This window comes from Hyperolius riggenbachi, chromosome 9, assembly GCF_040937935.1.
Source record: "Hyperolius riggenbachi isolate aHypRig1 chromosome 9, aHypRig1.pri, whole genome shotgun sequence".
Lineage (NCBI taxonomy): Eukaryota > Metazoa > Chordata > Amphibia > Anura > Hyperoliidae > Hyperolius > Hyperolius riggenbachi.
In genome coordinates this window covers 236,621,504-236,682,451 of record NC_090654.1, presented here as the reverse complement: position 1 = coordinate 236,682,451, position 60,948 = coordinate 236,621,504, and the positions used below count along the sequence as shown (strand labels likewise).

General features: G+C 46.0%; 1 protein-coding gene across 2 annotated transcripts; it reads right to left on the bottom strand.

Moving 5' to 3' along the window:
• Positions 1–981: 981 nt before the first annotated feature.
• Positions 982–49,265, bottom strand: KLHDC2 (kelch domain containing 2). Of its 2 annotated transcripts, XM_068254168.1 has the most exons (13): positions 48,976–49,264; positions 41,764–41,843; positions 34,540–34,657; positions 34,348–34,463; positions 30,715–30,793; positions 27,881–27,964; positions 22,850–22,930; positions 22,699–22,757; positions 22,488–22,597; positions 8,012–8,084; positions 4,586–4,673; positions 4,441–4,493; positions 982–1,228 (listed from the first exon to the last, which is right to left on the bottom strand). In XM_068254168.1, exons 1-13 carry the CDS (start codon positions 49,156–49,158, stop codon positions 1,102–1,104), a joined length of 1,251 nt encoding a protein of 416 aa, XP_068110269.1. In that variant the 5' UTR covers positions 49,159–49,264; the 3' UTR covers positions 982–1,101. The 2 variants fall into 2 exon arrangements, with proteins under 2 accessions (XP_068110269.1, XP_068110270.1); XM_068254169.1 differs by lacking the exons at positions 982–1,228; positions 4,441–4,493 and having other exon boundaries at positions 4,630–4,692; positions 48,976–49,265.
• Between the last annotated feature and the right edge of the window lie 11,683 nt (positions 49,266–60,948).

Genomic DNA, 60,948 nt, shown 5'->3' with positions numbered 1-60,948 from the left:
AGGTAAATATTGCACAGGCTGTCGGGCCGCTGTTCGGAGGGCTGCAGCGAGACCCCCCGTGGGACGGAGGATAGCGTGGGAAGCCTCATTAGGATCCGGAGGCTTCCCCCTCCCGAGGTGAGTACCCCCCAGGGGCCGTTTTTCTCGTTACAGTGTTTCGAAGTATTTCAGCGACAAAATTAGAATTGCAAGCAGAATTTCCTAAACTTATACCTGGTACAAACCAATCCAATCTTAATTGACTAGTTTAATCATATCCATGTAGTATGAGGGTGAACATATTGTATGGGTAAGATTTCATATTACATGAAAGTGGTAAAATTGCTCCCTCAAGATAGAATGTGTGTACGCACCACAGACCCTGAACAAGCATGCAGCATTTTTAGATCTGACAAGATTAGCTGCATGCTTGTTATTGGTGTACTGCAGCCAAATAGGTCAGCAGGACAGCCAGGCAACTGGTATTGCTTAAGAGGAAATAAATATGGCAGCCTTCATACAACTCTCACCTCAAGTTCACTTCAAATAAAGGAATACAACAAAGGCCAATTCTATAGTTCTCTACTGACAAGTGTACTTTGAAGGGGAACTGAAGTAAGAGGTATACGGAGGCTGCCATATTTATTTCCTTTTAATCAATACCAGTTGCCTGGCAGCCCTGCTGATCCTCTGCCTCTAATACTATTAGCCATAGCCCCTGAACAAGCATGCAGCAGATCAGGTGTTTCAGACTTTAAAGTCATATCTGACAAGACTAGCTGCATGCTTGTTTCTGGTGTTATTCAGATACTACTGCAGAGAAATTGACCAGCAGGGCTGACAGGAAACTGGTATTGATTAAAAGGAAATAAATATGTCAGCCTCCGTATACCTCTTACTTCAATTCCCCTTAATTGCAGAAGCTGCATTGGTATAATCTGTGGGGTGAAGCATTGCCCACAGCAGCAAACTAAATCTTGTAGAATATATTCCAGAACAACATTTGAATTCTTCACATTTATTGAACATTATTTACACTAAAATAATATTTGTTAATTAACACCTAGGAAAACAAAACTAAAAATCACACATCACTATGTACAAGCGGATTGTTTTTACACCTCAGGATCCACATGTATTGTTCACACTGGCAAACCTCTGGCGAAGGCTGTGCAGGAGATGTTTGGGGAGACAATCCAGGGAGCCAGATAAGATCTCCTTATAGAAGACAATCGTTTCAAGACACAGCCTGCAAATTACACATGAAAAGTGCAGTCAGTGACACGAAGCAATAATGGCCAGCACAAGGCAACTTCTGAATCTAGCACATGGATGAGATATGTCTGTTTCTGAATGGCAGCTGCCTAGCTAGAACACTGGTTAGTAGTCCATTTTTTCATGTTACCGCATCAAATGCATTTGGCCCCAGGAGCAGAAGCCTGCGAAAGGGACATAGTCTGCATGTCGATATGTTCCAGTTCATTCACTACTGCATGAAATAGATTTATAACAGCTTTGCTACGATAAATATAGAACTACATCATACCCCAGCAGCGCCACATCTACTCCATTCACATGCAGTGGCTGGGTAGTGTAATGGTTAAGGGCTCTGCCACAGGAGACCTGGGTTCAAATCTCAGCTCTGCCTGTTCAGTAAGCCAGCACCTATTCAGTAAGGAGTTTGTTGGGCAAGACTCACTAACACTGCTGCTGTCTACTGAGTGCGCTCTAGTGGCTGCCTCACAAGCGCTTTGAGTCCGACAGGAGAAAGGCGCTATACAAATACTTTGTATTTCACATAAATCTTGGTATCTCCAGCTTTCAATGGTACTGAGCACACTCAGGGCCCTGCACACGTGTACACATGGTCCTGGCGTCGGTCAGCAGGACACGGGAGAAGTCGAAAGATGGCTCTCCCAGCGTGCAGCAAAGTAGGTGGCATAATTTGGGATCCAGCTATTACCGGCATCTGAATTAAATGTACACACGCTAAGGAGCTATAGCGGCGCAGATATCCAGTGCTATGAGTCAGCTAGCAAGCGACGAAAATACCTGCTTCGCTGCAAACCCCCTGCCACTGTCTCTACATTCAGGTTAGTCAGAATGGATAAACAGAGTTTGAAAAATATCTAGAGGTTTTGCAGCAGATAATTTAAAAGGAACCAGAAGTGAGAGGAATATGCAGGCAGACATATTTATTTTAAAGAGACACTGAAGCGAGACTAAATCTCGCTTCAGCTCTCATATATAGCAGGGGCACGTGTGCCCCTGCTAAAACGCCGCTATCCCGCGGCTAAACGGGGGTCCCTTTCACCCCCAACCCACCCCCCGCAAAAATTGGTCGCTAGGTTGGTCGTAGATTAGCCCTTCCTGGAGGCATCGCTAACGGCTGCAGCCCTGCCTCCAGTCGCGTCTATCAGACGCGCATCGCCGCCTCTCCCCCGCCCCTCCTCTCAGTGAAGGAAGACTGAGGGGCGGGGGAGAGGCGGAGATACGCGTCTGACAGACGCGCGTGGGGCAGGGCTGAGGCGGCTAGCCCTGCCTCAATGCGGAAGCGCTCCCCCGCATTACGGAGGGGATTTGGGGGGACAGGGACCCCCGTTAAGCCGCGGGATGGCGGCGTTTTAGCAGGGGCACAAGTGCCCCTGCTATATATGAGGTCTGAAGCGAGATCTATTCTCGCTTCAGACTCTTTAAACAATGCTAATTTCCTGGCTGTCCTGCTAATCCTCTGTCTCTAATGCTTTTAGCCATAGATCCTGAACAAGCATGCACCAGATCAGGCGCTTCTGACAAGATTAGCTGCATGCTTGTTTCAGGTGGGCAATTCAGACACTGCTGCAGCCAAAGAGAGCAGCAGGGCTGCCAGGCAACTGGTAGTATTGAAAAAAATAAATTAATATGTCTGCCTCCATACACTTCTCACTTCAGGTTCCCTTTACAGTGAAACAAGCTTTTACCCCGCAGAGAGTGAAGCCTTAAGCTGGCCACTAATGGTCCAATTTCTAGCGAGAAATCGTTAAAGCGATCAGAAATTCTGATCGGATTGGTTGTAAATAATCTCCATTGGTGGACACAATCGATGATGAACGAGTGAAAAAAAAGTCGCCCGAATGAATTTTTGAACGAAAATTTGGATTTTCTTGGTGGTTATGATAGATAGGTAGCAATGATTGGTTAGTTGATGGTGTAGTGAACGATTTTTCGTCCGATCAGAATTTCTGATCGCTCGAACGATTTTTCGCTAGAAATTGGACCGTTAGTGGCCAGCTTCAGGATCCTATTGAGACTTCACTCTGTAGTCGGCAGCCACCCCCCAATTGCAGAGCATGAATCGGGGCCTCACAGCTTCCCTTTCATATTAAAGGCCGTGCTGCAGCCCGCAGCTCTTACTTACTGCGCATGCGGGCTCAGCCAGCTAATGCACGGCCATGTACAAGTAAGAGGAGCTGCACGGCCACAATATGATTAGAATAGGATCCTCAGGCTTCTTTCTCTTTGTGTACCCGAGTTTCGGTGGGGGGGTGGGAAAGGTTAGGGGTTGGGGGTAAGGGGATGGACACTCAGGCACCCTGGGACATTACAATAGAACACTTTAAAGAGAACCCGAGGTGTGTTTGAAGAATGTTATCTGCATACAGAGGCTGGATCTGCCTATACAGCCCAGTCTCTGTTGCTATCCCAAACCCCCCTAAGGTCCCCCTGCAATCCCTCATAAATCACAGCCGTGCTGTGAGGCTGTGTTTACATCTGTAGTGCCAGTCTCAGCTGCTCCCCCGCCTCCTGCATAGCTCCGGTCCCTGCCCCCATCCCTTCCCTCCAATCAGCAGGGAGGGAAGGGATGCAGGCGGGGACTGGAGTTCTGCAGGAGGCGGGGAGAGCAGCAGACTGACACTAGAGATAAACACAGCCAGCTCTGACAAGCTGTTTGTCAGAAGCGTGGCTGTGATTTATGAGGGATTGCAGAGTGCAGGGGGACCTTAGGGGGGTTTGGGATAGCAACAGAGGCTGGGCTGTATAGGCAGATCCAGCCTCTGTATGCAGATAATATTCTTTAAACCCACCTCGGGTTCTCTTTAACGGACAAAATAAATAGGTGTACAAATTACATTTTTTTTATCTAATGCGTAATCCACTGACACTTAGTAGAATTAAGGGCTCTTTCACACAGAGCCCTTTTTCGGCGTTTTAACGCAAAGTCTGTACTTTGCGTTAACCCTGTCACACCCGACGCTGCGTTTCGATGCGTTGCGGTACGACGCACCCGGGCACATTTTATCGTTAGGAATCGGCGTTTCCCCTTCGGTTTAATTAACTACTACCGCCGCTACTCAGCGTCGCACCGCAGATTCCCGACGACACGCCGCAACGCGTGCAGGAGCCGTTCTCCTGCACGCTGTTCATGTGTAACCGGCCTAAGTACAACCCTGCTGCATAATCCTAACAGCCTGAGAGGCTTACCTGACCAGAGATCTGGGCTGCACAGAGAACACTAGCACTTCATTACTGTGAGCCTGTAGAAAGGAAATAGAAAAGCCTGTCAGAATCCTCTCCTACATCCCAGCAATGGCAGGGCTGCCCAGCACTGCATCATGTGACCGCTTACCGCTTTGTGATGGGCCAGCAGGTTGTTAGCGCATCCTCCAAAGATGAAGATCTCACCCTCTTTACTGGAACATGCTGTATGCCACAATCTATAGACAAAGAAGAAAGCTGCAAGCATTATCAGGACCTGTAGCTGAAAAAGCTCACATCTGTGCTGTTTTATTCTTACCAGGTGCTAGTTCTGAAGCCATACTATGTGGAACTAATGGGCACTGTGCAGCCTTTCTACGTCATCACCACTGGCTGCTGCCGCCACATACAGGGTGGAGCCCCAGCAGGTCCCCAGAATTTAATTAGACTATAGATTGGACTACCAACTCTCTCCCCTCTCCATACGCACCTGGCCTCCACACTGGGGTGAAGGCCTGGTTTTGGCATCACCAGGTATGTAGTGCAGCCATTAGTGACACTTCCCCTACATATAGAGGTGTTTAAAGGGCACCTAAACTGAGAAGGATACAAAGTTTTCCTTTTCAAAAAATACCAGTTGCCTGACTCTCCTGCTGATCCTATGTCTCTAATACTTTTAGCCACAGCCCCTCAACAAGCATGCAGATCAAGTGCTCTGACTGAAGTCAGACTGAAACAAGCATGCTGCTAATCCAGATGTGTTATTCAGCCACTACTTCCGCCAAAGATCAGCAGGACTGCCAGGCAACTGGTATTGTGTAAAAGGAAACATCCATATTCCTCTCAGTTAAGGTTCCCTTTAAAAGAACCCTTATCTGTGCTTTCATTAAAGCTCTCTCCTTCCCTCCATACAGCTACCCAAAAGGTGTAGTGAAATTTGACTACAAGCTTAGTTTAAAGGGGAACTGAAGAGAGAGGTATATGGAGGCTGTCATGTTTATTTCCTTTTAATCAATACCAGTTGCCTGGCAGCCCTGCTGGTTTATTTCTCTGAAGTAGTATCTGATTAAAACCAGAAACAAGCATGCAGCTAATCTTGTCAGATCAGACTTATAAGTCTGAACCACTGAAACACCTGATCTGCTGCATGCTTGTTCAGGGGCTATGGCTAATAGTATTAGAGGCAGAGGGTCAGCAGGGCTGCCAGGCAACTGGCATTGATTGAAAGGAAATAAACATGACAGCCTCCATATACCTCTCTTCAGTTCCCCTTTAATGTAGCTCAGTCTATCCTGGCCGCTGCCACCTCCCATGTGATCACTCCTCACCTCCTTTAAGCTGGTGGTCATTAGAAGAGGGTGTGAGAAGAGATCACGTGAGGAAGCCTAGTGGAGCTGCACAGTTTTACAGCAATTCTGCAAGAATCTAGCTCAGGCCTGGGCACACAATGGCTGGTGGGCTGAAGGAAGGAGGCCCCTTAGTTAGAGGGCCGCATTCCGCTCCTCTCTACTTCCCCTCCCGCCATTTGTTAAAAAGTACATTCAAACACATGTACAGGAACTCACCCAATCCCTCGCTCCAGTGGCGATCTCCATGGCAACGGGCTGCACTTGGGAAATGTAGCCAGATGAAGAAAAAACACATCCCTGGTCTAGCAGAAAAAAACTAGTGCAGTACGAAGGTGGCTGGGACAGGAAGTGAGGGAACATCTCCCCAATGGAAACTGCAATAAAACTACCAAAGCTTTCATGTCATCTAAACTAAAATAATCTTTCATAGAACTAGGCTTTAAAAGGAGTGAGACCTATGGAAGCCATTGCCTGGCATCCTGCTGAGCTTTTTTATACACCTGAACCAAGCATGCAGCTAACCTTGTCAGACGTCTGATCTTCATGCTTGATCAAGGTCTATATTAGACACCGGATTAGCAAGACAGCCAGGCAATGTACATTTAAAGAGAATCCGAGCCAAGTTAGCAAATAAAAAAAAAAGCACCAATTACCTCCTCTCCCCGCCACTCCTAGCTGCAGCCATCCATCATTTTTACTTCTGTGACCTTTCGGGTCAAAATGCTGCAGATAACCGCATCTGTGTTCTCATATGAGAGCACATATGGCCTCGATTCATCAAGACTTATCGAATTGGTTAACGACAGTTCGGTAAAATACCGAATTCGTTGATTTCAGGATTCATCAAATTTATCTACAGCGGTTAGCGAGCATTCGGTAATAATTCGGTAATCATTCGTTAGTGATTCGTTAAAACGGAAGAAAGTGCAATTCATGAAAATGAAAGTGGGCGTGGTTTAGCGTTACATTTAGGATTAGTTATCTCCTTCACTGCTCTGTCGTTATTCCTGTCAGATCATTGCTGACAGAGAAGATGGAGCCATTTGAAGTGGTTATGTATCAGCTGAGAGTGAATCAAAGGCGCAGAAGGGCAAGAATAAGGTCTAGATTCTAGAACCATATCAATTTACAAGAGAATCGATTTATTTGCTATAACAGGACATCTGCATTACTCAAGAATCATCTTGTAAGAGAACACAGGCAGTGCCAGGGTTAACTAAACTGCTAGCTGCACTATATTTTTTTTAGAAAAGGCTCCTATCAAGCCGCAGCTGGCGAAACTGTGTGATTGTCCCAAGCCACTTCCAGAATCCCGGTCCAGGTGTTAAGCCCTATTCAGAATGTTGCTACATTGTGTTCAAAGGACTGCCTTTTACCCACAATTCCATGGGAATCTTATGGCCTTGTGTTAAATTACCGCTGTAAAATGGAAATATCGACACGTTACCGAATGGTTATCGATATTTTATCGAATTCACACCAAATGCAGAAAAATCTTGATGAATACAATTAGAAATCGATAAACTTTGAATTTGGTAATTTTACAAACTTGAAAAAAATTATCTCAAAGACAATGGTGAATCGAGACCATAGCTAATTGACGTGGAGGGGCAGGGGAGAGCAGGCAGCAGAGAGCCTATTCGAGCCAGTTAGAAGGCTCTGATTGGCGGGGAAGGGGCGTTTTCCAGGCGTTTCTTTAGCCTGCGGTGGGATGACCCTTCCCCGTTAGTTTGTTGACATCCTGAATGTCAGCAGATTGTGGGGGGCGGCTAGCGGGGCGCAGCGGGCACAGAGCGGTGATCAGGGCACACAGAGGCATGTCCTGCAGATAGGAACATGCCTCTGTGTCCCTTTTCAGGTCTAATAACCCACCTCAGGTTCTCTTTAAAAGGAAATAAACATGTTAGCTTCCATATCCCTCTCTCACCTCAGGTTCCCTTTAATAGCCTTCAGCGCTGTAAATCGGGTGTATACTTTATTCCCGGTATCTGTGTAAGTCCATCCAACCTTCTGCTTTCACCATTACAAATCACCTGCAGACAGCTATCTGTTACCAGGCAGAAAAGCTAGCCGCACACTTGTCGATCTTCAAGGCAGATTGGATCACTGATCCAATCTGCTAGAAATCGATGCCCCAGCATGCCCTCCAGATCAGATCGTTCTTTCATTCCAGGATTACAAGATATCCTCTCTGGAGATTCCATAGTAAAATAAGGCCTAGTACTTACCTGGGTTTGTCAGCATGACAGCTTTGGAAAGGAATCCATTCATTAGCCCTGAGATTATATATCCACGTATCACCTAAATAAAAAATCAAAGTCAGATTAAAGCCGTAGACTAATAACTTCCCTAGTATGTGATTAGAGAAGATGTAATTCCTCCCAGGCCCAACAGCTGATACTCATCTGTCAGTCAACAAAGCAGAAAGTCTCCTAATACTATACTGGTATCTGCTGACGCTCACAGGGAATAAAAATGTGATATTGCTTGTATAAGGAAGCATCATATGAAGGAAGGGCTCGTCTTCAGGCTCTAAGATAATCACCAACTTCAAGTACCTTAAACATTTCAGCCCGCGGGTATTTTTCACATTTCAGCGCTCCTCCCTTTCATTCCCCAATAACTATCAGGATTTATCACAATGAAATGATCTATACCTTGTTTTTTCTGCCACCAATTAGGCTTTCGTTGGGTGGTACATTATGCTAAGAATTTTTTTATTCTAATTGCATTTTAACAGGAATAATACGTTTTCGGCCATTAGGGCTGGTTCAGACGGACGTTTGGAGGCGCGACGCCTCCAAACGTTCGTTGGCGTTGCGTTCGTGATGCGTTCAGGCTTTCAGCAGCGTTCACATTGCGTTCGGATGCGGTCGCATTTTTTCTTCCCCTAGAGGGACATTACCCGTCGCGGTTAACCGCTCCTTGAACGCCAGTGAAAATCGGGACCCGAATGCCGCGTTTGTGCAAACGCGCGTAAAAGCTTGGTACAAACGCTCCCATTCACTTGAATGGGAGCGTTTAACGCCAAGCCCCGAACGCTGGCAGTAAACGCTCTGCAAATGTCTGTCTGAACCAGCCCTTATAGTTTTACTATTATGTATGGTGACAATATTTTATTTTGAAATAAGGTGCATTTTTTCAATTTTACATCCATCACTGATTTTTAGCCCATCATTTAATAATAGTATGCCCTCTTGACATACATAGTAAAACTACACCTACTGAGTTTGGGGAATACATTTTTTAAAAAAATATTTGGCCACAGGATGTCCCACACCCAGTACTTCCTATTCCTGTACAATAGGTACGCTATTGGAAGTAATATGTTGCTGCATTGTAATCAATGGATGCCTGCGATCATGGTGGCCTAGAGAGGATATAAATTAATGGGAATTTTGTTCCCATTCAAAAATCTAACGATCGGCGGCGGTAAGCGGCAGAAATCCGCGAGCAGGAGGAAGTGCAGCAGCTCTATTTAAAAACAAACGATGTTTTTTAACAAAAAAAGTGATTATTCGACGGACGAGAATGGATTGGCTCTGGAGACTTTTGTCCCCTGCAGTCAATCCCCCATGTTGCCAGCAACATCGCGTTTCCGAGCTTCTGCCTGCAAGATCGCGTGCACAGCCCCCCCCCCCCCCAAGCTGCAGGGACCTGTCTATCGCGTTCCAGCGGCTATTGCGGAAAGGAGGCTCGCATCCCAGCGGCAGAAATGGTTAAAGGCAGCCTGAAGTGAAAGGAATGTGGAGGCTGACATATTTATTTCCTTTGAAACAATACCAGTTGCCTGGCTGTCCTTCCAATCATTCTGGTCAGTAGAATCTGAATCACACACCTGAAACAAGCATGCAGCTAACCCAGTCAGATTTGTCAGACACAACTCATCTACATACTTGTGCAGGATCTATTAAACTATTACAGATGGAATATTAGGCAAACTGCCATATTTATATCTGTTTAAACAGTACAGTCTCCATAAAGTTGAAGAGAAATCGAGAGCCCAATATGGTGTAGGATGTCAAAATTGATTGGATAAATGAAACAGTGAGATGGTAATACTCACAAACACGGGTTACCACCTAGGTAACCACTCATTAGGCAGGTGAGGAGATTAGACCTGTCCTCACTCAGGATTAAGAAGTCTCTAGATAAGAAGAAAGGGGGTAGATCACCCCTCCACCTGGGGTGGACTCAAATATATTGGTAGGTGAGCAGAGGCGCCAGAAGGATAAAAGTACATAACATTTTTAAAAAATTCCTGGGAGGAAGTGGTGAACTCGCCTTCGTTAAAGCAGACACCAAGGACTGTAAATATATAGATATACACATTTATTGAAAACACCCCAAAGATGCAACGCGTTTCGCGGGCACAGCCCACTTCTTCAGGCAATAAGCAGGGGATAAACAACAGCAATTCACAGGGATGCGAAGAAGAGTCAGAAACAGAACAGGGGGAAGGAACGGACATGACGGAGTAGGGGGTGTGACCTTCCGCCTCCCCGATCTGGCCGCCAAGTGTAGCGTGGCGTGCATGGAGGACTGAGAGAGGTAGACGGGGGAAATAGCCCTGCCCAGCCAAGCCAGCCTGGTCCCGGCATCTGCTGCAGAGGGGCTCCCCGAGAAGACTAGCGCTGGACGAGCAGGTCGGAGCTGCACAGGCCGAGCGGACATGACGGAGTAGAGGGGCGTGTTCTTCCGCCTCTCAGACCTGGCCGCCAAGTGCAGTGTGATACGAGTGGAGGACCGAGGGAGGTAGACGGGAGAAGTAACTAAACCAGCCCGGTCCTGATACCCGCAATAGAAGAGTAACTCCGGGTGAGCAAGTCGGAGCTGTACTGGCCGAGCGGATAGGACGGCGCAAAGGGGTGGGTTCTTCCACCTCCCTGACCTGGCCACTAAGGGCAGCGTGGTAAAAGTGAAGCAGAAGGCCCAGCTAAACCAGCTCCAGTATCGGTGGCAAAAGGGCTCACCGGGAAGAGCAACACCCGGAGAGTGAACGGGGGCTGTACAGCTTGAATAGCAAGGAGGCACGAGAATATCCCGAAAAGGAGACGGAGGACAAAACAGCACGAGGAGTCACTGGATCCATTGGAAGCACGGGTATACATAACTGCTCATGGAGCTAAGTATATAATCTGACGGTGCAGATAGAGTGGTGCGATCCGAGAGCTGTTGGTGCAAGGCTTGCAGGTCACGGTGGGGAAGCAGTGAGGACCTACAAGAGAGCGTATGGAAGTGAGGGGGCCTTGGAGAGTGAGCAGATAGTGGAGAGCCCGGAACCGGAGGAAAGAGACCCGGGACAAGTGACAGCTGTGGGGGAGGAAAGAGCAGCCATAATGGTAAAAGATAAAGATAAGGAAAAGGAGAAGAAAGGGAAAAATTTGACCAAGGAACAAGAAGGGACTGGTCAGCGGGCGGTGAACAGAATGTTCAACCCGACAAATAAAACCCCTATAAAAGAACCTGGAATGTTAGATCGTTCCTTGGTAACATCAAATATTAGCTCCCCAGGCATGGAAATACTGGAAGAAAATGCAACACAGAGAGGTAACTTAGAGGAAATCTGAAAATGTTTAAAAAGCCTTCCAACCAGGCAGGACCTGGATGCCCAGACAGAAAGAATCGTGACATCATTGAAGCTGGAAATAACAGAAGTAAAAGAGGAGCTGAATGCCCTAAGGGAAAAAACAGGCAACATGGATGAGACAATATCTAAACTACAAGCAGAGGTGGAGGAGCTAAAGAAGACAGGTGAGAAGCAAAAAAAACTGTTATACAGCCTTAAAGTATGAAGTTGATGATATGCAGAACAGAGAAAGGAGAAACAATTTGAGAATAAGGGGGGTCCCAGAGACAATTCAGAATGAAGAAATCGAAATTTGCCTACAATCTATATTTAATACACTACTGGGTCGTCCAGAGGAAGCCAGTATTAAATTTGATAGGGTACATAGGGCACTCAGGGTGAAGCCGAATGGGAACGAACCCCCAAGAGACATAATTTGTAAATTTCATAATTATCGAGATAAGGAGGCTATATCGGAGAAGGCAAGACAGAAGGGAAGCTTGGAGTGGCGGGGGGCTAGTGTTAGTATTTTCCAGGATATACGGGAGGGAGATATATGCACATGATATAATGGAGGTTTGTGAAAGGGGAGAGGAAGGGAAAGGGAAAAGAGAAAGCACAAAATCCTGGTTGGAGTGATGTATAAGATGTGTTTTTTTTTTTCCTTGCACAGGAAAACAATGGGGATTATGTATGTTGCAATAGGAAGGCTGGAGGGGAGTGGCGCGCAAACGCAGGCGATTCCAGGGGAGAATCAAGAGGAAATAGAGAAATAAGAGAGATGCTAAGTATAAGACGGGGGGGAGAATTGGAAGGGGGGGAATAGGACTGGGGGGAGGAGGGAGGGGGAGAGGAAGGAAAGAAAAAGGGAAAAATCCGAGAATCAATGGATGAGCTGGAAAGGTGCGTCACTCCCACCTAGCCATTATAATTATATGTGTGAAAAGGGGAACACTGGGAAGTGGAGAAGGAAGAAAGAATGAAGGGTAGGAAACGAGCACTATACTTGTGAATATGTATGTATTTGGGTAATAGAACGACACAAAGAAGAAGGGTAAAGGGAAAGTTTCATATTTTTTTCAAGAATGAATCACTTAGAGAGTTGAAGGGAATGGAATTTAAATAGGAAGGTGAAAAGAGGGAAAGAGTGTCACAATATAAAAATTAGCACAGTAAAGTAGGGATAAGAACACATGGTAAAGAAGTGGATACGAAATGGAGAGGGGATGGTGTGCAACCTGGGTGAGTTTGGAGATAATATGAAGGGGACCATAGGAGGATATGAATTGGGTGGATGGGGTGTGGGGGAGGGGAAGAGTGAAGGGAATACAGGGGGTGATTAATTTATGGGGGGGCAGACGAGCCCGGGGAAGCACACTACCCCCCTCCCTCCAGGGGGGGATATAATGGATGTAAAGAAGTTAGGGGGGGGGGAGAAGGGGGTGGATTGCTGGAGCTGTTGGCCTTGGGGGGGGAGGGGGGTGGGGTGTGAAGATGGAGGGAGGAGATTTGGGAGTTGACCCGCCTCCCCCTGTCCCCCCTTTCTTGTCTGTGCCGGGACTTCTCTCCTACCCCGCCTCCCCCTTAGGGGACTTCCCCCCCCCCTTTTTCTCCCATATTTTTTTTTTTCCTTTCTCTCTCTCTCCTCTCTCCCTCTCTCTCTTCCCTCCCCTACCCTCCCGCCTTTCCCTTGTGCTCCTCCTTTTTTGACCCTACCTTGGGAGCCACTTTTTGGGCCCTTGGGATGGATAGGCGGGCTAGATACGGGGGAGAGTGGGGGGCAAAACCCTGCTCCGGGAAATGTCGTTTTGTTACCCTAGAAGGTGATGCAACACACTAAGAGAACCGGGGGAAGGTTCTCAATGGATTCATTCCTTTTTAAAAAAGTGGGAGAAGAGGATATAAGAACTGGAGGCCGGGGTGGGCCCAAATCTCCCAGGAGGAAAGGTTGCAAAGGGGGGTATGAAAGGGGGAATGGGGATCAAAGGGTCACTCCAACTGCAGCAAAGGGAAGAATACAGACGCGTAGCTAGGGGGGGTCAGAGGGGTACATTTGCCCCCGGGCGGGAGGAGAGCAAGGGCGCAGAATCCTAAGTGCAGAGCTGGCAACAGACTGAGCAGAGTGACTGTAATAACAAGTCTCCGCACACTCGCACAGTCATTCTCCTCCAGACTCTGCACTTTCTCTCTCCTCGTGAGCGGCTGAGCGCCCCCTCCCCTCTCCAGGGGCGGGGCTGGCTGAGCAGAGGAGACCGGGTAATTCAAGGGAGTGAGCTCTGTGGATGGACAGGTAGATATGCGGGAGGGGGGACTGTGGGGTGGGATGTATCTATGTACATAGCTGCACGCAGCATGTATAGGGGTTCTGCTCTGTCCTGTCAGTGTGCATCTCTCTCTCCCTCAGCTGCCAGGCCAGCTCTCTACACTAACATGCTGCTGTTATGCTTTCCCCTAGTCCTGTCTCTTGTCCTGGGTCAGTCCCTCGGCTCTAGCTGAGCTCCAAACAGCATTCCTGACAAACGGCATATACTGTCCCCCTAGGCAGCCCCCCTTGCCTAGCAGCAGTAAATATCCACTTTCCCTGACAGTCTCCCCCTCCTGCACAGCCCTCCCCCTTCTTCTGCAGCCTCAGTGACCAGATCTAGGGTCATTAAACACTAAGTATAGACAGGTAATCATTGTTCTAAGCAACTCTTTTATTGGCATATACAGTCATGTAATGCATGTGTACTAATGCATAGTGCCAACATGTTAACCATTTAAGGTGTCCATATGTCAGACTATGTATAGGCTGATCGACCAAGAGACAGATCTCTCTCTGATCGGAGAGAGATCTGTTGCCTGCCCATACACCACAGGCTGATTCTCAATCGATTTCAGCATGAAATCGGTACTGTGACGCTGCAGTCGCCGCCCCTGGTGCGGTTCCCCAATGTAAAATGTTCCCCTGCAGTGCAGTATACTTTACCTGCTAGCTCTGGGCTCCATCCACATACACACGTCCCTCGTTTATACGTGGTAGCATGCGTGACGTCACACACGCGCCCACGTTATGCTGGCAACCACATGGGGCGCGTGTGTGCTGACGGAGCCAGTGATGGACAGGTAAAGTATACTGCGCTGGGGGTGAGCATTTTACATTAGTGGTAACAGCGCATGGGGGTTCTGTCACATTTTTCGCTCAGCCCAATATTGCATGCTGTTACCACGGCACACCCGTTCGAGAAAGTCAGCCATACATCTTGCAACATGTCCGCCCAATACATGCAACCAATTTAAAATTGGTTGCATCGTCGATCGAGCATGTTCATGGGATCCAATTATAATAATCAAATCGGATGGTGGAGCCACCAAGTCACCTTATGTATGGACACCTTTATATTATTATTATCATCACTAGCAGACCTAAGCCTGTTTAAAAAACGGGCTCTAGGTCTGTTTTTTTGCCACGCGTGCTCGGCTCCCTGGCCCCGTCCTCCTGTCTCTGTGAGGCTGGGTCCGTGCTGTGCACATGCGCAGTAGCAAAAAGCACGGACCCAGCTACACAGGGACAGCGTGACGAAGGGACACAGGGGTTTTATTATAGATTGTGTATTGTTTATATAATGCTTACATTTTCTGCAGCACTTTATAGAATACATAGTCACATCACTGACTGTCCACAGAGATGCTCACACTCTAATCTTACCATAGTCACAGTGTAATGTCCTACCAGATTATTATGTATTCACAGTATATAGCACTGACCTCTTCTGCAGCACATTACTGAGTACGTAGTCATGTCACTGACTGTCCTCAGAGGAGCTCACAATCTAATCCCTACCATAGTTATAGTGTAATATCCCATCATTTTATTTTTATGTCTTTATATAGCACTACTGCAGCACTTTACTGAGTACGTAGTCATGTCACTGACTGTCCTCAGAGGAGCTCACAATCTAATCCCTACCATAGTTATAGTGTCATATCCCATCATTTTATTTTTATGTCTTTATATAGCACTACTGCAGCACTTTACAGAGTACATAGTCATGTCACTGACTGTCCTCAGAGGAGCTCACAATCTAATCCTACCATAGTCATAGTGTAATGTCCTACAGTGTTACTATTATGTATTTATATAGCACTGGCATCTTCTGCAGCACTTTACAGAGTACATAGTCCTGTCACTCACTGTCCTCAGAGGAGCTCACAATCTAATCCTGTCATTGTCATAGTATAGTGTCCTACAGTATTATTATTATTTAGTATTTATATAGCACCAACATCTTCTGCAGCGCTGTACAGAGTATATACTCTTGTCACTAACTATCCCTCAGAGGAGCTCACATTCTAATCCCTACCAGAGTCCTATGTCTATGTATGTATCGTGTAGTGTATGTATTGTAGTCTAGGGCCAATTTTAGAGGGATGCCAATTAACTTATCTGTATTTGGGATGTGGGAGGAAACCGGAGTGACCGGAGGAAACCCACACAGGCATGGGGAGAACATACAAACTCCTTGCAGATGTTGACCTGGCTAAGATTTGAACCAGGGATCCAGAGCTACAAGGCAAGAGCGCTAACCACTACACCACCGTGCTGTATTACTATTATGTATTTATATAGCACTGGCATCTTCTGCAGCACTTTACAGAGTACATAGATGTGTTACTCTACCTACCTAAAGGGGAGGGGGGCTCTCTTGCTACCTAAAGGTGGCCTCTCTGGTTACCTACAGGGTGGGCTCCCTGGCTACACACATGGTGGCCTCCATGTCCACGCCCAGTGGCGTAGCAATAGGGGTTGCAGAGGTAGCGACTGCATCAGGGCCCTTGGGTCAGAGGGGCCCTCCCTCAAGCACAATATTAGCTCTCTATTGGCCCTATGCTGGTAATAATCACTTCTATAGATGCTTTAAATAGTAGTAATCATTAAACTGTTTCCCATCCCCTACTTGCACCTCTGACACTGTGGAAATCCTTGGCAGGTTTTGGTGCGCCGTATCAATTGTTATGTATAGAGTGCTTAGGGGACCCGATGTAAAACTTGCACCGGGGCCCATAGCTCCTTAGATACGCCACTGACCACACACCCATTTTCTCCGGGAAGGGGGCGCAAAAACTGTCTTTGTCCCCGGGCGTTCAAAACCCTAGCTACGCCTCTGGAAGAATAGAAAATGCTGGAACTTAGGATATGGTCACTGAACGTCAGGGGATTAAATATCCCGGAAAAGAGATCAGCAATTTTGAGATTATGTCATAGAGAAAAGGCTAACATAGTCTGTCTACAAGAGACACATTTTAAGGGTCCCGTAATACCTCGGATATATGATAGATATTATAGGTCTGTGTATGTTAGCACCCCTCAGGAAGCTAAAATCAAAGGTACAGCAATCCTAATAGCTAAAGAAGTCCCGTTTGTACTTAAAGGAGAATATGCTGACCCACAGGGTAGGTTCAATATGATTAAGGGTCAAATAGGACTTAAGATGGTTACAATTGGGTCATACTATGCACCGAACAAGGGCCAAGTAAAAACACTAGAGGGATTTTTGAGGAAATTAGAAGAATTTTCAGAGGGGAGCGTAATATTAGGGACAGATCTCAATATGGCGCTGGAGCCCAAGATGGATACGTCAAAGGGAAGAGCTACAATAACAGATAGTACATTGAGAAAATGCAGGAATCTCCTGCATGGATCCCAATTAATAGATATATGGCGGGTGGGAAATCCCTCTAGTCGTGATTATACATATTACTCACAAATACACAGATGTTATACGAGGATAGACTATATTTTTGTATCCCACGACTTACTCTCATCCTCAAGATCCGCTAAAATTGGATCGATTACGATGTCGGACCACGCACAGGTAACAGTGATGTTGGATTGGGGCGGGAAAGATAGAAAATCTATGATCTGGCGGTTAAATGATGCACTGCTAAAAAACAAAGAGGTGGTGGATAGGGTTAGGGAGGAGTTGAACTATTTTTTGTGGAACTCCGGGGGTGAGGTGGCAGCACCGACAGTCTGGGAGGCCCACAAGTGTTATATAAGAGGGAGCAAGGAGGAAAAGAGAAAGAGAAAAAGAAATAGAGAAGACTCTAGATAGGTTAAAGGGATTAGAACAGCAACATAAAGGAAGGCAAGAGGAAGAAGTAATGAAAGAGGTAATAAAGGAGAGGGAAAAGCTAAAAGAATTATTGTTTTTTAAAGTTAAAAACATAGCTTTAAGGTGCAAGCGCACTTTTTACGAATACGGAAATAGATGTGGATCAATGTTAGCTAGAGCACTTAACAACAAAGAAGTAATTATATCTCTTGTATTAAGGATGAAGGAGCAAAGAAACATCATAAATTAGAAGAAATATCTCAAGTGTTTTGTGAATACTACACTAAATTATATAATATAAGGGGGGGGGGGGGGGGGAAGTAGAGAAAGAGAAAGAGGAGGAAAGGAAAAGGAAAATAGGGGAGTACTTGGAACAAAGTGGCATGCCCAGGCTGTCGGAAGACGAAACCTCGTCCCTGGAGTTCCCAATTACAAGTGAGGAGGTGAAAAGAGCACTTGGGCAGTTACATAAGGGCAAGGTGCCAGGACTGGATAGTCTGACCACAGATTATTACGGGATATTTGAAGAACAATTAACGTTTTGATAGAGATGTTTAATGTGAGCTCAGGGGAGAGATTCACACCCCGTATGTTGAAGTCTCACATTTCAGTCTTGTACAAGGAGGGCAAAGACCGTTACAATGTCAGAGCTACAGGCCTATTGCATTGCTAAATGTGGACATAAAAGTATATGCAAAAGTACTATAAAAGTACTATATAATAGGCTATTGCCATGTGTGAAGGGACTGATCCATACAGATCAGGTGGGATTCATAGAAGGCCGGGAAGCGAGGGATAATACGATCAGAACACTGGACTTGATCCAGTGGGAGAGGGCGCACTCCAACCCTGTGGTGCTGTTGTCGACGGACGCCGAGAAGGCATTTGACAGGGTGGAGTGGGCCTTCATCGAGGGGGTTCTGAGGTATGTGGGGATACGGGAAGAGATGAAAAACATTATTATGGCCCTGTATGCCCAACCAAACGGAAGAGTTAAGGCTAATGGCGTCCTGTCTGGCCCCTTCAATATTAAGAATGGGACCAGGCAGGGATGTCCTCTCTCGCCATTGATTTTTGCGCTCTCGGAGCCCTTCTTGTGCAGGGTGAGGGGGGACTCCAACATACGGGGCATAGGGGTGGGAAAGGGCGTACATAAAGTGGCCGCATATGCGGACGATATGCTGTTTTATATTACGGAACCCCACACTACCTTACCAAATCTGCTTAATGAATTCCGGGTTTACGGTTCCTTGTCAAATATGAAGATAAATATGGATAAAAGTGAGGTATTGGGAAACGGGCTTGGGAAGGAACAATTGAATCAACTAAAAGAAAATTTCCCATTTAAATGCCAAGAAAGGACCCTTAGGTATCTGGGGGTAAGGATAGCTTTCACGGTAGAGGAATTAGTGGAACATAATTATATGCCTATGTTAAGACAAATAAAACAGGACCTGAAGAGCTGGGACCGTCCACAATTCTCTTGGTTCGGAAGAAACGCTATTATAAAGATGAATATATTACCCCGGTTGCTGTATATATTCCAGACCCTCCCGATACCGACCCCCCCCCCCCCCCTCGTTTTTTGGAACACTGAGAAGTATAGTGGGGAAATTTCTGGGAAGAGGGCAAAAAATGAGAGTTTTAGACTACAAACAGCGGAGAGGGTTAAGGGAGGTCTTTCAGTGCCTAATTTCAAGAAATATCATGAGGCCGCGACCCTGGTGAGAGTAGTGGATTGGCATAAACACGCAAAGGATAAAGAATGGGTGAAGCTGGAAGAAGAGATGGTGGGTGGATCAATTAAGAATATACCATGGTCGGCGGAAAAAAAAAAGGGGAAATAGAAATGGGTACGGGTATGCTATTGGTAAAACACACATTGAGGGTTTTCTTCAAGAACAGAGGGATGAAAACGGTCTCCCCGTGGCCTACACCCATGATTCCGGTTCTGGGAAATAAGAACTTTCCATTGGGGGCACAATTACGGAAATATTGGGGAATGGAAAATGGGGAGGAATTGAGAGCTCGGGATCTGATAAAGGAGTTGGAGTGGATAGGGTTACAGGAAATAAGAGAGCAGAAGAAAAATGAGAAAATAGATGAATGGGGCTATCTTCAATGCAAATTTTTTCTGGCGTGCTGTGGCACAAAAAGCACCTTGAGCAGAGCATTAACACCGTTTGAAGAACTTTGTGGGGGGAAAGATAGGAGGGGGGGAGGAATACTCTCTAGAATATATGCCTTGCTAAACGATTTGGAAGATCCAACAGCCATAATAAGATTCAAGTGGGAGAAAGACCTGGGGAGACAATTCACAGAAAGACAGTGGCAGAGGGTGTTAGAATTATCCAGTAAATCTTCAATCTCTACGAACGGACAGGAGGCAGGATATAAAATATTTGTAAGGTGGCATTACACCCCAGTAAGGTTGAACAGAATGTTCCCAGGGACATCGGTAATGTGCTGGAGATGTGGGGAAGAAAGAGGGGATTTTATGCACATTTTTTGGGGGTGTAAGTTGATAGAACCATATTGGGCCCAGATAAGAAACCTAATAGAGCGTATTGAGGGGACCAGGCCACCGGGAGACCCCGCCTTCTATTTGCTACATTGCAATGATTGGCCCCGGAAAAAATATGATAAATCTTTAATGAGATTTATGGTGAATGCTGCTCGGATTCTGGTAGCAAGGCACTGGAAGTCTACCCTGCCACCCTCTATAGCAAGGCACTGGAAGTCTACCCTGCCACCCTCTATAGAAGAGTGGATGAGAGAACTGGAACGATGTAAAATGGAGGAATTGACTGACTATATTCAAGAAAGGGGAGAGGTATATGAAGAAAGATGGAAAAAATGGAACGAATTTAAACATACACAGACTTATAAACTATTAGAAATGGAAAACTGAGTGATAAGGGTACCCCGTAGACGTTCAGTGACAAAAAGTAGGAAGAGTGGGAGGAGAAGAGAATTGTGGGGGGTGACCCGGGGGGGGGGGGGGGGGGGAGGGGAAGGTTAGGAATGAATGAGGTGGAACGAAAGAGGAACATAAGAGAAAGAGGGATGGATGTGGCCAATCTGGGGCGGAGTGATATTAACATTAATAAAATTAAGGGGAATTTAGGGGAAGGCCCGGAAGGGGATATGGAGTGGGGAAAGGTAAACAGCTTATCGAAGGGATATATTTTGGAAAGAGCCTGTAGAATGTGCTAGACACCCCGGCTCCTAATGTTTGGAAACCAGTGTAAGTTTTATATATGTAATGTATCATGGATGTAAGTTTTGTATATGGAAAATGTAATACTTTTTTGAAAATGGAAAAATAAAGATAATATAAAAAAAACAAAAACAAAAAAACAACAGCAATTCAGTTATAGCAAGCAGAGCGCCTTGGGTATTTTCAATAAATGTGTATATCTATATATTTACAGCCCTTGGTGTCTGCTTTAATGGAGGCGAGTCCACCACTTCCTCCCAGCAATTTTTAAAAAAATGTTATGTACTTTTATCATTCTGGCGCCTCTGTTCACCTACCAATATAGTACAGTCTCCATGTACCTCTCACTTCAGGTTCCCTTTAAGGGACTTCACTGATGAATATGCCTTATAACCTCTAAAACTTGTCGCCTCACCAAGACTTACATTTATATTTTAAAGGGAACACAAGCTTAAAGATATATGGAGGCTGATCCAAGGAAAGGAAAGGTATTTCCTTTTAAACAATGCACATGTCCTGGCTATTCTGCTGATCCTCTGCCTCCAACACTTTAAGCCATAGAACCTGAACAAGCGTATGCAGATCAGGAGTTTCTGACAAGATTAGCTGCATGCTTGTTTTAAGTGTAAGATGCAGACCAGAAAGATAAGAAGGACTTCCAGGCAGCTGGTATTTAAAAGGAAACAATTATGACTGCCTCCATATCTCTCAGCTCAGGTATCTTAACCCTCCTGGCGGTATGAAAAATTCTGCCAGGAGGCAGCGCAGCAGTTTTTTTTTTTTTTTTTAAATCATGTAGCGAGCCCAGGGCTCGCTACATGATAGCCGCTGCTCAGCGGCATCCCCCCGCTTCGATCAGGAAATCCCTTTCAAAGAACGGGATTTCCTGGAAAGCTTCCCCGTCGCCATGGCGACGGGGCAGGATGACGTCACCGACGTCGGGACGTCATTGGGAGTCCCGATCCACCCCTCGGCGCTGCCTGGCACTGATTGGCCAGGCAGCGCACGGGGTCTGGGGGGGCACCGCGACGGATAGCGGCGATCGGGCGCGAGGCGGCGGCGATCAGTGTGCTGGCGCAGCTAGCAAAGTGCTAGCTGCGTCCAGCAAAAAAAAAAAAAGTATGCAAATCGGCCGAGCAGGGCCGGAGAAAACCTCCTGCGCGGCTTACCCCGAACTATGTTCGGGGTTACCGCCAGGAAGGTTAAAACATAACGTCTTGCACACATCAAGAATACAGAAGACAGTTTGCCCCAATCTGGCCTGGAGACCCTCCAATGTATACAGGCAGCTGTAAATAGTGATCTCATGTATGCCTAATAAGCTAAATGGTAGACAGGAGGAGGGGCTTCTGTCAGAGAGGAGTTTCCAATAACAGTCTTACGCTGGTTACACACGTTGCGATTTCCCGGGATCGATTGGATTATTTCCAACATGTTCAATCGTATTTCGATGGATACAGCCGTCGATTTTGCATATTAAGTATGCAAAAATCGACGGCTGTATCCATCGAAACACGATCGAACATGTTGGAAATAATCCAATCGATCCCGCGGATCGAGCGGGAAATCGCAACATGTGTACCCAGCATTAGACCGATTAACCTGCAAGGTACAACTCCTTGTCTAGTTTCTAGGTAGGCTGGAGAGAGCATCACAGCAGTTTGCAACTGTAGTCTCGTGTGCATTGGAAATTGAGTACAGTGGTCAGAACTCTGTATTTATTGACATTCTAGGCAATCAGTTTTTACTATGTCAGGAAGCATACTGAGTAAATAGAGCTAAACACACATAGGTACAGTTAAAGAGCCATGTCAACTTACTCAAAGGCTGCTTGTCAGTGGTAAATCCTCCAAATAGAAACAGGGTGTACTGGGACGCTTGTGTTAATGAATGCCAAGACCTTCCCAGCGGGATGACACCTTGTGGAGTCCTAGAGTGGGAAATCTATGTTCAGATAAAACCTGTGCCTAAACAGCACACTACACACCAACTCCCTCTGCAGATCAGTGAAAAACAACAGGTCACACTTACACTTCATGCCACTCCCACGTATCAAAGTTCAGATAATATAGGTCATTCATTCTGGAATCCTAAAAAACAAACAACAAAATAAGGTTAAAAATCAATGATTTAGGTGAATCCTAAATCAAAGTTAGCATATGTAGATTTCACTCATACTCACCCTATATCTGCCGCCAAAAACATAACCTCTGTTTCCAACCGTAGCACAAGCATGGGCGGCACGTGGGGACGGGCTTTTACCCTGGTAACACATATAGGGGTGGATTAACACATGCTGGTTTTTCTTTACACTGAAAACAAGAGGGGATTTCAATCTGAAATGACCACTAGCATAAACAACTAAAATGTAAGATATATAATGTATGTACATTAGTCCCAAAATAAAATTCACTGTATATTTTTTTTCTATGTCACAGTCCCGTACAATAGATATTACTCAGAGCTGTAACCATCTTACAGACAGGTATTGGAGTAATCCATCTCCTCAGGGGCAATTCTCAAAACTTCCTTTAGTCTTTTCAATAGCGTTCTCTGGCATGGACCTATAAAAAGAGACACTTGCTAGTCTGCCTACTTGTGTGCCAATATTATGACAGTTGGGTTGTGCTGCTGCCATCCAGAAAGAGCTTTTCAGATTAAAATAAATAAATAAATAAATCAGAAAATCTCCCTTGACTGACTGACTGACCGACCAGTCCAAAACCTGTTGGTAAGAAGTACAAGGTTATTACCTACTGAAAGGGACAGTTAGTTAAAAAGTGCCCCATCTGGAAGGAAGGAAGCCTCTGCATCCTAAAGAGGCTTTCATCGCCGTCCTGTTCAACCTCATTTCAGCGGTGGGACCACCGAAAGTCCGCCGATAATGGCTTGTCAGAGCTGCAAGCTTTGATGGAAATACCCGAGCACGATCAGGGCTGCTCTGCTGCGCAGATGCCTAGCGTCTGCACAGTAGAGCGGACCTTGTTTGGGCTCAGCTATCTCCACCAAAGCCCGAGCGGAAAGCAGCTACTGCACAAGCGGAGACGCACACTGTTCGAGGGTCCCAGCACTGGAACAAGACAGAACAGGAGAATGGGGGAAGCCTCACTAGGATCCCCCTCCCGAGGTATCTGTTTTTATGGTAAACAAAAGTTATGGGTCCTCTTTAATAAAGAAAAGTGATTTTAGTCATTTTACCATGGACTTAATATAGCTTATCAGTATGCGTACACATGTATTTTACATTTTTACACTGTGGGTTTTTGTAAACTCCACTATACTGAATAAAACTGAAGTGTTGAGATATCTACATGCATTAAATAACTCTAGGCCAAAACAGCCAGTCATTGTTTTGGGAGACAGAATCAGCGCTGTATTTTTGATTGGCCAATCAAAATTGGACTGTGTATGCACTATAATGCTACATACACACTTGAAAGATTAATGAAAGATCTTATACCAATTTTACCCCCTTCCATGTAGTATGAGAGCATACTCTACACAGTCTATTCCAGTGTTTCCCAACCTTTTCCGGCCCGGGGAACACTGTCTGACCAAATTTTTCTCCGGGGAACGGCGCGCGCGCGGTGGGGGCGATGCGGCCCCCGGTTGTTTGCGCGACCTAGTGGACAGTGCCGCTATGGGGGGGGGGGGGGGGCTGGGGTGCGGCTGCATAGCTGGCATAGTTGCCCCAGTGTAGGGAGTTTAGTTGCCTCAGTATAGTGCCCCAGTATAGCCAGTATAGTGCCCCAGTATAGTGCCCCAGTATAGCCAGAATAGTGCCCCAGTATAGCCAGTATAGTACCCCAGTATAGCCCCCCAGTATAGCCAGTATAGTGCCCCAGTATAGCCAGTATTGTGCCCCAGTATAACTAGTATAGTGCCCCAGAATAGTGCCCCAGTATAGCCAGTTTAGTGCCCCAGTATAGCCAGTATAGTGCCCCAGTATAGCTAGTATAGTGCCCCAGTATAGCCAGTATAGTGCCCCAGTATAGTACCCCAGTATAGCCCCCCAGTATAGCCAGTATTGTGCCCCAGTATAGCTAGTATAGTGCCCCAGAATAGTGCCCCAGTATAGTGCCCCAGTATAGCCAGTATAGTGCCCCAGTATAGCTAGTATAGTGCCCCAGTATAGCCAGTATAGTGCCCCAGTATAGCCAGTATAGTGCCCCAGTATAGCCAGTATAGTACCCCAGTATAGCCCCCCCAGTATAGCCAGTATTGTGCCCCAGTATAGCTAGTATAGTGCCCCAGAATAGTGCCCCAGTATAGCCAGTTTAGTGCCCCAGTATAGTGCCCCAGTATAGCCAGTATAGTGCCCCAGTATAGCCCCCCAGTATAGCTAGTATAGTGCCCCAGTATAGCCAGAATAGTGCCCCAGTATAGCCAGTTTAGTGCCCCAGTATAGCCCCCCAGTATAGCTAGTATAGTGCCCCAGTATAGCCCCCCAGTATAGCTAGTATAGTGCCCCAGTATAGCCAGAATAGTGCCCCAGTATAGCCAGAATAGTGCCCCAGTATAGCCAGTTTAGTGCCCCAGTATAGTGCCCCAGTATAGCCAGTATAGTGCCCCAGTATAGCCCCCCAGTATAGCTAGTATAGTGCCCCAGTATAGCCAGAATAGTGCCCCAGTATAGCCAGTTTAGTGCCCCAGTATAGCCCCCCAGTATAGCTAGTATAGTGCCCCAGTATAGCCCCCCAGTATAGCTAGTATAGTGCCCCAGTATAGCCAGAATAGTGCCCCAGTATAGCTAGAATAGTGCCCCAGGATAGCCAGAATAGTGCCCCAGTATAGTGCCCCAGTATAGCCAGTATAGTGCCCCAGTATAGCCCCCCAGTATAGCTAGTATAGTGCCCCAGTATAGCCAGAATAGTGCCCCAGTATAGCCAGTTTAGTGCCCCAGTATAGCCCCCCAGTATAGCTAGTATAGTGCCCCAGTATAGCCCCCCAGTATAGCTAGTATAGTGCCCCAGTATAGCCAGAATAGTGCCCCAGTATAGCTAGAATAGTGCCCCAGGATAGCCAGTATAGTACCCCAGAATAGTGCCCCAGTATAGCCAGTTTAGTGCCCCAGTATAGCCCCCCAGTATAGCTAGTATAGTGCCCCAGTATAGCCCCCCAGTATAGCTAGTATAGTGCCCCAGTATAGCCAAAATAGTGCCCCAGTATAGCTAGAATAGTGCCCCAGTATAGCCAGTATAGTGCCCCAGGATAGCCAGTATAGTACCCCAGAATAGTGCCCCAGTATAGCCAGTTTAGTGCCTCCCGCCCGTCCCCGCGGCCGCCGCTGTTATTACCTTAGCAGCGGCCGCTCTCCCCTCTCCAGACCATGTATATTCAAGCAGCGTATCTCCGGCTGCTCTGCGTGATGCGGAAGAAAGGAGGGCAGCGGCTTCCTGTAACGGCGATATGTATCGCCGTTACTATGGTAACCGAGCCCTGCCTCCTTCCGCATCAGTGCATCACACAGAGCAGCCGGAGATACGCTGCTAGCATATACATGGTCTGGAGAGGGGAGAGCGGCCGCTGCTAAGGTAATAACAGCGGCGGCCGCGGGGACGGGCGGGAGGGGGGATAAGAGCACGGCACACCAGGCAACGTTCCGTGGCACACTAGTGTGCCGCGGAACAGCGGTTGGGAAACACTGGTCTATTCTATAGAGCTGAACTCCCCATCAGATAGAAATATTTGCAAGATGCTGCACACATTCAAAAGATCAGCTTCTGCAAAAAAGATCTGTTCCTGCAAATTGCATTCATTATCTGCAGATCTCATACACACCTTGTTTAACAGACATTCATCTGCAGATCTGACAATCACCTGCAGATCTGAAGATCCATTCTGGTGCATCTGATCTGCAGATGAATGTCTGTTAAACAAGGTGTGTATGATGATCTGCAGATATAGACTATGAATGCATTTTGCAGGAACAGATCTTTTGCAGATACTGATCTGTTGAATGTGTGCAGCATCTTTGTGTGCAGCATCTTGCAAAGATTTCTGTCTGATGGGGAGTTCAGCTCCATAGAATAGACTGTGTAGACTATGGCTCTCATACTACATGGAAGGGGGTAAAACTGGTCTAAGATCTTTCATTAATCTTTCAAGTGTGTATGTAGCATAAGGGTGCATATCTCTCTGCCAGCTTAAAAGCTGGATGAGCTCCCAGTGGCTGATCGCTCAACTGCCCTTCTGGGTTGCATAGGCAGGATATTTATATGATATAACCCCTATGATATTCACAAGACTTTGCCCTACTGTAAAGGCTCTACTGTGATCATATGAGGGAGAGGAGAGAGGAAAAAACCCAACGCATACATCAAATATGGGCATCTGGAAAAAACGGTGCGGTGTGTAGCCGAAATTGTAAGATATTGTCTATAATAATACATCAAAGATGAAGCAATGGGAAAAAATAAAAATCTGTTAAAATAACAGTAATAAAATCGCAAAATATCTAGAACAATAAAAAAAAAATGTATAGTTACAATTGCATAGTAAAACATTGGTGATTATCACTGATATTTTACTACACCTAACCCTACTCTCACACAGAACCCTCCCGCTACCGGCGCCTAACCCTAAGACCCCCCCCCCCCCCCCCCCCGGTGGTGCCTAATCCTAAGACTCCTTTTCTCCGCTCCAAATAACTTTAATACAAAAAGCAATACATTTCTAAGATAAAGTTCAAAACGATACATTTAAAATATAACCTCTCAAAACGAAAAATTTATTTTGGACGGTTCTGGTGGTCGCTAGTTATTGGACTCCCAAATTTAATCTTGGCAAATAACGTTAAATACAAAAGTGATAAATTTGTAAGATAATGAAGTTCAAAATTATAATTTACAATATTGTAATTCTCAAAACTAATTTGAAAACAATATTTATTGAAACACTAATTGAGAAAACGAACAAAAAAAAAAAATTTGGTTAGATGGGCCTGCTATTTCTCAGGCGCCTAATAGCCAATATTTTGCATTAGTGTCTATAGGTCATCCAAACACTCCATTAGCCTCAGGCACCCAAATTTCCTGTTCCCACCCCCAACACCCTCTGTCCCCCCTGCCTAGAGGGAACGTGCCAATTATTTCAGTAAGCAGCGGTCACAGGATGATGATGAAAGATTGCAGAGAATGTTGCTTTACTATTTTGTCATTTCTGAGTTTGTGTCCTCTAGAAGTCATTCTATAGGTACAGACTAAAATATTACCGTGGGTGCGATGCGACTCCAGGTGAAATTGTCCAAGTTCAAGACATGAACATGATTGTTCCAGCCCCTTGGCTGTCCTGAATTCTGCAAGACCAGAACAGAAATACAATCAGAAAAAGTTCTCTTTTTAAAATAAAAAAAAAAATAAAAAAATAAAAAAATCAGATGTGAAAAGTCTTTCTAATAACTAACAATTCCATGAATATCACTGGAATTACGCTTCACTCTGTGGCCATGAACCACAAAACCGATATAGGTTATGTAGATAGGTCCATAGATATTTGAACAGAGACAACTTTTTTTTTAATCTAATTTGGGTTCTGTACATTACCACAATTCATTTTGAACTCGGATGCAGTTGAAGTGCAGACTTTCAGCCTTAATTCAGTGGGGTGAACAAAATTATTACATAAAAATGTGGGGCAACTAAAGCATTTTTTAACACAATCCCTTTATTTTAGGGGCTCAAAAGTAATTGACTTAAGGCTCATACACATGTCCAACATAACGCAAAGCCAACCGCACATGACCAATTGCACAAGTTGTTTACCTGACAAGTACGTACACACGCCAAGGAACTAAACAACCAACTCACTTAATACTATGCGTGCAAGCTAAACATCAAACTGCACAACATAACCACATTCAAAGACAACAAAGTTGTTCAAAAGACTTGTACACCAGCCAACCTGCAAGATAGATGGACAGGTGGATCCACCGGTTGGATCTGGCAAATATCCTGTTATCAGTTGGTCGTCTTGTTTGCCAGCTGTACACACACCAACTATCTTCCAACAGACCAAGTTTAGAAGATAGTTGGGCAGATTTGGAGTTAGACATGTGTACAAGCCTAAAGGTGCGTACACACACACTACAGCAACCAACGGCGGGTCCGTCGGCACCTCCCGCTGGGCGGGTTTTCAGCAGACTGTAGTGCGTGTGTACGGATCGTTCAGGGTCAGCCTTATCAGTCCGCCGACAGTGCGTACACATGCACTACAGTCTGCTGAAAGTCCGCCCAGCGGGAGGGTCTGACGGACCCGTCGTTTGCTTCTGTAGTGTGTGTGTGTGTGTACGCACCTTTAGGCTATTTCATGGGCAGGTGTGAGCAAGTCCGTTATTACGTCATTATCAATTAAGTAGATAAGAGGCCTGGAGTTGATTTGAGGTGTGGTGCTTGCATGTGGAAGATTTTGCTGTGAACAGACAACAGGTAGTCAAAGGAGCTCACCATCAGAAATTGACCAAATAAATGCACTAGATGATGATACTGTTTGGTCCAATAGGAAGCTGCCTAAACTCAAAATGAACATCACATTAACCACTTCTACTGCGGAGGTAATAAAATGGGTGGTTTTTTTAATCCTGCACTTGTCGGAGGTGACAGTAGGCTTGGCGGGGGCTGCTGGTGTGTACATGTCACGGAAGGGACACCTGGCACAATCAATCTGCTATCCAGACCATAAGACGCACGCTAGACACACTCGTCCCATTCCCCCCCGATAGTCCCTTTACTATGTAAAGATCATGCTACAGATTGACTATTTCATATCAGGGTTCAGAGAGTCAAATGTATAGTCCAGACACTGACAATTTCAAAACAGGATTTCTCCCAATCAATACACTCAGCAAGAGATTTTATGAGATGTAAGGAAAAAATAAAAATTCCACATTCCTTCCTCCTGCCTTGATCCTCTGATAGCCTGCATGGTAAATCAGCCAACTGGAGCGACTCGACACATCTGCACTCCAGTAGTGTAAGGGGGGCCATACGTGCGGCCGTGCATGCGCTGAACACTGCAACTACGGGACTTAACCTCCCTAGCGGTATGGACAGAAATGTCCGTTCAAAAAAACATGCTGTGAACAGTATAAACATGCATACACATCAATACTCTCCTGCACTGTATACTAGACCCTTGCTTGACACATTTTGGCAAGTTACAGGAAAAAAAAAGTTTTAAAAATAAATTTTATCACTGTTTGCACAGAAATCCTGGGGAAATTGAACGCTGGGAAGGTTAACGAGCAAGCTATCAGAGGATCGAGGCAGCCCAGGAGGATGGCGAAGGAGCCCTCAGTCTAAAGGGTGCTGGAGGAAGCCCCATGTAGGGCTGCACGATTTTAGGGAAAAATCGAAATTGCGATTTTTCTCTCAGAAATTGCAATTTCGATTCCCCCCCCCCCCCCCCGATTTTTTTCAAATGCTGGGGGGGGGGGGGGGTTCCGCACTGCCCGGTCCACTGTCTGTAATACCTTGCTTCTGGCCCCGCTGTGCGCGGATTGGCCAGAAGCAGTGAATATGTATGAGCGTTAATGAGCGGGGGACGGATCCACTCGTGCGAGCGGCCGGGCACATACAGCATTACCAATCACTGGCTAGCGATGGAATGACGGCAGTGGTAGGCGGAGCTGTACAGAGCATACAGCTCCACCTACCGCTGCCGTCATTCCCTCGCTAGCCAGTGATTGTTAATGCTGTATGTGCCCGGCCGCTCGCTTGAGTGGATCCGCCCCCCACTCATTAACACTCATACATATTCACTGCTTCTGGCCAATCCGCGCACAGCGGGGCCAGAAGCAAGGTATTAGACAGCGGACCGAAAAACCGAAGGTACTGACGATCAGCAGATCGTCTTGCAAAGGAACTGCGGTTTCGGTTTTAAACCGAAAAACCGTGCAGCCCTAGCCCCATGTATCATTTTTTTTATCCATCTCAGGTTTCCTTTACAAAATCCATTTGCTTACTAAGATATTTAAATGTTCTAGGTTTATTACTCCACCTTGAAATACCATGACAATCATATTGTGCATAATTATATTGAGGTACATACTCCAAATGAAGTTTCATCAAACTCAAATGTTCCAATTGAATCTTCTCTGTAGTAACCATATCCCCCAAAGTAGATGAGCCTGAAAGAGAAGTACATGAAGAATATTTAATATCCAATATGAAGAAAATCCAAATTTAAAGTACACTCAAGTGAGAGGGATATGAAGGCTGCCATATTTACAAAACTCCCAGTTAAACAATACCAGTTGCCTGGCAGTCCTGCTGATCATCTGATCTAGGTCAAGATTAGCTGCAGCTGGTTTCAGGTGAGCGATTCAGACTCTACTGATGCTGAATGATCCACAGGACTCCAGGCAACTGGCATTGTTTAAAAGGAAATAAATATAGCAGCCTCCACATACCTCTCACTTCAGGTTCCTTTTAAAATCTCTTCATACAGAACCTGGGCAATTCAAAACAGAGGACAAAAAAAAAAAAAGATATAAAATTCAGGTGTTGCACTAAGGAAGATATTGGATGGCTGGACTGGATATCACAAGGTGCAATGCTGGGCAAGGCAATATCTAAAGAAATGAAGAACACACTGACTCCCTTAGGCCTCTTGCACACTACATGCGATTCCGATTTTTAATCGGTACTGCATGCTGCATTTTTCTTTTGATAGCATTCAGGGAAAATCGGAATAGCAAATCGAAATCAGCTTTGCAGTGTGCAGGGAGCTTTATATGGTCTATACCTGGACTGTCCCACAGATGGCCATGGGCCAAAACCAGAGCCTCTGACTCATTCCCAAGTATTCCCATTCAGTCCTCTTCCCTTTAAAAGGTGAACTGAATCCAATTTACAGAATCGGAGCAGCCTTGGGGTTGGTTTAAAATTTAATCAGTCACAGTCAGCTTTAAAGGATATCCAAGGTGATAAAAAAAGAAAAAAAAAAATCTAGCTTTATTAACCTGGGGCTTCTTCCATTCCCTAAGGTCCTCGGTGTCGCTCACCGCAGCTCTGGTCTTCTCTCGGTTCTCGCTAACAGCCTCAGCAGTATCACCGACCCCAAACGGGGCGTTTATGCCCTCACTACGCGTGAATGTGCCCACGTCACTGGGAGCGCAGTACGCTCCGGGTGATGTGGGCCCACGCCCGTACAAAAGATGATACTTCAGAGGCTGTTAGCGGGACCTGTGAGAAGACCGGAGCTGCGGCGAGGGACATGCGTGACCTTAGAAGATGCAAAGAGCCCCAAGTAAAGCTAGATTTTTATTTTTTTACTTGCATATCCTTAAATGTAATGGACAACTAATGTTTCCCTACAAATCGGTATACATCTGTGTGTTATAACTGAAAGCTTTTTCATAACACTGCTACATGCATAGAGCGTGAGCTACGGACCAAGGAGCGAGCGTGAGCTACGGACCAAGGAGCGAGCGTGAGCTACGGACCAAGGAGCGAGCGTGAGCTACGGACCAAGGAGCGAGCGTGAGCTACGGACCAAGGAGCGAGCGTGAGCTACGGACCAAGGAGCGAGCGTGAGCTACGGACCAAGGAGCGAGCGTGAGCTACGGACCAAGGAGCGAGCGTGAGCTACGGACCAAGGAGCGAGCGTGAGCTACGGACCAAGGAGCGAGCGTGAGCTACGGACCAAGGAGCGAGCGTGAGCTACGGACCAAGGAGCGAGCGTGAGCTGATTTGACATGTCAAGTGTCTGCCAAAAAATAAATAAATAAATAAAAAGGACTTTTAGGCCTCGTTCACATTACAACCCACAGATGGCCATGCGATCGGAACCAAACACGTACGATCACACGCAATCTGCGTTTGTATGGGTTGCATGGCTGATCCTATTCACTTGCAGTGAATGGGTCAGCCACGCGTTTTGCTTAAAAATGCATGCAACTTGCGTGCAGACCGCATTGGTCTGCAACGCATGTAATGTGAACATCAGACAGAGCTGTCTATGCACCTCTGATGTTCGTGCGGGTCTACCTCCCGCACGCTGAAATACGGAGGGCAACGCGTGCAATGTGAACGAGGCCTTAATCGACCAGTTGAGCGGACCTTCCTCCTTGAACAGTTTGACTTTGGCATTATTAATTTTACAATCACACATAGGATTTCTAAAGTTAAAAAGAGACACTGAAGCGAAAAAAAAATAATAAAAATTATCATATAATGAATTAGTTGTGTAGTACGGATAATTACTAGAATAGTAGAAGCAAAGAAAATATTCTCATATTTTTATTTTCAGTTATCTAGTTTTTTTTTTAATAGCAATGCATCATTCTAATATTTGCAGTTTATACACTACTCAGCATTCTAAATTATTTTACAGAGCAGGCTGTGAACTTTTGACCTGTCCTGTGCAGAAGAAAAAACAATACAGTGACTGACACTAGAGATAACAACCTTCAGAAGACAGAGCTCTCTGCTACTTTGAAAGTCTAGGAGCTTAAAGAGAGTCTGAAGCGAGAATAGATCTCGCTTCAGACCTCATAGCTAGCAGGGGCATGCGTGCCCCTGCTAAAACGCCGCTATAGCGCGGCTTAACGGGGGTCCCTGTCCCCCCAAACCCCCTCCGAGCAGCGGGGGAGCGCTTCCTGGTTGGGGCAGGGCTAACCGCCGCAGCCCTGCCCCATGCGCGTCTGTCAGACGCGTACCTCCGCCTCTCCCCCGCCCCTCTGTCTTCCTTCACTGAGAGGGGCGGGGGAGAGGCGGCGATGCGCGTCTGATAGACGCGACTGGAGGCAGGGCTGCAGCCGTTAGCCCTGCCTCCAGGAAGATCAGCACCAGCGACCTTTTTCCGACCCAGGTTTGCGGGGGGTGGGTTGGGGGTGAAGGGACCCCCGTTAAGCCGCGGGATAGCGGCGTTTTAGCAGGGGCACACGTGCCCCTGCTATATATAAGACCTGAAGCGAGATTTAGTCTCGCTTCAGTGTCTCTTTAAAGGCTCTTTTGCATAGATAGCAACTGGAGTTTCTTAACTCTTCCTGTACTGGAAACAATATTAGACTTATGTCTCTGCTCCTAATGTTTTATTTCTTAGCTGTACTACACATACAAATCATTATATCATAATTTTTTTTCGCTTTAGTGGCTCTTTAAATACCTTAGTTTTACTTTACACATGGGTATAAGTTTATATATAAATGGCAAATCAAAAATGCTCAAGCTAGCTACGGCTATAAAGTAACAGTATGCAAGGAGTCTTATTTTAAGTGGTCGTGTACGCCTGCAGGGGCGTAACTAGAGCTGTAGGGTACCCCAACTACTAATCTTCCCTTCCTCCAATGCAGGGGACTGAACTTCATTTTTTTTGCTACACTTATGGGTGTGAAAATCATGATGACCACACTTGTTTTATGAGCCTGAAAGAGATGGGCCCTCAGGCCTTGAAGAGCACCGAAGAGGAAAGGATTGTGATCATTTGGGGGTGGGGGAGGAATCAACGTTTTTCTTGGAGGGGGGGCATAAACTGTAGTTGCGCCACTTATGTAAGGGATAGACAAAGGGAGTGATCTTACGTCAAATACCCCAGCGTATCAATTGGCAATATCAGGGAGTGATCTGTGTTTAGTGATCTGGTTACTGTTTGGCTAAAGACCACACCTTCAGGAAGGATAAAACTCATGGACCTATGCATGGTTCACCCATGTCTGACTGGCATATAATGGGCACTCACTTGTTCTGGTAAACCCACGCACCGAGCTTGTCTTTAGGGGATGGCGGCACTCCTTTACACTCTACCCTCTCCCAGAAGAGATCGCCATCTCTAGAGCTCAGGTTCAACATAAACAGCTGCAAACAGAAAATATAGGGATGAATGAAGTGGCCAAGAGGTTGGGGTAATTACATTCCATAGCAAAATACTGACCATGTTAGTGTTTCCCCGGGCATGGTGGCCTCCAAACAGATACAGCACATTGTCCACACAGGCCGCACAACTGCCAGACATGGAAGGAGGGATGTGTCCCTTTGTCTTCATCCGTTTCCTGGAATAAACAGCATTTAGTCATACAACAAAAAGAAAACCGTGTGGAAATCTTCCAAAACCAGATGGTTTAATTGTATTACCAAGCTGAATAAAATCAATGACTAGTGACTAGTACCAATATATCCTATACACCCAAAGATCCTCTCTAATGCTGGGAACACACCATACGTTTTTCGATAGATGGGTTTGATAGATAATTTCCGACATGTCCGATATTCCTTTCAATCGTTTTCTGGGTCAATTTCTCGTAGAAGTGAATGGAAAAAAAAAAAAAAAAAAAACACCGGAAGATAGAGAATCGAGCGGAAAAAAAGTATGTGTACCAAGGCTAAAGCCTGGTACACACTTTCAATTACGATTGGCCGATCACTGACCAATGTTACCACCTCCATGTAGTATGAGGGTCTACTGATATTGACGATTATGAGCAGATTGTGTAGGTAAACCTTCACACTATACTACATGAAGGTGGTAAAATTGGTCAGTGCTTGGTCAAACATAATTCCAAGTATATACCAGGCTTCAGGGTACCTTCACATTTGTCATAGCCATTTTCAAACGTTTTTAATGAATGCAAATCTGCAGTGAGATTTATTTTTTTAAAGCTATAACTTTCTGTCCCTCCCCTCTACTTCCAGTGAGTTTTCCAGAGGGGCTTGTTGAGCATGTGTTGGGGTTTTTGGGGAAGGTGTTGCTACTACTAACCGACTTATTTATGTTCAGTAAGCCAGCACCTATTCAGTAGGAGACCTTAGGCAAGTCTCCTTAACACTGCTTCTGCCTATAGAGCGTGTCCTAGTGGCTTTGAGTCCAAGAGGAGAAAAGCACGATATAAATGTTATTTGTCATAATGTTTTTTCCTGCAGAAAATTTGGATGCGGAAATTCACATTAAATAACGCACACGTGAGGGTACTACATAGCTGAAATCTCCAATGCTAGGAAGCAAGCTAATATTGTACTGGAAAACGCTGAACAGCGGTGCCACACAAGCGGAGACCACATATACTAATAATAAAACGCCACAATCCTACAAGGATTGGCAAGCATTACTCACCAAAGTAGAGCTCCTCCGTGTGGACTGCTGTAGGCGTGCACTGCTGGCTAAATCCCAAACTATATTTGCTAAAGGGGACAAAAATGATAAACTTCTGGCTTGGCTACTTAGAGATACGAGGTCAAATACTGCGATCCCCGGGATCAGGTCTGAGGATGGCTGTCTATGCGTAGACCAACACACTATTGAGCAGACCTTTATACAATACTACACAAACGTATACTCCTCTAAAGTAGATTACTCTTCCTCACAACTAGATACGTTCCTGCACAACATCGCATTTCCTACCCTTAGTGAAGAGCAAACTAAAGCCTTAGACGCACCTCTTACCCTGGATGAGATCACAGACGCTATTGCAGAAATGCAGTGTGGGAAATCTCCAGGTCTAGATGGATACCCATCAGAATATTACAAGCACTACCACCTTATCCTTGCTCCCAAATTACTAGCTGTTCAGAAGGCGGCGCTTGAGGATGGTGTGCCCCCTACTTCCTGGTCAGAGGCATTAATAGCATTGATTTTAAAACCTGGCAAATACCCTACTATGTGCACCTCATATAGACCTATTTCACTCATTAATGTCGATGTGAAAATAATTGCAAAAGCCCTAGCTACCAGGCTTAATAAACATATCCTTACCATAATTCATCAGGATCAAACAGGGTTTATGCCCGGAAAAGGAACGGACATAAACCTTAGGAGGTTACACACTAATCTAGTTGCCAATCATAGCAATACCGGGGACAGGGTCTTGGCCTCGCTAGATAATGAAAAAGCCTTCGACTCGGTTGAGTGGGGATACCTCTGGAAAGTGATGAGCAAATTTGGTATCGGTGGTAACTTTATTAAAATGGTACAATTATTATATCAAAATCCCACGGCTAGGCTACGTATTAACAATAAAATATCACAGCCCTTTCCGCTCCTCAGGGGGACTAGACAGGGGTGTCCCCTCTCGCCGAGTCTATTTGCCATAGCTATAGAACCTCTGGCTATAATGCTTAGAAGCTCTGAGGGGTTAAAACTGGGGAGACTAGAGGAAAAAATCTCACTCTATGCAGACGACATACTATTATATCTCGCAGACTCAGGACCCTCCCTCTCTACGGCCTTTCATACAATAGACCACTTTAGTAAATGGTCAGGATTAAAAATCAATAATACTAAGTCCATTCTTTTCCCCTTAGATAATAATGCCCCTGGGGGAGGCTCCAGTGGATCGGACCTACAATGGGTAACCAAATTTAAATATCTGGGAATTATGATACAGAAAGACACTAAGCTATTCCTGGCGAATAATTTTTTCCCTATTATACAAAAGGTTAAGGATAAATGTAACACCTGGCAGGATCTACCTCTAACGTTAATAGGTAGAGTTAACGCAGTTAAGATGATGTTACTACCTAAATTCACATATATTTTTCGCAATTCCCCAGTATGGATCCCCAAAAAATACTTTAACGAAATAAAATACTAATTCCATTCATATGGTCCAGTAAACTCCCCCGAATGTCTCTCCAAACATTAATGCTTCCGACCCTTGAGGGTGGGCTATCCATGCCTAATTTCTTCTGCTACTTCCTGGCAGCGCAGCTAGTCACAGTCCGGTGGTGGTTCTCCAGAAACGAACTTAACCCTGCAATAGTAGCGGAAGCGGCAATCATGGGATCATATGAGGCCCTTCTGAATCTCCCTTTTAGAGGGTCAAATTCATCCCCACACATCACTATAGTCATGAAAACCACGATTCGTGCGTGGCAATATCTCCAAAAGAAATTTGCAACGCCCGCAAGGCAATCCCCATACACCCCTCTTTGGGGCAACCCCAGTATACCTCACTTTTCTTCTATACCAGACCCGGCACTATGGGCGAAACATGGGGTCAAAATATTGAAAGATATTACTAATACAGGAACCTTGCTGCCCTTCACAGAACTTAGACAACTACACAATATCCCTCGACAAATGTATTTTAGGTATCTACAACTCTCCCATGCATTCATTGCCCAATTCGGAAGGGGGGGGTGTGCAGCTGGGATCCGACCCACTGGAGTCTCTCCTTATACAGGAAAATTTAGGAAAGCCCCTATCAGCTATCTATACAGACCTGCTAATCCAAATGGGCCACAATACTGATAAACTACGCACGCAATGGGCAGGTGACATAGGAGAAATAGAGAATGAGGAATGGGAGGAAGCGGTGGGAAGGGGAGCTCGGGTCCTGATCTCATCCAGGGACAGGCTAATACATCTAAAATATCTCCATAGAGTATACTTCACTCCAAATAGGCTGCACAGAATCAATCACGCCCATTCTAATATATGTACTAGATGTGGTACAGTAGTAGGAACCTACCTACATATGTTCTGGACATGTTCAAAACTTAAAAGGTTCTAGGAACAGGTTGAAAAAAAACTATTGGGAAAGTACTAGATTTTCCGTTCAAACTTGATATAAGAATGGCAATGTTGGGAATATTTGCAAAAACTAGCCACAATAGATATAAACAAGCTATGATATTCACACGTTGCCATGTTGCTAGGAAAATAATTTTAATTCACTGGAACCAACCAGTAGCGCCTTCCAAGACTGAATGGATTTCTACAGTTAATCATATGCTCCCCTGTGCAAAATGACATACAAAAGCAGAAACTGCCCAAATAAGTTCGAGAACATATGGTCTAGGTGGTGTGATAAGCATTGTAGGAGTCTTCAAACAGATATCTGAACATGTACTTTGAGTATTATATGTGAGACACAATATGTTTATTCCTCTACAGTAGTAAGTCAAGCATCTTTACAGGCAACCGATTAATAAGATATATCCCCTTACTCTGGCCATAGAACGTTTAAGGACATTCCTCTATGTGCAATATGGAATACTGTCATATGTGACATATTGTTAATTAGATCCTATTAATATGTCTTCTCTTTATTATTGAGTAATATATTATAAGCAACAATAATTAAGATGTCTTCTTTTCTCTCTCCTCCCTTTGATCTCTTTCACTCTTCTCTTCTCTTCTCTTCATGTCTTGCTCACCTTCTTCACTGTCTTTTCGGGACCTTCACTTACCACAACTTACTGTTATAGGTAATATGTTCGAAGGTTGTAATTAAAGTTATGTTATACTGTTGTACTGAAAACAGAAAACAATAAAAACAAAACAAAAAAACTTACCTGTTAAAAAAAAAAAAAACGCACACGTGATGCCATTGACTAGCATCAGATGTGCTGCAAACACAAATTCACAAAACTGCAAATTCAACACTTTCCATTTGGCATAAATTATCATTAGTGATCTTTGACATAAATAATTTTTTTAGACAAGACATAGAAGATTTATATCAAGCCAGTGCCAGAGCTGCAGCCACTAGGGCACGCTCAGTAGGCAGTAGTAGTGCTAGGGAGTCTTGCCCAATGTACCTTCACTGAATAGGTGCTGGTAGAGTTGAGATTCAAACCCAGGTCTCCTGTGTCAGAGCCCTTAATCAGTACACTACTAGTGTTAGGGGACGGTTAAAGGGATACTTAAAAAGAACCTGAACTGAAAATAAAAAGTCAAAATAACCATACACAGGTCATACTTACCTCCTGTGTAGTCTCTTCCTCAATCTTTTTCTCCTCTCCTGCGTCCCGTTTGTCCACTGTGATCAATGGAATTCTCCGTCCTCCATTTTGAAAATGGCCACTACCCATAACAGCTTCCTGGTCAGCACACTGTTAAACTGTAATATCACCCACTTGAGCCATAGGGAAACATGGACATTACCTTGTACATTCAGTTGTAACTGACAGCTGCTGATGTATAACTGACAGCAGCTGGTATATTTCAGTTCTGACAAAATATTGTCAGAACTGTAAGGGATCACTGTAAGAAGAAAACGGTGAGCTTCTGGGAGGAACTGACGGCGAGGTAAGTATGTAATATTCATTTGCAGCTACATCATGTGTTTATTTTAAATAATTTTACTCACTTCAGGTTCCCTTAAAGGACTTACGAGCCCAAATAGTAAAAAAATAGTAAAAAAAAGTTAAGTACCTTAATCATTTTTAAATGCACGGAGGACGCCGTCCGCGCCCTCCGTGCTGTTCCGCCGGGTCCCCGCAGTCTGATCGCCCCCCCGTGCCGCTCCCGACCCCACGGACGAGGTCGGGCTCCCCTTCCTCTCCCAAGATGGCCGCCGGAGCCGGCCGCGGCTGCGCAGTCCGCATACGCGTTAGTGCGGCTGCGCAGCTCTAGGGCCTCCCCCCTCGATCCACGCTACTGTGCGTGGATCGGGGGGGGGGGGGGGGGGGGGAGGCCCTAGAGCTGCGCAGCCGCACTAACGCGTATGCGGACTGCGCAGCCGCGGCCGGCTCCGGCGGCCATCTTGGGAGAGGAAGGGGAGCCCGACCCCGTCCGTGGGGTCGGGAGCGGCACGGGGGGGCGATCAGACTGCGGGGACCCGGCGGAACAGCACGGAGGGCGCGGACGGCGTCCTCCGTGCATTTAAAAATGATTAAGGTACTTAACTTTTTTTTACTATTTTTTACTATTTGGGCTCGTAAGTCCTTTAAAGCCATCCACAAGAAGAAAAGGAAAAAAAAAAAAAAAAAGTTTCACTTACCTGGGGCTTCTTTTAGCCCCCTGCAGCCGTCCTGTGCCCACGCCGGTTCTCTACGATCCTCTGTTCACCCGCTGCAGCTTAGTTTTGTTTTCACCAACTCTGAGTCAGTGGGCCACTGCGTCTGCACAGCCCTGGCAACGTGTATCCTTGCTCGCGTTGCGGTCTGCAATAGTGCCCTGCACAGCGCTATTGCTGACGGCAACGCAAACTAGGATACGATTTACCCGGGCGGCGCAGTGGCCCGCTGACTCAGAGTTGGTGAAAACGAAACTAAGCTGCAGCAGGAGAACAGAGGATCGTTGAGGACAGGCGCAGGCACAGGACGGCTGCAGAGGGCTGGTAGAAGCCCCAGGTAAGTGAAAGGCTTAAGTATCTTAAGGGGCACGTGCTGTTTTGTCTCCCGGTCAGTTGGGTGCAGGGTGAGCTGATTGATGGGCCGACTGGGATGATTTGACCTAACAAAAAGGGGACCATTGAGATCATTGCTATTACCTTTACACCCACATGAAAAACATCAGGTGGTCTTGAAACACTTATGCTTTTATCGAGTTTTGGTGTATTGTCTATCATTTTTTGTTACAGCATAGAAAACGGAATTTCCAGCCACCATAATCAAATGGTGGGCACAAAATGACATTGGAAGCAAAAAATTCTATAGTGTTCATTCTATGGGGTTATGGAATTCCCATATGTTGCATCAAATACCTAGTTGCACAAGAGTAGGAATGGAAATCGTTGGAGCATAGGTTCACCAGCAGTGAACTCCATCCCTACAGGTTAGCCAACTTCAGGTCAGAGGTCATGCTGAGTATTATGGGATGGAAGCTTCCTGCTGGGGGAAGCTATGATATGGCAAATTCCATCCCTACAAAGGAACTGAAAATGCCAGGACAGGAGATGATCACAAACAGTGCACAGTAAGTCTGTCTATGGCTGCTATCATGTAACAGACTGCCTGTGAGGTGCACCTGTGGCGTCCCGACTTCTGCTCAAACTTTCTCAGGTCGTCCTTCCCGGTGATGCAGGCGTGTCCTCCTCTTTACTGTGTGCATATGCTAGGCTGCCCACTGCTGCCAAGCGCCAGCCTGGATGAAGAGGCGAGTGGTCAGCCTGGGATGCAAACTGGTGGGATGGTACTGAGAATTGGGAAGCAAGGGGGCGGGTCGCCTGCCCTGCCTGTCCCTGCTGCGTGTTATGTACTGCTAGTATACAACGCATATCTTGAACATTGAAAAATGTAAACAGTTAAAAGCGAGAGAAGCAATAGTGCTCAATACTAAAAGCACTCCAGGCCTTTGTCTGGAATGCCAGGGATTAAAAATTTTGCTTATTTTATTTTGCCATTTTTATTTTTCTAATAAAACAGGAGTTGTGTTCCACAGAAAAATAAACATAGGAAAAAAAAATAACCCCACAGATTTCAATTCTGTACCTACCAAGTTCCATTCTCCATGTCATACACCCAGACTTCGTCTCTTGGCAAATAGAAGTCATAAAACCCTCGAACAGGGGCATTCTGTAAAACAAGTGTTGAGAGGTTTAATCTTGCCCTGAACCAGAAAGAAATGAATGTTACAAGTCAGCAGTTTTCTGAAAGCTCTCACTAGTGTTATACTGGGAATACACAATCAGATTTTACAGATTTACTGTCCGATCGATTTTCAGATGGATTTTCTGATTGTTTTTCTAATCTATTTCCATTTACTTCTATGAGAAATCGATTAGAAAAATCGATCGAAAATAAGATCGGACCTGTTGGAAACTATCGCACCAACTATCTGCCAAATAATCTCATGGTGTATTCCCAGCATTATACAGGCAGACTGCTGAAAGCTATTCAAGGCACACTTACCCATTACTTATTCCTAGAGTGCTCTTCTCTATACAGTCACTTTATAAGACATATATGCCCATATCTGCTTAAAGAAATAATACATATTATTAATAATGTCTTACTATACGTCCTAACTAGGTCGGCATCATTTGCGCCTGCACAAGGCAGTACCGCCCGTGGTATGGAGCATTCTGCCCGAGGCCGCACCACCGTGATCACACTCACGTGGCCAAGCCACATGCGCGAGTGGCACGGTTGCAAGCTCGCGCAGAAGATGGTGATCTGGCGAGTTCTGCAACAGAGGGGATCCCAGGACACCGGAGCTGCAACGCGGGACAGATAGGCTGCCAGGAGCTGGAGGAAGCCCCACGTAATTTTTTTTTCCCTGTTCGCACCTCCCTTTTAAGTATTTCCTTTTAAATCCAAGTTTTGATTCAGGTACACTTTAAAGTATATGCTTTTGGGGCACAAATTACAAAGTTGCATCCTTAATCCAGCAATTATATTTATTAAGCTAGCCATACAAAGTTGCATCCTTAATCCAGCAATTATATTTATTAAGCTAGCCATACACTAGTCAACAGTTTTAGTAGGGATGATCAATGAGATGCAAATAATTCTGAGTTGATGTTATATTATGCAAATATATGCAGATTGAAAATGGACCAAACTTCACCTTCTAGTGCATAATCCTGCATCAATGTAGTATTATTTGCATCTCACTGCTCATCCCTATTTCTCAAGCCTGGTATACATCTTCAATTTTGATTGGGCAATTGTACCGCCTCCATGTAGCATGAGTGTCAACAGATTGTGTAGATAAAATTGGTCAGTGATTGACCAATAAAAATTGAAGGTGTGTACCAGGAGTGTGGCTAGGTTCACACCCACATTTCATGTAACAGCAAAAACGCAACAGGAAAGCGGTCTCACATCAGGTTATCTGTGGATTGCATACAGTCTGTGAAACGTATGCTTCACTGTGTGTTTTGCAATAACACTGCATGCAGTGCGTTGGCTGTCGCACGCTGTTAAACCACACTGGCCACATTACAACACACAACTGTGAATGTAGCCTGAATCTATAACAAGTTAAAGGTATATAATAAGAAAAAAGACAGAAAACAGATCTTCAGTAAACGTTGATCTAAACTGGCCTTTATTTCATGCATAGAGGACTGGACAGAGATCAGTAATGTCCAGTGCACCAATTGTTACATCCAGGGTTGTGGAGTCAGTACAGAAATCATCTGACTTCTCAGTTTATGAAACCACCGGAAGAAAAATCGTTCGCTACACCATCAACGACCCAATCTTTGCTTCCTATCAAAACCAATCCAGAAAATCCAAAATTTTGGTTTGACAAAAATCCAATTGGACGACTATTTAGTTTAATCGTTCATAATCGATTGTGCTCGTCAACATATTATTTTCAACCAATCTGATCAGAATTTCTGATCGCTCTAATGATTTTAAGCTAGAAATTGGACTGTTAGTGGCCACCTTTAGTCTAATTTCACAAAGGCTATGGATTTCACTGGCGCACGGAAGGGGGTGTTCCGGGTGTCTGGAACCACCCCCTCGCACCTAGCCCGGAAGTGCCTCCGGAATCTGAGCAGCGGCAGCCACTGAATATTATAGTGCAGCTGCCGCCTGCTCATGTGTGTGCGCAGCAGGGGGGCCTGCCAGCCGTGGGGGGGGGGGGGGAGCGCTGTCGCCCTCCCGATTGCGGGACCCCCCAGCCAGGTGTACAACTTCTTCCCCGCAGCCCCGCAGTCTCCCGGAGGCAGAGCAGGGCTACGGTAAGATGGCTGCCGAAGCCCTGCTCTGGAGACTATTTGTGTCTCCAGTACAGGGCTTCGGGAGCCATCTTGTCATAGCCCTGCACTCTGCCTGTCAGCGCGGGAGATGTGCTGCTGGAGGATCGTCGGGGAGCTGTGTGCCAGATGCCGGGAGAGGAGAAGACTTCTGTCAGGTAAGTGAATTGTTTTTTTTTCACAGGTGCATTTTTTTTTCTAGTGTCTGCTGCTCACCTTACGATTTTCAGGTGTCTGCTGCTCACCTTACGATTTTCAGGTGTCTGCTGCTCACCTTACGATTTTCAGGTGTCTGCTGCTCACCTTACGATTTTCAGGTGTCTGCTGCTCACCTTACGATTTTCAGGTGTCTGCTGCTCACCTTACGATTTTCAGGTGTCTGCTGCTCACCTTACGATTTTCAGGTGTCTGCTGCTCACCTTACGATTTTCAGGTGTCTGCTGCCCACATTACGATTTTCAGGTGTCTGCTGCTCACATTACGATTTTCAGGTGTCTGCTGCTCACATTACGATTTTCAGGTGTCTGCTGCTCACATTACGATTTTCAGGTGTCTGCTGCTCACATTACGATTTTCAGGTGTCTGCTGCTCACATTACGATTTTCAGGTGTCTGCTGCTCACATTACGATTTTCAGGTGTCTGCTGCTCACATTACGATTTTCAGGTGTCTGCTGCTCACATTACGATTTTCAGGTGTCTGCTGCTCACATTACGATTTTCAGGTGTCTGCTGCTCACATTACGATTTTCAGGTGTCTGCTGCTCACATTACGATTTTCAGGTGTCTGCTGCTCACATTACGATTTTCAGGTGTCTGCTGCTCACATTACGATTTTCAGGTGTCTGCTGCCCACATTACGATTTTCAGGTGTCTGCTGCCCACATTACGATTTTCAGGTGTCTGCTGCCCACATTACGATTTTCAGGTGTCTGCTGCCCACATTACGATTTTCAAGTGTCTGCTGCCCACATTACGATTTTCAAGTGTCTGCTGCCCACATTACGATTTTCAGGTGTCTGCTGCCCACATTGTGATTTTCAGGTGTCTGCTGCCTACATTAAGATTTTCAGGTGTCTGCTGCCTACATTAAGATTTTCAGGTGTCTGCTGCCTACATTAAGATTTTCAGGTGTCTGCTGCCTACATTAAGATTTTCAGGTGTCTGCTGCCTACATTAAGATTTTCAGGTGTCTGCTGCCTACATTAAGATTTTCAGGTGTCTGCTGCCTACATTAAGATTTTCAGGTGTCTGCTGCCTACATTAAGATTTTCAGGTGTCTGCTGCCCACATTACGATTTTCTGGTCACTGCTGCCCACATTACGATTTTCAGGTGTCTGCTGCCCACATTACGATTTTCTGGTGCCTGCTGCCCACATTGCGATTTTCTGGTCACTGCTGCCCACATTGTGATTTTAAGGTGTCTGCTGCCCACAGTACGATTTTCTGGTCACTGCTGCCCACATTGTGATTTTCAGGTATCTGCTGCCCACATTGCGATTTTATGGTGCCTGCTGACCACATTGTGATTTTCTGGTGCCTGCTGACCACATTGTGATTTTCTGGTGACTGCTGCCCACATTGTGATTTTCTGGTGACTGCTGCCCACATTGTGATTATTTTCTGATGACTGCTGGCTGCTGCCCACATTGCAGTTTTCTGGTAACTGCTGCCCACATTGCGATTTTCTGGTGTCTGCTGCCCACATTACGATTTTCTGGTGTCTGCTGCCCACATTACGATTTTCTGGTGACTGCTGCCCACATTGCGATTTTCTGGTGACTGCTGCCCACATTGCGATTTTCTGGTGACTGCTGCCCACATTGCGATTATTTTCTGGTGACTCCTGCCCACATTACGATTATTTTCTGGTGACTCCTGCCCACATTACGATTATTTTCTGATGACTGCTGGCTGCTGCCCACATTGCGATTTTCTGGTGCCTGCTGCCCACATTGCGATTTTCTGGTGCCTGCTGCCCACATTGAGATTTTCTGGTGCCTGCTGCCCACATTGCGATTATTTTCTGGTGACTCCTGCCCACATTACGATTATTTTCTGATGACTGCTGCCCACTTTACAATTATTTTATGGTGAAATGCTGCCCACTTTACAATTATTTTATAGGTAAATGCTGCTTAATTTATGATTAATTTCTAGTGAAATGCTGCCCACTTTACGATTATTTTATAGTGAAATGCTGCTCACTTTACGATCATTTTATGGTGAAATGCTGCACTATTTACGATTCATTTCTGGTGAAATGCTGTCCAATTTACGATTCATTTCTGGTAAAACATTGCTGCATTAGGATTATTTTCTAGTGAAACATTGCTGCATTAGGATTATTTTCTAGTGAAACATTGCTGCATTAGGATTATTTTCTAGTGAAACGCTGCCCCATTACGATTATTTGGTGCCTATGGGGAGGCCCCATCCTCATTTTCGCAGTGGGACCCAGTGATTTCTAGTTACGCCCCAGGGGGAGGGCCTCTCTGACTGGCGGTATGAGAGCGGGGGTACTAGGGGGGCTGCGCAGAGATACATTACCTTTCTCGGCGGTGGTGATGGCGTCCCAGGTCTCCATGGCTAGTTGGCTACCTTTCATCCTGGCTCTAATGTGACGTCACCACGCCATCCAGCCGCAGCGGCCATGCCCCCCCCCCCCCCCCCTGAAGGCCATTGGACATCAGAGTATGTGTCCATGGAGAGAGAAGTACTGCTGCTGGATGAGCTGGAGTGTGGATAAGGCAAGTGCAGCCAGGGCTCGCTGAGGGGCTGGGCGCGGTGGGGGGGGGGGGATATTTGGAAGCCAGCCAGCCATTCCATGATTCACCATATGTGAGAGGGAGAGAGGGGGGGGGGATTCATCTGGCTATATATACAGGGGGGATCTGGCTATATGCAGGGGGATCTGGCTATATACACTGGCTATATGCAGGGGGATCTGGCTATATACACTGGCTATATGCAGGGGGATCTGGCTATATACACTGGCTATATGCAGGGGGATCTGGCTATATACACTGGCTATATGCAGGGGGATCTGGCTATATACACTGGCTATATGCAGGGGGATCTGGCTATATACACTGGCTATATGCAGGGGATCTGGCTATATACACTGGCTATATGCAGGGGGATCTGGCTATATACACTGGCTATATGCAGGGGGATCTGGCTATATACACTGGCTATATGCAGGGGGATCTGGCTATATACACTGGCTATATGCAGGGGGATCTGGCTATATACACTGGCTATATGCAGGGGGATCTGGCTATATACACTGGCTATATGCAGGGGGATCTGGCTATATACACTGGTTATATGCAGGGGGATCTGGCTATATACACTGGCTATATGCAGGGGGATCTGGCTATATACACTGGCTATATGCAGGGGGATCTGGCTATATACACTGGTTATATGCAGGGGGATCTGGCTATATACACTGGCTATATGCAGGGGGATCTGGCTATATGCACTGGCTATATGCAGGGGGATCTGGCTATATGCACTGGCTATATGCAGGGGGATCTGGCTATATGCACTGGCTATATGCAGGGGGATCTGGCTATATGCACTGGCTATATGCAGGGGGATCTGGCTATATGCACTGGCTATATGCAGGGGGATCTGACTATATACACTGGCTATATGCAGGGGGATCTGACTATATACACTGGCTATATGCAGGGGGATCTGACTATATACACTGGCTATATGCAGGGGGATCTGACTATATACACTGGCTATATGCAGGGGGATCTGACTATATACACTGGCTATATGCAGGGGGATCTGACTATATACACTGGCTATATGCAGGGGGATCTGACTATATACACTGGCTATATGCAGGGGGATCTGGCTATATACACTGGCTATATGCAGGGGGATCTGACTATATACACTAGCTATATGCAGGGGGATCTGGCTATATACACTGGCTATATGCACAGGGATCTGGCTATATACACTGGCTATATGCAGGGGGATCTGACTATATACACTGGCTATATGCAGGGGGATCTGGCTATATACACTGGCTATATGCAGGGGGATCTGGCTATATACACTGGCTATATGCAGGGGGATCTGGCTATATACACTGGCTATATGCAGGGTGATCTGGCTATATATGGGTATATACGGGGGGGGGGGGATCTCTGGCTATATATACAGGGGATCTGACTATATACACTGGCTATATATACAAGGGGGATCTGGCGAAATACAAGGGGGAATGTACTGAACGGGGAGTCATCTGGCTATATATTATAAATGGTGATCATGTGGTTACTTATCCCAACTCTGGGGGGGGGGGGGGGTAGGGGGCCTCATCTGGCTACCTGTATGATAAATGGGGGTCATCTATACTAAAGAGGGGTGGGGTAATTTCGTTATCCATAATAAAGGGGGGTTATCTGGCTGCTTAATCACTGCCACATTATATATATTTTGGCGACACACTACTGCATCATGTGTATTTTGTAGGGAAACACTGCGCATTGTGTGTATTTTGTGGAGAAATGCTGTGCATCATGTGGATTTTGTGGGCAGACGCATGCGCGGTAGTGCACGGCGTGCCAAAAGAGACCTATCAGGACCCCCCCCTTGAAAATCCTGGATTTGGTTCAAAAATCATCCGACTCCTCAGTTGTTTGAAACCACCGACTCCAGGTACCCAAAATTGCTCTGACTCCACAGCCCTGGTTACAACACTTGGCAACAGTGCTTCGATACATTTTCTTCTGAAATCTGATTAAAAACTGAATAGTGCGAGAAAGTAAACCTATGAGTCATCCCTCCATCAATCAATTCCTGATCAGGGAGCTATTGATATTGACTGAGTGCCTGGATTTAGATTCTACATGTGGCCTGAGCCTCTGCAGCTTCTGCACACAGCAGTCCAGCCACACGCTGAGGCTTGTAGTGCCACCGCAGCCGCAGAGTCTGCTGTATGTACAATTAATGCACGCAGCTGTCGCTCACCTTGTATCCCCCCCACACAAACATCCGGGTCCCATCAGTGACAGCCACGTGACCGCTGCGCTCGGCCGGGATGCTGTCGTCAGCTGGGCCCTCCGTGTCATCATCGTCCTCCTCCTCCTCTTCTTCATCTTCATCCTCCTCCTCTCCCACATCCGCGGGGGGCTCCTCATTATCATCCGCCATCACCAAACTCTCCCACAGTCGTCACACGAGTAGAGATGGGTCGTTAGGTGTCCTGTCCGTTCAGACTACCCGTCTGAAACAGCTACCTTCAGCACTGCGCATGCGCACATCCATTAGCTCGTTATAGGAGGGGGGAGAGTCGTCTGTAAGCTACCTCAGGCTCTTTCCCTCCTGGTCAGTGGCAGTGCCAGTGGTGGTCAGAGGCAGAGCTTGTTTGGATGCAGCTGCAGCTGTGTCCCCGGTGTGAATTGCTTTCTTGGGCAGACGTTGGATTGACCTTTACTGCTGTAATAACATTTCCCCTCGGCTGGAGACTGATTGCTTCTGCTGATTATACACTGATCAGCTGAGCTTGTGTCTCCTAACCTCTGCAGTTTTCTGCATCCTGTGTGCTTTTCCTGGATAGCTGTGTCCTGCATCGTGTGCTCTGCCTGGATAGCTCTGCCCTGCTGCTGCTACTACTACTACTAGTGTACCCTGCTGCCCTGCCATTCCTGGTCAGTTCTGTGTCCTGCAGTGATTCGAGCCTGCCTATCACTCCATGCCTGCATTTTGGCTATACAGTAGTTAAACGAGATAGGGACTGTAGGCTCGTTCTTAACCTGAATATGTCCTTAAATTGGGACTCTGTGCCTTCTCTGTTCCCTGTGCTTCCAGTGTCCCCTGTCTGTGTCATTTCTGCCCCCTTGTGCCTTTCGTGCCCCCCTCTGTGTCATCTCTGCCCCCCTTGTGCCTTTCGTGCCCCCCTCTATGTCATCTCTGCCCCCCTTGTGCCTTTCGTGCCCCCTAATGCAGAGTATGCGCAGCGGAATGCGCAACAAGACTCACCTTTCATGGCGGCTCCGGGCCAATCAGCGGTGTCCTCTTACCCCTCAATGCTCCTCCCGGCAGCTTCCCTAGCGTCGCGTAAGAAATTGTATTGTAATGACGCAATGAGAAGGAGGTGTCAGGCGGGGGGGGGGCGTTTTGCATGGCTCAGGGGCGCATGCCACGGCAAAGCAGCTAATTTCAAAGCGCAGGATGCCAGTTTAAAAGCGCAGGATGTTAACAAATACGTCTGCTTCCATGAAATCAGGAAGTAGACACGATGCTGATTTGTTGCAGGATAGTGTGTATCAGCTGTAACAAAGATGTTCTAGGATTCGTGCGTTTTGAACTTTGGCTGACTGACTTTGGCCATTTTGCAAACTGGCTGGCCAATGTCAAAAATCCCCAGCATTTTGGACTTTGGCGGACGTCAAATCGGCCAGTTCTTGGAACGGCAGGCCAATTCTAGAATTGGCTGATTTCTGGCTTTGTCCGTTATATATACTTTAGAATAGAATCCATTCCATCCTCTATATTAAAACCCCTTTGTCTCTGCGTCCAATGTCCCTGTGTGTGTGTGGTTTTGTTGTGTGCATGTGCAGGGAGGGACGCAGAGACACAGGAGAGCTGGGGGAATGACGCGGCGGGGGTCAGGAGGGGCAGGCGTGTTTGCGCGGCGGGGGGGCGGGTGTGAGCGCGCGGCAGATGAACGGTGACAGACCTAGCGCGTTTTTAAACGGGCTAAGGTCACTAGTTTATGTATAATCCGCTCATACATCAATCTTAGAATGTTTTTCCCTGATCAGTTAGCTCTACAGCTGGGCAGGAAGAACTGGCTCTATGAAACTAAGAATATTCAAATATCTGCACTGGACATTTTCCCTTAGTACCCAAGCACCTGTAACCTGTGATATTGCGCATGTGCAAACTATGTATTTTGGAGCATATAAGGACCTACTTTTGGGCTCATAAAGCAGCTTACTTGCTCACTAATATTGCGTGTTGTTGTTATTTTAACTCTTTCTATCCTGGTGCTAGGGGTATTTGAAGGCTTGGGATATCTGACATCTGATTAGGCCGTGGTCTGGTCATAATAGTGACCACTTCCTTTCACACACGATACAATTTTCTGGCAGATTCACCTTCCCGATCGATTTTTTTCAACATGTCCGATCTGAATTTTGATCGATTTTCCGACCAATTTCCATTCACTTTTTTATAGAAATCAAATGGGAAAAACTATCGGAAAATCGACCAGAATTCACATTGGACATGTTGGAAAAAAATTGATCTGGCAGGTAAATCTGCCAGAAAATTGTAACGTGTGTACCTAGCATTACAGCGAACCCAAGGTGAGAGTGATATAGAGGCTGCCATATTTATTTGCTTTTTAGCAATACAGTTGCTTGGTTGTCCTGCTGACCACTCTGCCTCTAATACTTTTAGCCATAGACCCTGAACATGCATGCAGCAGATTAGGTGTTTCTGACAATATTGTCAGATCTGACAAGATTAGCTGCATGCTTGTTTCTGGTGTAATTCAGAAACTACTGCAGCCAAATAGATCAGCAGGGCTGCCAGGAAACTGATGTTGTTTAAAAGTAAATACATATGGCAGCCTCCATATCACTTTCACATTAGGTTCACTTTAAAGTGGGATTATACTCCCAAAACTAAAATTGCAGTTCTTTTAGTTACATAAAAGAACATTTGAAAGCTTTCACACACATTCCCGGCCATTGACAAATGTAATCCTTGCTGGCTTATTCTTTCTAAGGCATGAAACTACCTACCCTCTACCTGACCTCTTGCACAGGACAAAAGGCAGACATAACAGAAATGCACCCTGTGGGCTGGTGCACACCAAAACCCGCTAGCAGATCCGCAAAACGCTAGCAGATTTTTAAACGCTTTTTTTTATTTTTATGAGGCGTTTTGCTAGCGTTTTGCGGATTGCTGCTGCTGCTTTTCAGTATAGTAGATTTCATATATTGTTACAGTAAAGCTGTTACTGAACAGCTTCTGTAACAAAAACGCCTGCAAAACCGCTCTGAACAGGCGTTTTTCAGAGCGGTTTGCGTTTTTCCTATACTTAACATTGGGGCAGAAACGCATCCGAAATCCAAAAAATGCCTCACCCAGGCATTTTTCGTTTCTGCAAAACGCCTGCCGCTCTGGTGTGCACCACCCCATTGAGATACATTGACCAAGCAGATCCGCAGCCGCAAGCGGATCTGAAAACGCCCAAAAAGCCGCTCGGTGTGCACCAGCCCTGAATGTATTTAAAGTGTTTAGCCTGTGTAATTCCCCCTCATTTGCCCCCTTCTTTTTTTTGACTTGTTCCCACATAATCAAATATTACATTTTCTGGCCATTCATATTGGTGGGTTATTCGTAAGTCAGGGTGTTCTTAAGCCAGGGACTACCTGTATATTAAAGTAAAACAAATATTTGAAAGCACCCTAGTGTTTACCGGTAATCCATTTTTGTTCAATTCAATGGGCTTATCAAATCAAACTGATCGTCAATGTTGCATATAGTAGTCCAAGTAACAATTCATTGGGTTAGATTTTCGCTATTGTATATCTGTACAGTGGGAGAAGGTACCTTGCCATCCTCTTCCCCTCCTTTCTACTGAGATAAGCAAACAGGCTTAGATAAAGCTAGCTACACACTGCACAATGTTTTGATTCATTAAAGAGACACTGAAGCGAAAAAAAAAAATATATAATGAATTGGTTGTGTACTATGAATAATTACTAGAAGATTAGCAGCAAAGAAAATATTCTCATACTTTTATTTTCAGGTATATAGTGTTTTTTCTAACATTGCATTATTCTATAAGATGTGCAGATTACACAACACTCAGCATTCAAAATGATTCTTTCAGAGCAGTCTGTGAAGTAATGACCTCTCCTCTAGCAGAGAAAAAGTAAACAGTTCACTTACAGTTGAGATAATAAAAGTCAGATAACAGCCCTCTCCACAACTAACTTAGTCGGAGAGCTTAATGGCTTGTTTGCATAGAGATAACAACTGGAGTTTCTCAACTCTTCCTGCACTGGAAACAATTAAGCAGGCCATACACTGGCTCGATTCACGGCCGTTTCGACAGCAGATCCGATCCTGGGATCGGATCTGCTGCCAATCGCTTGCGCTAAACGCACCCGCCGATCCGATTCCCTCCCGAAATCGGATCGGTCCGTCGATCGCGCCGTGCGGGAAATTACCCTCGATCGCCCGGCGGTAGGAGCGCGTCGCTTGCGGCGTACGATTCGGGCCCGATCCGAGCATGTATACATTACCTGAAGCTGGCTCCGGGGTCCTCTTCTCCTCGCTGCACCGCATTTCTGCATGTCCCAGTGTACGCTTATACTTCCTGTGTCACTCCGGTGACCAGGAAGTTGAAATAGAGGGCGCTCTATTTGAACTTCCTGGTCACGGAGTAACACAGGAAGCGCCGGGATGGAGCAAGAACAGCGGTGCGGTGCAGTGCGGAGAAGACGCCCGGGAGCCAGCCTCAGGTAATGTATACGGGGGGGGGGGGGACAGGCGGCAGGAGCAGCTGAACAGATTGTGATCGGTTTCAGGCTGAAATCGATTCACAATCTGTTTGCAGTAAAGGCAGCCATACGATCCCTATCTGATCAGATTCGATCAGATAGGGATCTGTCAGCTGGTCGATCTAATGGCACATCGACCAGTGTATGGCCACCTTAAGACTGATGTATCTGATCTTAATGTTTTATTTCTTAGCTATACTACAGATACAAATCATAATATCATCATTTTTTTTTTCGCTTCAGTGTCTCTTTAAAAAAACATCAAACATGACGAGAATCATTTAAAGCAAATCTGAAGTGAAAATAAACTTCTGATATAATCAATTGTATGTTTAGTACGAACAATTAATTTAACATTATTAGCAAAGAAAAGAGGCTTATATTTTTATTTTCAGCTATAAAGTTTAATTTATAACATTGCACCAGACCCTCACAGTTGCAGTTTAGAATCCACACACTGTATTTTAAGCTGTAAAACAGAGCAGAGCTAACGACCACTTGAACTTTCCTGCAGGAAAACCTTATCGCAAGCTGTCTCTCACGGTTTCTTTGGGGGGTGGGGGGAGCAGACATGTACTGCAAGCTGTCCTGATGCCCACCGCTTCCCCTGTTCTCATCTGCCCCCCTTCTTTTCTTAAATGCCCCCATGTTCTACATTGCGCACCCAAGAGCACTCTACGTATGATGCAGTCAAAAACTCAAGTTTTTCTAACTCTTCCTGTACTGGAAAACAATATGACATTCTTTTCTTTGCTACTAATGTTCTATTTATTATCTGTACAACACATACAATTAATTATTTCATAAGATTATTTTAGCTTCAGATTTGCTTTACCCACTTAAAGGGAAGGTTCAAGCAAAATAAAAAAATGAGTTTCACTTACCTGGAGTTTCTACCAGCCCCATGCAGCCATCCTGTGCCCTCGTAGTCACTCACTGCTGCTCTAGTCCCCCGCTGGCAGCTTGTCGACCTCGGAGGTCGGCGGGACGCATTGCGTACATTTTTACGCATTCCCGCTAGTGCAGAAACATTAACGCATGCATTTTTACGCATTACTGGTTCAATGCGTAAAAATGTACGCATTGAACCAGTAACACGTAAAAATGTATGTGTTAATGTTCCTGCACTAGCAGGAATGCGTAAAAATGTACGCAATGCGGCCCTCCGACCTCCGAGGTCGGCAAGCTGCCAGCGGGGGACTGGAGCAGCAGTGAGTGACTACGAGGGCACAGGATGGCTGCATGGGGCTGGTAGAAGCCCCAGGTAAGTGAAACTCATTTTTTTATTTTGCTTGGACATTCCCTTTAAAGGGATACTGTAGGGGGGTCAGGGGAAAATGGGTTGAACTTACCCGGGGCTTCTAATGGTCCCCCGCAGACATCCTGTGCCCGCGCAGCCACTCACCGATGCTCCGGCCCCGCCTCCGGTTCACGGACCGAGATTGAAATCTACGCCCTGCCAGCCAGGAGCCCACCAAAACGGCATAGATTTCAATCATTTTGGTCCTTAAGTAGTTAAATACTAGAACCCCAATTGATCGATTTCATTTGAAATATCAATTGGAACTCAATTGGAGAGGGCAGGGTGGGAAATTACTGGGCACATAACTCTGCACTGCATTGCTCTGCAAAGGTAGGAAAACTTTTGAACAGATTTCTGATTAACTCTCATGGCAAAAAGTGGTGCAAGTCTGCAAAATGTTCGCTACCCCTATTTAATCTGTTCAGGGACATGCTGAGATTGCTGAATCAGGTGAGCCTCTACCGGTAATGGTGTATGGCCATTTTACGCAATGCTGCTTGTCCTCATGCTAATCTGATGTGTCGACGAGCACCACTAGCTACTTAATACTGAGGTTACTTAATACTGAGGGTACTTAATACTGAGGGTACTTCTGGCTACCTAATGCTAAGGCACTCCTGTAGCTACTTATGACGGGCAAGGGAAGTAATTGAGAAGTGACAGCTGGGCAAGGCAGCACACTTGTTGTATGGTTTGTCAGGGGTTTGGCAGGTTCGTGGAGGGCGAAGTCTAGGGTGCCAGGACATGTGTGCCTATGGGCTCCAGTAATGTAAACCCAGGCCTGTGTATGGCAGATGCATCCCAGCAGAGGCGATGGTCTAACATCTGAAGGGCCCTATACACTTTTCCCTAGCAGATTTGATCACTCTGCTCGCATCACATCTGCTGGAGATCACTAGCCTAACACAGCTGCCTGAACATAATTTCAATCTGAGTTCCAGTCCAATTGAAATTGTTTTCTAGCTTATATGTATTAAAAATCTATTTGCAGTGTGTGGCAGTAATAGATCCATCTCTGATCAGATTTTGATTATAGAGGGATTTATCCAGTGAAATCATGTGGCCATCTGCCACCGCATGGTCACCTTAAAGGAGTCATCAGGGCAAATCTAGTAAAATGAGTGGTACTTACCGGGGGCTTCCTCCAGCCCCAAGCTCCCAGGACCTCTCACGCCGCAGCTCTGCCCGCAGCCGTTCGCTGGAGCTCCGACCCGGTCCCCGGCTATGACGTCAGAGCGACCTGGAGGTCGCTCTGTACTGCGCCTGCGCGATCGGCGCTGTCAATCACCGTCACGTGGGTCGGAGCAGACTGCGCAGACGCAGTAGCTCTGCACCTGCGTTTGAGTGCAATCACAAATTATTGTGCGCAAATGTGAAATTACGATTGCGTTTTCGTGTGAAAATTTGCATTTGCACGAGATAATTCCCGATAGCACATAATAATTTGCGATCACGTGCAAACGCGAAAATGCACGCGAAAACGGCCGTGATATGAGTTATCATGGCTTAGTGAATCAAGCGCAATCTATAATGTATCTGCCCGCCTCTGGGATGAATAGGTTATAATGGGGAGTCCTGTCAGGGTTAGAGGTCCATCACTCCTCCTCGACAGTCCAAAGCAAAAAACGTGCCCAATAGGAATCGACCCTCCACAGATATATATCCAATCTTTATTGCATGTCAATGGCAGTAGTACAAGAGCATGACAACAGCATGACGTTTCGGGCGGATGCCCTTTCACAAATGCATTTGAGAAAGGGCATCCGCCCGAAACGTCATGCTGTTGTCATGCTCTTGTACTACTGCCATTGACATGCAATAAAGATTGGATATATATCTGTGGAGGGTCGAGTCCAATTGGGCACTTTTTTTGCTTTAGTGAATCAAGCCCTACGAGTGCTTTCTGATCGTTTCCAGCCTGCAGCTCCCTTATGATCATAGTGATCACATGTTTATTGTGATCATGTGACCCACGGAGCTCTGCTGCTAGCTACAGGACCCGCCACTCTGCTACTACCCATGGGTACTGCCGGGACCCATGTGATACGAGCGGTGCAGGGGTGGGCAGCTGCAATTAACGAGCGGTACTAAAGTGGTTAAAGTAAACCTGAGACGAGAATAAAGAAAGATTTGATACTTACCCGGGGCTTCCTCCAGCCCCATAAGATCCGCTAAGTCCCTCGCCATCCTCCCGAGTGCCTCCGTTCTCCAGCTATCGGTCCTGGCTCAGCCATGCCAGTCAGGCTCTTCTGCGCATGCTTGGCTGCCATTACATTAATGTAGTAGCAGCAGCACCAGTGATGTATCGCAGTTGCGCTACAAGCACATTGCGCGGCACTTAAAAGGATCGCGTGTAACTTAATGGGATACTGTAGGGGGGGTCGGGGGAAAATGAGTTGAAGTTACCCGGGGCTTCTAATGGTTCCCCGCAGACATCCTGTGCCCGTGCAGCCACTCACCGATGCTCCGGCCCTGTCTCCGGTTCACTTCTGGAATTTCAGACTTTAAAGTCTGAAAATCACTGCGCCTGCGTTGCTGTGTCCTCGTTCCCGTTGATGTCACCAGGAGCGTACTGCGCAGGCCCAGTATGGTCTTTGCCTGCGCAGTATGCTCCTGGTGCCATCAGCGGGAGTGAGGACACGGCAACGCAGGCACAGTGGTTTTCAGACTTTAAAGTCTGAAATTCCAGAAGTGAACCAGAGGCGGGGCCGGAGCATTGGGGAGTGGCTGCGCAGGCACAGGATGTCTGTGGGGGACCATAAGAAGCCCCGGGTAACTTCAACTCATTTTCCCCCGACCCCATACAGCAGGCTTTCTCAACCAGGGTTCCCTGGAACCCCAGGGTTCCTTGAGGACTCTGCAGGGGTTCCTTGGCATTTTCCCCTATCGTGGGGGAAGTATAATAGAGCACACTATAATAGGTAGTACTGTAACAAGAAGCACTAAATTGGGGGGTCAGGAGACAATATAATGAGTGGCAGTGTAATAGGAGATAGTGAAATTAGCAGTCTAACCTATTTAAAGACCATGCCTCCTGAAAAATAAATGTAGGGGTTCCTCGAGACCAAAAAATTGTTCGCAGGGGCTCCTTGAGATCCAAAAGTTATTTACAGGGTTCCTCCAGGGTAAAAAGGTTGAGAAAGGCTGCCCTACAGTGTCCCTTTAACCACTTTACTCCCGCCCGTACGAATTTTTCCGTCCCTTTTTCCATTCCTTAACCCCCAGGGACGGAGAAATCCGTACTTTCCGCGTTCCCGCCGCTGTCCGCGCTCCCACTCGTAAACACGCTGCCCGCCGCTAGTAAACACGCCGCCGCCCGCTCGCCCGAAGATCAATGAACAGGAAAATCTATTCCCGTTCGTTGATCTAAGCCCCACAATGATCCGCTGCTCTCCGATGGGCAGCGTGATCATTGTGAGAAAAAAAAACACTCACATACTCCTACTACTTCCAGGTCACAATACACAAAAAGTTACTGTTGCCATCTTGTGGCCAAATAGTAAAACTACACCCTAAGCATTTTTCACATAGAAATACCGTATATACTCGCATACAAGCCGAATTTTTGACCCCCAAAAAGGGGGCCAAAAGTTGGGGGTTCGGCTTGTATGCGAGTCATGGTGGTCCGCGGGTCCCCCCCTCTGCTGGTCCGCGGGTCCCCCGCTCCCCCCATGGCCGCCGCCGCCGCTATTACCTGGCTGCATCTTCTATTTCAATCTCCGTTCTTGTAAACATTCAGAGCAGCGCGCCCGGCGCTGCTACTGTGACGAGGCAGGAAAGAGCGTCCTGTTACTATGGGAACCGCTCTTTCCTGGCTCGCCGCTCGTCACAGTAGCAGCGCCGGGCGCGCTGCTCTGAATGTTTACAAGAACGGAGATTGAAATAGAAGATGCAGCCAGGTAATAGCGGCGGCGGCCATGGGGAGCGGGGACTGGCTAAACTGGGGCACGTAACTAGCTTTACTGAGCGCTATACTAGCTAAACTGGGGCGCTATACTAGCTATACTGAGCGCTATACTAGCTAAACTGGGGCACTATACTAGCTAAACTGAGGCACTATACTAGCTAAACTGGGGCACTATACTAGCTAAACTGGGGCACTATACTAGCTAAACTGGGGCACTATACTAGCTATACTGAGCACTATACTAGCTATACTGGGGCACTATACTAGCTATACTGAGCACTATACTAGCTATACTGGGGCACTTTACTAGCTATACTGAGCACTATACTAGCTATACTGAGCACTATACTAGCTAAACTGGGGCACTATACTGAGCACTATACTAGCTATACTGAGCACTATACTAGCTAAACTGGGGCACTATACTAGCTATACTGAGCACTATACTAGCTATACTGAGCACTATACTGAGCACTATACTAGCTAAACTGGGGCACTTTACTAGCTATACTAAGCACTATACTAGCTGTACTGGGCAGTATACTAGCTAAACTGGGGCACTTTACTAGCTATACTGAGCACTATACTAGCTATACTGAGCACTATTCTAGCTATACTGGGCACTATACTAGCTATACTGGGGCACTACCTACCCATACTGGACACTTTACTAGCTATACTAAGACACACTCGGGGAATAAGGCGGCCAGCATTTCCTACCCCCGGCTTATATGGGGGTCAATCATTTTCCCCTGGTTTTTCAGGGAAAAGTTGGGGGGTCGGCTTATATGCGGATCGGCTTATATGCGAGTATATACGGTAAATGAGTGTTAGGGCTGGTTCAGATGGGCGTTTTTGTGGCGTTTAACGCAGCGTTTCAGACGCAGCGTTTTTTGGGATCTACTGCCATCCCATGCAAGTGAATGGGAGCGTTTAGAGCTGGCTTTTGCAGGCTTTCATGAAAGCCTGGCAGTAGATCCCAGCGTTGCGTCTAGTCTCAAAAGCAACATGCTGCTTTCAGAGGCAGTAAACGCGAGGAAACAATAGCAGAGACCAGAACTGCTAGCCTTGAACGCTTTTCAAAAGCTTTCAAAAGCTAGCTTTTAAACGCTGGCGTTTAAACTCTGGCGTTTGAACGCAATGCCAAGCAAAAGCTCAGCAGACGCCCGTGTGAACCAGCCCTTACACAAAAAATTAACTCATTACCTCCCACACTCCCCATTTTTTTTTTTGTAATTAAAATGTCAAGAGGGTATAACACTGTTACTTTATAAACTATGGGCTTGTAATTAGGGATGGACGCAAAACTGAAAAAAATGCACCTTTATTTCCAAATAAAATATTGGCGCCAAACATTGTGATAGGGACATAATTTAAACGGTTTTATAACTGGGACAAAAGGGCAAATACATTTCATGGGTTTTAATTACAGTAGCATGCATTATTTAAAAACTATGATGGCCGAAAACTGAAAAATAATTATTTTTTTCCCACATTTTTCCTATTTTCCCATTAAAACACATTTAGAATAAAATAATTCTTGGCATAATGTCCCACCTAAAGAAAGCCTAATTGGTAGCGGAAAAAACAAGATATAGTTCATTTCATTGCGATAAGTAATGATAAAGTTATAGACGAATGAATGGAAGGAGCGCTGAAAGGTGAAAATTGCTCTGGTGCTCAGGGGGTAAAACCCCTCAGTGGTGAAGTGGTTAAGAGCGCACACTACGCTGACAGGACAGGCTTAAATTAACCTGCGCTGTGTTACATTTAGTGAATCAAGCCCAATGTGACTTTTGCCCTCCATTCCTGTTCTTACAGGCTATGCACTGCAACTCCCCACTGTGAATGTAGCCTGAAAGTCTGACTTTTGTTTAGAAAATGCTTACATGGGGGAATTCTGTCCAATTATTTTTATGTGAAAAGATTCCCTTGTTTCAATCTCTATAGGCTGAGGGTTGTTTTATAAACACTTTGCTCCAGCCTAGGAAGGTGCCCCCTATTGTTCTGAGGATGAGTCATAAAGACAGTCAGGTCACACCTACTTCATTCATTCTTGTTGATAAATGGATTAAAAGCCTATTCAATGATAAACAGCATTGTGTATGAAGAACTGGAAGAACCCAACATCATCAGCCTTGCAGATCATGATGTGACTACCAGACATCCCAAAAGTGCTCATATGGGCCCTCCAGTTTTTTACCTTTTAT

Excerpts from the sequence above, each read along its gene's own strand:
- KLHDC2 (XM_068254168.1), bottom strand. The coding sequence starts at position 49,158 with ATGGCGGATGATAATGAGGAGCCCCCCGCGGATGTGGGAGAGGAGGAG. Across the intron at positions 27,965-30,714 it reads TTGATGAAACTTCATTTGGA|AATTCAGGACAGCCAAGGGG; the intron begins GTATGTACCTCA and ends CTGGTCTTGCAG. Across the intron at positions 1,229-4,440 it reads CAGCCCAGATCTCTGGTCAG|GCTGTGTCTTGAAACGATTG; the intron begins GTAAGCCTCTCA and ends TGTAATTTGCAG.